Genomic DNA, 60,948 nt, shown 5'->3' with positions numbered 1-60,948 from the left:
ATTTGAAATTGAAATTGAAATTGAGAGAGAGAGAGAGAGAGAGAGAGAGAGAGAGAGAGAGAGAGAGAGAGAGAGAGAGAGAGAGAGAGAGAGAGAGAGAGAGAGAGAGAGAGAGAGAGAGCAAAACAAATGTATCCTTATGCTCTTGACTTGTGCTCGTGGGAAATAAGGAGTTGCCCTGTTGGGCGGTGTTTACTCGACTGCGTGAACGGCTCACTGGAACGGCTCAGTTGAGGCAGAAACTCCGTCCACTCGGGCTATCGCGTTGTCTAAAAGAGGCAACCCCAGCCGTTGTTAACACCGTCGCTGATTGGCTGACACCCTTTCACGTGCAGAGAGATTTGTCAGTCAGCTGAAGCTCGAGACAGCGACAACATAACTAGCTACCGTTTAAAAACAAATTTTATTTTTGGATTTTTCGGGGATTTTGGACCTGACACCTTTGTCTGTTTGTCATTGCTTGCGTTTACAATAGTTTCAATTCTTCTTATGCAAAGCTTCCGCGTATTTTCATTGTGGAGTAAGGTTAGGTAGCGGCTGTTGTAGCGATAGGTAAGTTAGCTAACATTAGCTTAGCATATTCGCTGTCTCTACTGTGTAGTCAGGCCATAGAAGCAAGTCGGACATCATATAATATTATGCTTGCCTTATAAACATTTGATTGGTCTTATTTGCAGCGGGTTGTATTTGTAGTTAGGTATCGTTCGTTAACGTTAGTGATGTTGGCTGCCTAGGTTAGCCCTTTTCTGCTAGCCCAGTTGGTTAGCAACAGTCGCTAAGCTATTCACCTGTCTGTCTCCAAGGTGACGGTTGTTGTGGCTCCATCCATCCCATCAGCCCGGGTATCTCTCTGCTTCCTGTGCGACTGTCAGCTCCAGTCGCCGTTTCCATCCAACCATCCACTTCACCGTGTTGTGGATGACTAACGTTAAGCGGAGAGGGCTGCGTGTGTGTGGCCAGGCGGCCCGATGCTAGGAGCAGGGAAGACATAGCTGTGTGGGTCGGTGAGGAGATGTCAGAGCGGGGATGCCTCTCCTTCCAAAGAGTGGTGTAGTCGAGGGTATACACAAGTGTACACAGTGCCTGTTTGACTGTGCGTATAGACGAACGGACCCACTTTGTAGCCTCAGTAACAGTGGCACCTATATGGATGGTGGGGTCGCAGCATGCCCACCTCCTCATCTACCACCACACCACTGGCTGGAGGGAGTAGCAGTGACAGGGGAGCAGGGGGGCCCATGTCTACCACCTCCTCGTCGTCTGGCATCAGCTCTCCTTTGCGTTTTGTCCCGGCATTCTGTCTGGGAGTGTTGGCAGCAGTAGTGTTCCAGCAGGCCTGGGGAGGCCTGAGTCTCACCTCCTTCTTCTTGAAGCTGTTCATCTACGTGTCCTTCGCTGTGCTGTGTTTTCTGGCCGGGAGCTTTGTGCTGCTCGTCAGGAAGAGTCCTCCCAAAGTCAACTGCTTCGGCGGGGGGAACAGGAGGCAGTCGTCCTCACTACTGTACTTCTTCAACAAGCTCATGGTAAGATACTGATAAATCCTCTTCACAATATCGATAACCTTAGTCGGCAGTAGTAGAGAGGAGGCTGAGCTGCACTTTGAGGCGATTAACAAACTCCTTGTAAGAAACCACATGAGTGCTCACTCACCTGCCCCTTGGGCAACATGTTCAGTATAGTAGTGAGTGAGCACTGAGCAGGGGGACTGTCCTTGAATGGGAGGATCTTAAACCCTTGTATTGGTAAGCATCTGTTCTGCTGCAGTAACCTTGAGCAAGATATTAGATATCTATCCGAACCAGAACATTACCATCTAAACCCAAAATCACATTTTAACATTACCATTCTAAACTAGCCCCATAATGTTCCGCTATTTCTCTGTATACACTCGTACTAGCGTCACACCGACTTCCATAAGTCAATTGGGGGAACGGCTGTTCAAAACTTTCTCCTACCCGTCTCCGACATCCGATTGAAGATCCGAAGATATAATAGTCCTCCTATGGAAGCCAGTAATTTAGGTGGAGCTGTAAAAATTATACTGCTGCGTCAAACAACCGTTTAAAAGCAGTCAGGAGGAGTTAGTTCCAAAAAAGGGGAGTGCCTTCAGTAGTATGGGAGTGGTTTAGTTACAAAAGATTATGTACAACAAACCACGGTAATATTTGAAGGCATATTTTAATTCAAACTGTTACATTTATGCTGCTGACATATAAAACAATAACACTTATTTTCTTACAATTGTATGTTCTTGAAATTAATAATAAAATATTTTTCAGCATTTTGTCATATCGTCAAAAATATTGTTATAGCAGAAATACCCTGAAATATTGTGATATTATTTTAGGGCCATATCGCTCACCCCTAGAGTGCACTTTTTGTTGTGCACTGATGGCCTATTAGGCTGTAGATTAGCTAGATACTATGTCCCAGTTAGCTCTGGTTAATGTCTAGAGTAGTCAGTTGTCTGATCTTCCCCCCCCCTCTCTTTCTCTTTCCCCCTTCCCCCGCTTCTTCCCTTCTTCCCCCTTCCTGTTCTCCCCTCTCCCACATTTCCCACTCCCCCCCCACCTCCTCTCTTTCCATGCTCTTTCCTCCCCCACATCCACCCGCCCCCCCTCCCTTCTCCTGCTCTCTCCTCCTTCTCCCCCCCCTCTGCTCCTTCTCCTCTTCTCCCCTATTTTCCTGAATCCCTGCCACTTCCTGCTCTCCCCTCTCTCACATTCCCCCTGCTCTCCTTCCCCTGCACCCTCCCACCTCTCCTTCTCTGTTCTCTCCTCCTCTCTGTCCTCTCCCCTCTCTCACATTCCCCGTGCTCTCCCTCCCTTGCACCCTCCCACCTCTCCTTCTCTGTTCTCTCCTCCTCTCTGTCCTCTCCCCTCTCTCACATCCCCCCTGCTCTCCTTCCCCTGCACCCTCCCACCTCTCCTTCTCTGTTCTCTCCTCCTCTCTGTCCTCTCCCCTCTCTTACATTCCCCCTGCTCTCCTTCCCCTGCACCCTCCCACCTCTCCTTCTCTGTTCTCTTCTCCTCTCTGTCCTCTCCCCTCTCTCACATTCCCCCTGCTCTCCTTCCCCTGCACCCTCCCACCTCTCCTTCTCTGTTCTCTCCTCCTCCACATTTCCCATTTTCTCCCCACCCTCGCCCTAATCCGGGCCCGTATCCTACACCCTCCCCTCCCCCAACCCTAGACCCTACCTCTACCCTGGCTCTCCCTCCCCTGCACCCTCCCATCTCTCCTTCTCTGTTCCCTCCTCCTCCACATTTCCCATTTCCTCCCCACCTCCTCCCTCTCACATTCCCCTTGCTCTGCCTCCCCTGTACCCTCCCACCTCTCCTTCTCTGTTCTCTCCTCCTCTCTGTCCTCTCCTCCCTCTCACATTCCCCCTGCTCTCCTTCCCCTGCACCCTCCCACCTCTCCTTCTCTGTTCTCTCCTCCTCTCTGTCCTCTCCTCCCTCTCACATTCCCCCTGCTCTCCCTCCCCTGCACCCTCCCACCTCTCCTTCTCTGTTCTCTCCTCCTCCACATTTCCCATTTCTCCCCACCCTCGCCCTAATCCGGGCCCGTATCCTACTCCCTCCCCTCCCCCAACCCTAGACCCTACCTCTACCCTGGCTCTCCATCCCCTGCACCCTCATCTCTCCTCCTCTGTTCTCTCCTCCTCCACATTTCCTATTTTCTCCCCACCTCACCCCTCTCCTCCCTCACATCCCCCCGCTCTCCCTCCCTCCTCCACTCTCCTGCTTTCTCCTCTTCCCGGTGTTCTTCCTCTTCCCCCCTTCCCCCACTACTCTAAAGCATAGTACACATTCTACTCCAAAGAATGGCACCCACTCTATCCCCTCCAATATTCCGCCACTATTTAAAGCATGGCACCCATGCTCTTAGTATTTCGCCACTATTCAAAGCATGGCACCCACTCTTCCCTAAAGCAAGGCACCCATAAGCTCTATATGTGAACATGTGCTTATTTGGCAAAAGGACTCACTACTAAAGGCTTGCAGCCAATTAAATTAGGCATAGTTTGGTTGCTAAGAAATTGACATATGTCCGTTTGCAAGATGTGCGTCTATATTTCTCATTCTCTCCCCACCTCCTCCCTCCCCCTGCTCTCTTCTCCCCCACACCACCCTCCCACATCTCCCATTCCCTCCCCACCCCATCACTCTCTCACATTCCCCCTGCTCTTCCCCCTTCTCCTGCTCTCTCCTCTGCTCTCTCTTCATTTCTATATTTTCTATATTATCAATTGTTCAAATGTTATCTTTATTCTGTATATTCTTGTTACTGTTGTGTCAGCTAGAATCAGCTAGACATACTTTCTGTGAAGCCCTCTGAGACATGCTTGTGAATTAGGGCTATATAAATAAACTTGACTTGACCTTTTGATGTGGACCCCACATGTCACTGTCACTGTGCACTGTGAACTGTGACAAATTTGGGTTGTCATGTTTGTCAGGGTTTCAAGCGTATTAGACACACAGCTCACCCTCATTTTTAGTGAAGTGTTTTCCTGTTTTTGCATATTCGTTCCTGCTTTAATTCTGTTATCCCAGTCAGTCAGGCAAGTGACCTGATACTACTATTGTGTTTCAGGCTCGTTTTTCGGTGCCAATACAGGAGTTGAGTCAAAACAGGAGGGTGGTGGTGTCTCACAATGTGGACAAGGCCCTGAAGGAAGGTAATGATCACTCTTACTCTCCAATCCTTTCAACTTGTAGTATTTCCACACTGTTCAATGACAATGTCAGATGTGAATAGCAGTTGCTGCTGCAGGCATGCCACAGCTAAAATGAAGTGTTCGACTCAGTGGATGACATGATGATGATAATGTGACAATAAAAGTGATTTTGCCTAGGCCCTTACTGTTGAAGCTAATGTAACAGGAAAATAAAAGAGCCAGAGATTAAAGGGTTAAAGGAGCATAATGGTCTGTATTCTTCATCTCACCGTGTTCAGCTCTTAGCTTACAAAATCCCTGTTGTTCACATACTTTATGGTGTTTTGGTATCTAGCTTTGCTGCCCGTTCTATGTAAATGAGTCTTCAGTTTGTGTGGATGCTCTGCTGTGAAACAGCAAACCATTGGCTTCCACTATTTTGCAAAATGGCTACTCTTTATTTATATTTATAGATACAAAATTAACATGGGAAGCTTTTAAAGTGGATTTCCATAGGGGAACAAATCTGAAAAAGAAACATTTCCTGGCTACCTATTAGTGCTGCACGATTTGGGGGAAAGGTGCGATTGCGATTATTGTGGACAATATTGCAATTTGCGATTGTGATATAATAAACAAAAAAATTTTTTTCCCAAGTTAATTTTTTTCTTAATTCTGTGTTTTGCTTTTTACGCTCATTTGACCATAAGAAGTAGTGTCTAATAAGTGGGAATGAATAAAGGTCCACAATTTAATAAGATAACAGTCAATTTACACAACAATGCACTGTTTTTAACAAGTTAGTGCTTCAAGTCAGAAATACAGTAGATGACTGTACAAAACACTATTTAAATTATGAAAAAAATGTGTTTCTAAAGTGCTTATAAGCTTCTCATTGTGTGCTTCAAGTAAAGAAAAAACTACTGAACAAAACATTCACTTCAGACATACAGACGTCTGTGTTGTAATTTAAATGTATTCTACAGTCCACCACTAGAGACACTATCGTAAAGTAGTCACTGTTGAGATACTGTCAAATGAACTTCAGTTCATACATAGTAGAAGAAGAGTAAGATGGCTGCTCCCATACCAACATGTTACTGCTGAAGCCTGCCAGCCTGTTGAATTTCAGCCCAATAATGTCAAATTCTGCAGTATTCTACATTTTACAGTTGATTCCATTTTCATTGGTCAATGCGGATTTCATATGGCTCTGTTAGCAGAGTAAGATGTTATATTATGTTTATGTTAACATTACGCATAACATTACTGTATATTTGCGGGAGTGGGAGAAGTCTCCCGCTAGTGTTGATCACCAGTGTGATGACAGAGAAACGTGTGTTTGTTTATTTGCTGTGTCGCTTGTAACACTAGTTAGACGAGGCGCACACACACACAGACAGAATAATCACACCCGTTTGTGGTTATGTAATCGCACGTGCTGACATCGCAATGGTGATTCGATTAATCGCGCAGCACTACTACCTATGTTGAAATCAGATGTTAGAATTATGGTTATGATCAAGTTCAAATTCATACCGTCTCCTCTGGGAGAATGATCATCATATTTCACTTCACCATCACTTCACATTTGTCACAGCTCAGACTAGAAATATTATATAAGTTCAGTTCATACGAAAACACCTGACTGATGGAGCTCTGTTTCTGTCAGTCATCATCATGACCTGATACTGACCCCTCCCCCTCATAGTGGATTACTAGAGTAGAGCGGTCTGTCCACAACACACACAGAGTCCGTGGAAAAGTATCTTTGGCTGCCAAGTAACAGATGGTTCCAGGGTTTACACCAAGAAAGTGTGTGCGTGCGAGCGCGCATACAGTATGTTTTGTGAAGGTTTTAGTTAGCTGAGTGGTGAGGTTGTAGTTGTGCCTGAGGTGAGAAGTTATGATTCAATCATGATGTCATAATCTAGACCTGGTGTGTCATTTAATTCAGAATGAAACAGAATGGCTCCCTCAGCTGTCGATAATTGCAAAGAATTAAAAACCCTATTTGGGACATTACAATTCCTCGTTTTATCAGATAAGTCCGATTTTTAGACTAGATTTTGACAGTGAAGTTGTGCTGAATAGTGATCACCACAGAGGCGCGTATACAGTATGCATTAGGGCTGTGGCGATTCACTTATCTCCCGATTCGATACTATCACGATTCTTGGCTGCCGATTCGATTTATATTGCGATTCTTAAGTATTGCGATTCTACGATTATTGCGATTCGATATTACGATTTATTGCGATTTTTGTTTATTTTTTTCTTTTCTTTTTTCAGTTTGTTTGCTTTTTTACACTAGATTAGAACATGGGAAAAGTTGAATCATACACTAGAGACTGTATATTATATCATGAGTAGCGCTGGGCGATATAGTTAAAAATAGGGGCGGACTGGGATCATAATTCAGGCCGGGCATTAGATACCAAGCAGGCCAGGCCGATATGGGCCGAATTATTACTTCAGACTAACTAATAAAGTAATAAAACCACTAGTAAACCAGTAGGCGGCGCCTGGCCTGCTGTTCAGTGAGTGGCCTGACTGCAAGCACCAAAAAAAAATTTTTTTTTTTTTTTTTTTTTTTTTTTTTTTGCGATTATCGATTCTGGAATAAAAGATCGATCCAAAAAATCGTGACATTAAAAATCGCGATACTTAGGTGAATCGATTTTTTCCCCCACCCCTAGTATGCATGTGTATATATATATTACTAGGCATCTCGTACGCTTGATTCCTAGGTCCGCCCGCTGCGGGCCTCGCCCGCCCTGCAGCTCGCCGAGCTGGCCCTCGCATACACAGCTCGGACGCTGCGCGGCCTTGTCCGCAGCTCGGCTGCTGCGTGGCCTCGCCTGCCCTATTGGCACGCACGCAATGTCTCCCTCTCTCCCTCAGTCCCTCTCCCTCAGTCTGTCCCCCCTCTCTCCCTCTCCCTCAGTCTCTCTCCCCCTCTCTCTCTCCCTCAGTCTCTCTCATGTGTGTGTGTGTGTCACTGATGACATCATCACTGATGACATCACTGATTACATCATCACTGAACTATAGCCTCAGCCTCAGGGCAATCAGCGTTAGGGCAATTAATCTGCCCTAATTTAAAAAATCCGGCTCCGTCAGGTCACCCGCATGGGTCCTCTTTACAACCCCTGGAAGTTTCAGCCCAATCGCACGTAAAACGGCACAGCCGCGGCCGGACAAAATTCTGCGCACACGGACACTTCTCAAATTATAATAAGAATACTAGGCATCTCGCGCTTGCCGGGCTGGCCCTGCAACTCGCATACACAGCTTGGCCGCCAAGATTCTGCTCACTCACTCACACAGTCCTCACAGTCCACCACGTTTATCTGCATCATGTCCTACTTCTCTCCACCATATATCTCTGTCTCTCTGCTCAACGTGTGGAGCGAGCTGCCCCTGCTACCCCGTCCCTCGCACAACGCTCACAAACAGGCTCTCTCTGTGTCTCATATCTCTCTCCTGGATGGAATGGCGAAAATATCAGACAAATGTCTTACCAATCTTACAGAGTTGGCTGTGCTGCAGTGTTGAGAGTATTGTAAATAATGGAGCATGTTTTCTGCATTATATATTTTGTTAAAAAAGGTTTTCATATCGGCACATCTCACGCCGATATATCTGTGATAGGCCAAATCAGGCCAATATCGGCCCGACATATCAGCCCGATAAATCGGTCGGGCTCTAAAACTTTATTCTTAAAAATCTTAAAAGATCTTTCTTTCTTACCTGCATCTACACATTGTTTACTATCCTGACACATCTTTCTGTTTCTCTAGGATATATACTAATACTTAGTGTCTCTGTCTAGTGTTTGACTATTCTTACAGAGACTACATCCTGTCCTGGTACGTCCCGCTGAGTCGTGATGATGGCCAGTTGTACTCTATGCTGTCAGAGGACTGGTGGCAGATGATTGGGCAGTTGAGATCCAGGCTTGCTGACATAGACCTTGTCAACGTGGTGTGTTACGACACCATTGGAATCCTTCACACACACTTCACAGACCTCAAGGCTGCATCCGTAAGGTAGACACAGTATACTTCACTGACCTCACTGATACACTGCATCCCTAAGGTATACACAGTATACTTCACTGACCTCACTGATACACTGCATCCGTAAGGGAGACACAGTATACTTCACTGACCTCACTGATACACTGCATCCCTAAGGTATACACAGTATACTTCACTGACCTCACTGATACACTGCATCCCTAAGGTAGACACAGTATACTTCACTGACACACTGCATCCGTAAGGTAGACACAGTATACTTCACTGACCTCACTGATACACTGCATCTGTAAGGTATACACAGTATACTTCACTGACCTCACTGATACACTGCATCCGTAAGGTAGACACAGTATACTTCACTGACCTCACTGATACACTGCATCCCTAAGGTAGACACATTATACTTCACTGACACACTGCATCCGTAAGGTAGACACAGTATACTTCACTGACCTCACTGATACACTGCATCCCTAAGGTATACACAGTATACTTCACTGACCTCACTGATACACTGCATCCCTAAGGTAGACACAGTATACTTCACTGACACACTGCATCCGTAAGGTAGACACAGTATACTTCACTGACCTCACTGAAACACTGCATCTGTAAGGTAGACACAGTATACTTTATACTTCACTGACCTCACTGATACACTGGGATGTGTTAAGGTAGACACAGTATACTTCACTGACCTCACTGATACACTAGGATGTGTTAAGGTAGACACAGTATACTTCACTGACCTCACTGATAGACTGGAATGTGTTAACACAGTATACTTCACTGACCTCACTGTTACACTGGGATGTGTTACACAGTATACTTCACTGACCTCACTGTTACACTGGGATGTGTTAACCAGTGTTAAAAAAAACTACGTTACTTATTCCTTCTCAAACTACTTCCTACATGGTGCTAGTCTATCAAAATATCTTAGCTGTCATTGATTGTGTTGCATAGTGGTTTTCTGTATTGTTGACAAATTGTGATATTGTAAGTCGCTTTGGACAAAAGTGTCTGCTAAATGACGTAATGTTAATGTAATGTAAATGTTACACTGGGATGCACCATATTGGATTTTTTTGCCGATATCTGATATGCTGATATTTTCCAACTTTTGGCCGATTGCGGATACCGATATATGCACACATTTTTCCCCACCTAATTTCAGAAAACATCAAGTCTCTCCTGTAGTTGAATTAACACATTTATTATTATGCCTACTCTTAACGTGATGGCCCACTAGCAGATGCTACAGATACAATGCTTTTCAAAATGTACACATTCACTGGGCAAAATAAGAAAACTACCGTACTTAAGGTCCTTACACATCGGGAGCGTTTTTTTCGTGCGATTAATTCGCACGTCAATAATATTTTCCGAACCTATATCAGTCAATGCAACCGTGCATACCAACGGCGAAGTTTTGCTGAGCGTTATTGCGGTGTTTATTTTTTCGAACCACGGTCGATTTTTCAGAAATTCGCTTCCGACGTGTACACATCTGTGGCTGTGATTGACAGGTGGGTCAAAACTCGCATCGCAATTCCGTGCCGTATATTCGCATCGCTCTTGATGTGTAAGGACCTTTAATCTTAGTCAAGCATCGAGCATTTGGGCATAATTAAAGCCAAGTCATTTTATCATAGCGTCATATCGGGGGAAAATGTTTGTTTTGGGCAGATGCAATACTTCATTTTAAAGCCTTTATCGGCCGATACCGATGATGTGCCGATATGGTTGTGCATCCCTAGTTACACACTCAGTCCTACGGCAGACAGACACACGTCATTTATTTTTCTATATCACATCTGACGTCATCAGCTGACATTTCTAAATCTCTCTCCCTCTTTCTGTCTGTCTCTGTGTGTCTATCTCTTTGTGTGTGTGTGTGTCTTTCTGTCTGTCTCTGTGTGTCTATCTGTGTGTGTGTGTGTGTGTGTGTGTGTGTGTGTGTCTGTCTGTCTGTCTGTCTGTCTGTCTGTGTCTGTCTGTCTGTCTCGGTGTGTCTATCTCTCTGTGTGTGTGTGTGTGTGTGTGTGTCTGTCTGTCTTTCTGTCTGTCTCTGTGTGTCTATCTCTTTGTGTGTGTGTGTGTCTGTCTTTCTGTCTGTCTCTGTGTGTCTATCTCTTTGTGTGTGTGTGTGTGTGTGTCTGTCTTTCTGTCTGTCTCTGTGTGTCTATCTCTTTGTGTGTGTGTGTCTTTCTGTCTGTCTCTGTGTGTCTATCTGTGTGTGTGTCTGTCTGTCTGTGTCTGTCTGTCTGTCTGTCTGTCTGTCTGTCTGTCTCGGTGTGTCTATCTCTGTGTGTGTGTGTGTGTGTCTGTCTTTCTGTCTGTCTCTGTGTGTCTATCTCTTTGTGTGTGTGTATGTCTGTCTTTCTGTCTGTCTCTGTGTGTCTATCTCTTCGTGTGTGTGTGTTCAGATCAGAGGATTGTGCTCGGCTGTTTCCTCTCCATCCGTGTTTGGTCAGTCCAGACTCTGAGCTGGCCTTCCTCCGCTGTGTAGCCAGAATACTGCTTTTATGTCTGCTGCCGCAAAAGGATGCCAAATCTCACACACTACGCTCCTGCCTCACTGAAGTCATCACTACTAAAGGTGTGTGTGTGTGTGTGTGTGTGTGTGTGTGTGTGTGTGTGTGTGTGTGTGTGTGTGTGTGTGTGTGTGTGTGTGTGTGTGTGTGTGTGTGTGTGTGTGTGTGTGTGCGCGCGCGTGTGCGTGCATTGACGAGTATACAGTAGCTTGTTTGCAACCACGTGAATCCAATGACGTCGCTGCCTGGAGGGCAGCCCTCCAGAGCAGCTATGGAGAAGCAAGAGGGTTGGATCCCGCTTCACACTGCAGGTATCGCCAGAAGATTACAAAACATAGGATATGATCCTCCACATACAGACTCCACATGTCAATCTGTTTATGTTTTGGCCTGCAGCTGAAGGAGTGTCATGTCAGTCTGTTTATGTTATGGCCTACAGCTGAAGAAGTATCATGTCAGTCTGTTTATGTTTTATGGTTTATATGGTACACATAACTTGGTTGTATTTTTGTTTGTATTGTAGTTTTGGAGGCTTTAACAGTCCAGACTGCATAAACAATGCTGTTATTATCCACCTACCTATATCTACTGTATGTATAATATGTGTATGCGTTTGTATTCCAGTGTTGAAGCCTTTGGTTGAAGTGCTCAGTGATCCAGACTCCATCAACACAATGCTATTGTCTCAGTTGGAGCAGAGGGAGCAGCAGGCTGAGCAGCAGAAGAAAGCCTACACCTATGCTGCCTCCTATGAAGACTTCATCAAACTCATATCAACTTCTGCTGATGTCGATTTCCTTCAACAACTCAGGCAAATATACTCACACACACACACACACACACACACACACACACACACACACTGCGTTCACATTCCCTTTTTTTGTTAAGGTTCCTAACTGAGTGAAATGACGCGGAAGTACCTACAGTAAGGCCGAGTTTAGACCAAAGATTCATGAGACGAGTTGAAAGTACAAGTTGAAGGTACAAGATGGACAAACCCCATCTGTATTTGTCACTATGCACTAATGCATGCACATACGCATGATATATACACACATGCTTAGAGGCGCCGTCAAATTTGTCCATGGTCAGGCCAGCTGCAGTGGAGCCCCCACGGACCAACTTCTTGCAACTGCCACTGGTCAGACAACGATCTTCTGCATGTTTTTAGTGTGGGTCCATATTGATGTTATATGGAGGAAACCCCAGGGGAGCACGGGGAGAACATGCAAACTCCACACAGAAAGGCCATTTTCACGAGACAGCCCACCTGGGCGCTAGGCACCGAAGGCATGGGGAAACATAACCCTAGGGCCAACAGCGTTGTCAAGAATCCAAACCAGGACCTTCTTGCTGTGAGGTGAGAGTGCGAGACAAGAATGCTAACATTGCGCCACCGTGCCCCCACCCCACCACCGTGCCCCCACCCCACCATATTATCACAATACGATAGTATTACAATATTGAGATATATTGTGATTTATTACCTTTTTGTCCCGCTGCAAATTATGTCCCCAAAAGAAAACTTTCTCTACATCGGTTTTATCGGTTATCTGTTTAAGATAGTTTCCAATCTGTTCATCTCACTTCAATCATTTTATTGCAGCAAAATTGTCAAGTAGACTGTGACACTGTTTACACCGGTGCTACTTTCCCCTGCAGTGTTCTAAACCGGGTTAGTCTCGTTGCGAATCATTGGTGGAAACTGGGCTTAAGTGGCAGCCATGATAAGAGCTGCTAGAACTCTCTAAAATGCTAAGGAAAGAAGCTTCAGTGCTTCCTGACTTAGCTCCTTTAGCAAAGGATACACTGGAACGCCGATAATGCCGTTCCACAATTCCTTGTCAGCAAAGCGACACAGGATTCGTCATGGCCGTTCACAAAAACAAACGATCCAACATCACTTGCTAATGCGCATGTTGTGCGGAAATATGTGTTACTCAGCTAGTCTTTCAATCACTCAGCAGCGTTTTGAGACATTACGCGATGTGAAAGGCTTCCGTAGCCTAATGTGAGTGAAGTCAGATTCTCTTATTCTTCCATCGAGGTCAAGGAGAAGTGGTTAGGGAAGAGGAGTGAGAGGTGTGTTTTTTGTGTTTTTTTTACAAATGTAATGCAGCTCTGCCTCATAGACGTGTTTTGTTTTTATCAAGTTTTTTCGGATTTTCCTCATCTTCTCCAAGTTGTAGGTGGCCAATTCCCCCTGCTGTCCCGGCCACCTCCTCTGCTGATCTCGGGAGAGCCGGAGACTAGCATATGCTTCCTCCGATACATGTGCAGTTGCCAGCCGCTTTTTTTCACCTGACAGCGACGAGTTTCACCGGTAAGATGTAGCGCGTGGGAGTATCACACTATTCCCCACTCGCCCTGAACATGTGCCAGTGAGGCACTAGTGCAGCGACGCCGACCAGGACGCACCGGCTTCCCACAGGCAGACATGTCCAATTGTGTCTGTAGGAAGTAGGAACGTCTGACCAAATTCACTGCTACCGTGAATTGAACCCGGGGTAGGCGAGTGCTTTTACCTCTACACTACCAGATGTTTTTAAAGTGATGTTGTCCACTTCCTACATAGTATTCCTCAAACTAATCACAATGATGAGCAGATAGCGAGGTTATCCGCTAGGCCAGTTGCTGCTTTGGGGTTACCATGGGAATAGACGGTGTCTCGGACTGCAACAGACAGGTTCTAAATTTGCGGAGCAGAGAAATAACACATTACTGACTTGTTGCTGATGTATTATATATAAATTATTAAAATATAGACTCAGAGTTCCACATGTTCATATGCATTTCCATGTAGTGTGGAATTACTGTGCATGTAAAATTATACTATTTTGACATGTTATATTTACACCTCGTTGCATTTGATTCAGCTGTGTTCTGGTGTTCTTTCCATTCATCCCAATATAGCCCAGATTTATTATATTGATCGATTGCAACATCTGATCTGCAAATCTCCACTGTGTCTCTCTGTCGCCCTCTAGGTATCAGATAGTGGTAGAGATTATTCATGCCACCACCATCAGCAGCCTGCCTCAGCTCAAGAAGCAGAAAGGTAAAAGGCCGAATTATACTCTGTTAAAGAAGGTAAAAGGCCCAATTATACTCTGTTAAGGACGGAGACACACCAATTATACTCTGTCAGGGATACTCAACTTGCTTTGCCCAGGGGCCACTTTCGTGAAATGATAGAAGGCCAGGGGCCAGTTAATAAACAAACAATATACATTTTTCTGTAGAGGATTGTAGGTTTTTGGGGTGTCAGCCAGAGTTTAGTCTGACTATGTTGCGCACACCGGATAGTTAGTTAGGTTAAGTTAGTTAGGTTAAGTACATACATAAGTGCCTGGGTAGCAAGCAGACGGCAGTATTTGACAATTTAGCAGCTAAATCATAGATTATTGAAAGATATTCCATATTCCAGACTGAAATGCTATAACAGAAGTGGAGTATTGGCCAGAATGACATGAACATTTGGACACTTATTCAGCGGGTATCTTGCATGTTGCGTTCAGGTGCACTGTAAAAAAAAACAAGTTGAGTATCACTGCTCTATGTTAAAGATGGAGACACACCAATTATACTCTGTTAAAGATGGAGACACACCAATTATACTCTATGTTAAAGATGGAGACAGACCAATTTTACTCTATGTTAAAGACGGAGACACACCAATTATACTCTATGTTAAAGACGGAGACAGACCAATTATACTCTTATGTTAAAGACGGAGACACACCAATTATACTCTTATGTTAAAGACGGAGACACACCAATTATACTCTATGTTAAAGACGGAGACAGACCAATTATACTCTATGTTAAAGACGGAGACAGACCAATTATACTCTATGTTAAAGACGGAGACAGACCAATTATACTCTATGTTAAAGACGGAGACAGACCAGTTATACTCTATGTTAAAGACGGAGACAGACCAATTATACTCTATGTTAAAGACGGAGACAGACCAATTATACTCTATGTTAAAGACGGAGACAGACCAATTATACTCTATGTTAAAGACGGAGACACACCAATTATACTCTATGTTAAAGACGGAGACACACCAATTATACTCTATGTTAAAGACGGAGACACACCAATTATACTCTATGTTAAAGACGGAGACACACCAATTATACTCTATGTTAAAGACGGAGACAGACCAATTATACTCTATGTTAAAGACGGAGACACACCAATTATACTCTATGTTGAAGACGGAGACAGACCAATTATACTCTATGTTAAAGACGGAGACACACCAATTATACTCTATGTTAAAGACAGAGATACACCAATTATACTCTATGTTAAAGACGGAGACACACCAATTATACTCTATGTTAAAGACAGAGATACACCAATTATACTCTTATGTTAAAGACGGAGACACACCAATTATACTCTATGTTAAAGACGGAGACACACCAGTTATACTCTATGTTAAAGAGGGAGACGGACAGAGCCTTCTGTCCATCCTCTGAAAGGTAAAAGGCCCAATTATACTCTGTTAAAGACGGAGACGGACAGAGCCTTTTGTCCGTACTCTGAAAGCTTACGAATATGCATGAAACGGAGCAGAACCACACACACACTCACACATTTGACTCTCTACTGTGAGTGTATTGCTTAACATGATAGCAACGTGAAAGACTCATGGTAGTGTGGGTAGTGATGATTACACAGTTTGAAACGGATGCATTTATTTTCGTATCAACATGGAGTATAATTGGGCCTAAAGACTCTGCATTTAGAAAAAATGCTTTATCCAAAACTTTTGGAAGTTCGTGGAATGTAAACATACTGGTGTTTGGGGGGGGAAGCTGCATGCTAAAATATTTTTAAATTCAGTACAATAAAACAGCCCAATGTTCAGCAGGTACTTCCTGAACAGTGCACACTAATAAATCAATCTTAACCCAATTATAGCAGTACACCAACAATATATTGGTGTGCATGTAAACTTACTCCTTACACATCAACATAAAGTAGTTTGTAACCATATGGCTACAAACTTTGCCTAACCTTTTTTTAACACATTGAGTGCCACAGCGCTTCAGTAAAATTGTCTGGAGCCTGTGCCAGATTCACTTCCATTCAGTTGAAAACAGCTATAGAATTTTTTCTATTAGGGCTATATGGACAGGACTGGACTCTAATGAAACATTGGACACTCCTGCTTCTTTCAAAGAAGAAATTTGGTTTCTAGACAGTTCCATTATGAAATGACAGCCTCTGAAAGAAGAGCACTTTCAAGGGTTTTCTGCTGTCTTTTTTACTTTTCAAGATAAAGTCACTTTTATGAATACTTTTTGCACTCTAATTTCAAGCACATTCACTGACTCTAGCTACTATTTTCTGATGTAGTGACATGGTGTAGTTCTGTGCAGCCTGCGTGCCCCACCCCCCTCTCCCCCCCTCTCCACCCCTGAGCTGCGGGCTCCTCCCCACACGCACACAGTCTGTTTTCGCTGCCTCCGTTTTTGCCCCGGGCGGATCCCAGCGCAACAAGGAAATGGCAAACGGGACTGAAGGAAAAGGTTTGGCCGTTCGGCTTCGGGTGCTGCCTTTCTGGCAGGGAATCGTGTGGAGAAACTATATGCAGACAGATAGACAGAAGCAGAAGAGCTCAGTTGTGGGCGCGGATCGCAGCCAACTGTCAGCTGCAGACAGAGCAATCTATATGGCTCTGGCTGCAGCATGCATCGGTTTCGCTTTGATCACGGCTTTCTCCGCTTTCTCCTGCACAAAGTAAAGGATCTGAAGTGGGTGGCGCAGCTCCCGTGTAGATGTTTAAGGTGGCGCCGTGTGATCCCTTGAAGGGATTCATGCTCACTGGCTGGGTACGACCTTAAACAGCAGAATTATAAAAATAATATGAATTATGATTTTAGGACGTCCACAGACGTCCTTGGCACTTCTCGTTACTTTTTTTTAGGACGTCCACAGACGTCCTTGGCACTCAATGTGTTAAGATGGGCACTTTTTGCCTTTATCAGATTGGACAGGACAGTAGGCAGACAGGAAAGGTGGGGAGAGAGAGAGGGGACGACACGCGGCAAAGGACCCCCGAACCGGCCGCGCGAAGGACCGAGCACCCGCGGCATGCGCGCCACCAGGCCTCACCTCACCTAACCTTGCGAGACAGATGGATTCGCATGAGATCATGAGATCACGATCATGCGACAAATTCAGCTTGCCACGCTCCAATCTATAGGTTTGAATCCGAACCACCAGCGTGTGACCTCAGCGAGAGGGAACCCGTGATAGATGTGATAGACAGATGGTTTATCCAATCACCTGCCAGGTATTTTATGAAAGTGCCTGCCCTTTGAAATGGGTTCCCGAGCGACTCTTTCCCGGATGGTTAGGTGAAAACAAACCATCGGGCATTGTCCGGTTAGGAGTCACCGATATTTACATTAAAGAATATCCTCCAGGGTATTTTTAGCTTTCAGACAACAGTTACTAAAGCATGTGTACCGTTTGAAAAAAATTCTCCAAAGACTGGAAAAAATACCAAGAATGATTGCTAACTTGCTCCCTGATTACCATGAGTTGGGATAGCAACACAGTAAAGCAATAAAGAGTTTGTCATGCCTTTACAGTAATGAACAGCACACCTTGAGCACGGCTTTGTCCAGTCAGATTGCTTTGCTGAAACTGCCCACTGAATAACATGAAGTTAGATCTAGCAACTATTCTCTAGCAACTCTTTGGGGCATCCTGCGAGCTCAGTGGACCCACACTAGGTATTAACAATGCTGTTTCCAAAGCTGGCTCTTACCCTCTGTCATCCCGTGCCATCTCTCTCTCAGAGCGAAAAGGTAAAGAGTCAGCAGCTATGAAGGCAGACCTGCTGAGGGCCAGAGACATGAAAAGATACATCAATCAGCTCACTGTCGCCAAGAAACAGTCTGAGAAACGGATCAGACTAATGGGCGGGCCAAATTATGAGAACAACGAGGAAGGAGGGACCGATGAGGGCGATGGACCTCAGAGTCAGAGGGTAAGACTTTTAATGTGCAATGTGATACTTCATTGATCCCTGTAGGAAAGTTCTCTTTTCTGTCCCCCCCCCCTTCTCTGGGAGGCCAGGTTCAGCTACAGAACAGCAGTCTTGGAGCTGGTAGGGCTTCAGTGTCTTGCTTTAACACTTTAGATGCATGGGGACTTGAATCCAGGTCCTCCGTTTGAAGGATAGTCTCCCTACTTACTATGTGACCTTGCTTATAGAAGTATTCTGCCATCTACAGGCTCAAAGGTGGTATTATTAGAATAATGCTTTTGTAATTGTGGTAGTTATGAGACCACACGGGAGAGTTAACGGAAAGAGAGGGACTTTAGATCCAGAGGGTAAGACCATAGAGCAGTGGTGGCCTAAAGGTTTAGGAGAAGACTTTGAATCCAGAGGGTAAGACCATAGAGCAGTGGTGGCCTAAATGTTTAGGAGAAGACTTTCGATCCAGAGGGTAAGACCATAAAGCGGTGGTGGCCTAAAGGCTTAGGAGAAGACTTTCGATCCAGAGGGTAAGACCATAGAGCAGTGGTGGCGTAAAGGTTTAGGAGAAGTGAGCTTGTGACCCGAAAGTCATCTGTTCAATCCCCTGGACGGTCAGGATAAATCTAGCTGGGGAAAGTGAAAAAGCAACGCTTGCCCCTCCCTCATTACCACCACAGAGGTGCCCTTGAGCAAGGCCTGTAACCCCAACCGCTCCAGGTGAGCGGAGCAGTGGCCAGCAGATCAGACTGTGGTTGTACTGGTCAGCTTCCAGGTGTCTGAATGTGAACAGGGCGGTCCTGAAAAAGAGAGCATTGCTCTCAGCGAGACTCCCCCTGTATAAATAACGGTAAAAAAACAGCAGTAATTTAACTTCTCAATCATGTGCTACTGTGACCCAAGATCATGCAAGTTTTAATTCCAACCATGCTCATGCTGGACCAGCCATGCTCAAAATAATGTATGTATGGAGAAATAGTAAGCTACGAGCCCTGTGCATGATGGTGTAAGGTACTTTGAATAAAATCATCCACCAAATGGCTTATGTTTTGTCTTTTGCTCTCTTCTCCCCTCCAGATCCTGCAGTTTGATGACATCATGTGTAATCCAGGTTACAGGGAGCATTTCAGACTTTACATGGAGAGAGTTGATAAGAGAGCTCTGATCAGCTTCTGGGAACTGGTGGAAACACTGAAGACTGCCAACAAGGTGACCTATACACAACTACAGTACACACAGGTTTTACAGGGTGTGCTTAGGTACCCACCTATTTTCAAAAACACTTGTCCACTGTGGAAATCAAGATTGTTCACTTTCTCATTGGCCCATGTGATAGGCTCTTGTAATTCTTCTGGTTCTCATTGTTGCAGGAATGATAATAGTGTCTGTTAATTAAATGTGTGTTTGGCAGAATGAGGTGCCCCAGATCGTAGGTGAGATATACCAGAAGTTCTTTGTGGAGGGCAGGGAGTTTCCGGTGGAGAAGGTTCTCCTCAAAGAGGTCCAACAGAGTCTGGTGGGGAACAGAGGAACAGAAGTCTTCATTAGACTACAGGAACAGGTAACTACTATTGTTCTTACTAGAATTAACTATGTTAGCATCAGTAGTCAATGTCATAGTGGGGAAATGTATGCTCAAAAAGGTTCAACTGTCTCTGGTGTTGCACAGTGCTAATTTGAAAGTGTTCTACAGTAGATAAATACAAAGGTTCTATTGCTCTCACCCATTAACCATGGCCAGATTAATCAGCCCCGTATTGGTGTAGAGATACAGCAGATGTTTTCAATCTAATTTACTTAATTTATTCTCTAGGTTGCTGAGACAATGAGAGAGCGATACTACCCCTCCTTCCTGGTTTCTGACCTCTACGATAGGCTGATTAGACGAGACGAGCAGCGCAGCCAATCGCATTGCAGCACTGAGGGAAAGGAGGATGGGGTCAGATACATGCATAATATACACATGCAAAATGTTCACCTATTTAGACAATCATCAAAATTAACTTGACATTCCTTTTTGTATTTATGTGTATCTGTTTCTGCATATGTGTAACTACTGTATGTGTTTGTTTGTAGTGCCAGGGTCTAGATGCAGGAGAGGAAGTGTGTGATGAGGGCAGTAAAGGAATTAACGAGCAGGCTAGTTACGCTGCCACGAAACTCCGTCAACTCTACGACAAACTGGAGTACAAGCGGCAGGCCCTGGGCTCCATCCAGAATGCACCCAAACCTGACAAAAAGGTAACAAAATGCACCTAAACTTGACAGAAGGCTGGCTTTGGGGTCAGTTCAATACACACACAAACATTGTGCTCGTATTGTATGCTTTATTGGGCAGTATAGAAGAGGGTGACAGGAAATATGGAGGGAGTTGACAAGCAAGAGAAGTGTAGGTGAGATGAGAAGGCTTTAAAAGAGACTGATGATTAGGCATTAAAAGAGACTTTGGATCAGAAGATCAGAAGATTTGAAAACATAACTCATCTGAAAGCTTGTACCCCCCTTAATTTATTCATCAGATAATGCCATTGGTTTGTTTCTGTAACTGTGTTGAAATGGCTCTGTCTGTCTCTGTGTGTGTCTGCAGTTGGTGAGTAAGCTGAAGGAGGAGATCGGAGCCATGGAGAGAGAGCACAGTGAGCTACAGCAGCACATCAGCAGGACTGACTGGTGGTGTGAAAACTTGGGCCACTGGAGGGCAACGATTACCACTGCTGAGGTGACTCACTAGCTACATGGCTACTAGCTGCTGATGTGACTCACTAGCTACGTAGTCCAGTAAAAATGTCACTAGACCTCACACTAATTGCAACAAAACCAAACTCAACTGATTTTGTATCCTCAATATGTCCTCAATGAAGGAAAAAAGTGTTAAGGAAATGTATGAAGGGAAATTTTTGAAAATGACCTATATGATGTTACCAAAAACGTTTTTTTATTTATTTTTTAACACGTTGAGTGCCAATGACGAGATATCTCGGCTTACAGGATCCAACCGTTGAGTGCCAAGGACGAGATATCTCGGCTTACATAAACATTTTTTTTTTTTGACGGTGGGACATCGATCAACCCCTTTTACGTCTCCTATACCAATATTGGAGGAAGAGAATGTGTATAATCTATTTTACCGACCAGCTAAGTGGCGACAGTGCTCTCCAGACAGAGACAAAGCCGAGCAAAAACAGCCGCGGGTCCGCGGGAGAAAGCCATTCTCAAGGAAATAGCTGGGCGAAAACGCTTTCGATTTCACACACACACACACACGCACACGCACACGCGCGCGCACACACACACACACACTCGAGTACCTTTGAGCATAAATAAGACCAGAATCGCAAAAGCTTCTTCAAAGCTCTCAGCCGACACCTCAAGAAACGAACGAGCCCGTTTTACAGTAATCCAGACTGCCCGAGAGCGGCCGCGGAGCCAGCAGCAGCAGCACAGACGGAGGGAGGAGTTTGGAGACACACAGACACACACACACACGCACACACACACACACACACACACACACACACACACACAGAATACAGTATACAGACTTGCCCAAGGGCACCCATAATCACAGGCACGTGAGGTGGTTCTAAAAATCCATTTATCTCAAAACTCTCTGAAAATCTCTGAAACCATGCTGTACTCAACGGCTAATATCTACATAACTACTAACTCTACAAACTAACTCTTTTAGACAGAGAAAGCACACATTCTATTAGTTCTTTTTAGATGATTGGTGTTCACGAAGTCTTAACAGAAAAGAATCCTCGGCTCTTGTAAAATGAGCCAGAATCCTCAAAAAAAAAACTGGCAGAACCTACCTACAGCATTGAAAAAAGGGCTGGCAGTCAATGTGTTAACATTTTATTTTATTTTATTTTTTATTTTTTTTATTTTCTCCTTGAAGCAAAAAACACATACAGGATATAAGTGATGAGATTTATGGCACATTAAAAAAAAAAGGCTTCCATAGGCTACCATCATATTTAGGTCATTTTCAAAACTTTCCCGTCATACATTTCCTTAACACTTTTTTCCTTCATTGAGGACATATTGAGGATACAAAATCAGTTGAGTTTGGTTTTGTTGCAATTAGTGTGAGGTTGACCCACATATTTGCGTAAAATGCCTGGACTAACGTGGCATAGTAGCCGACTGACTCATTTACTGTATCTATTGTTATGGTGTGAAAACAATTGGGAGGGCTGCTATTGCAACTGCTGAGAGAAACTAAATGTAATGTTTAGTGCGATATTAGCATCTTAAACTATGCATGTGTATTCCAGGCTACAGAGGAAGGTGGTGAGACCGTAGCATGTTACAGTGTGTGTGTTAGCCTGGAGGAAGGAGAGGAGACGGGCAACAGTCGCTGGAACGTCCAGCGGAAACTCACTGAATTCCAGACGCTGCACCGCAAACTCACCGAGGTAACAGTATGACGTGTGTGGATGTAACACTCACTTTATAAATGGCAGCAAGGAAAATACATTGGAGTGTTTTGGTAATATTATAGTATCCTTTTTTTTTTTTTTTTTTTTTTTTTTATCCCATTTTTATCCCCCATTAGTGCTAATTTTATTTATTTATCCTGGTTGCTGCTCCACCCTCTGCCGATCTGGGGAGAGCCGAAACTGGCTCCATGCTTCCTCCGAGACATGGGCAGTTAGCCAGCCACTTCTTTTCACCTGACAGGGGAAGCTTCACCGGTAGGACATAGCACGTGGGAGGTTCACGCTATTCCAACCAGTTCCCCTCCCTCTGAAAGGTGCCCCTAACTACCAGAGGAGGCACCACATTAGCAACCAGGATATTGCATGTTTTGGTGAGGGGTTCCTATATGAAGGAAACCCCCAGGGGGCATGGGGAGAACATGCAAACTCCACACAGAAAGGCCCTTTTGATTCCTTCAATATTATAATATAATATTATTATTATAATATTACCGTAATAGTAATGTAAATAATATAAAGTAATATTATAGTATTCTAACCAACTGCACCCCTCCACCTAAGAGCAACGTTTGTGTCACTGTAGCATTGGGGAGGAGAGTCTCCACATAGCATGGCAGTCGGAAGATTGGTTAAAACAAGCGAAAGAAAGAGATCCCACAGTAACTTGATCATGGGCTTATTGCAGATCGCACACCACCATACGCTTGAAAACAAAGCAGGCTCTGGAGTTAATTTGAAACACTTCCAGTCTCTTTCCTAGACACAGTTTCCCCTCAGGGACAAATAAAGTTAATCTCATCACCATAAATTCATTTATATCATATCTGATAGTACTGAGAGTGGTGTTGTAAATAAAGCTATATTCTGCATAGTTGTTATCTTATAATGCACTATTATTTTCTAGAATGAAAGAGGCCATATGGAAATGTATTGCACAATGCTCACAATATAAATTCCCCTGCAAAAACAAGGAGAGTAAACAGAAAAAAAAGTTCTGGCAGTGGTGCCAATCCCAGCGCCATGCTTATTACCATGAAATCACTCTGTCTCTCTCGCTCTCTGTCTTTCTGTCTCTCTCTTGCTCTCTCTGTCTTTCTCTCTCTCACTCTGTCTTTCTGTTGCTCTCACTTTCTGTCTCTCTCACTCTCTCGCTCTGTCTCTCTCCCTCTCATGCTGTATTTCTGTCTCTCTCGCTCTGTTTTTCTGTCTCTCCCTTTCTGTCCATTACATTACATTACATTACGTCATTTGGCAGACGCTTTTATCCAAAGCGACTTACAGTAACACACTTTTTGTCAGCAATAGAGCAATCAACTATGGAGCACAGTCTATGACAACTACAAATCCTGAAGGAACAGTGGTACGAGTTTTAGTTTAGAGTTTTTTTTTTTTTTTTTTTTTTTTTATTAATATAATATTAAATAAAGAGAGAGAAAGAAGAGAGAGAAAGAAGTTAGATCAAGAAGGGCCCAGATGGAGCCTGAAAAGGTGAGTCTTTAGTCTTTTCCGAAAGATCGGCAGTGATTCAGCAGTCCTGACCGAAGGTGGCAGCTCGTTCCACCATTGGGGTGCCAGGGAGGAGAAGAGTCGAGATCGGGATGAGCGACTTTTGAGCGCCCGTAGCGAAGGAGGAGCGAGGCGCCCTGCACTGGTAGAGGAGCGAAGGGAGCGGTGAGAGGTTTGGAACCTGACCATAGATTGCAGGTACAGGGGAGCTGACTGGTGTACTGCCCTGTAGGCCAGTACCAGTGTCTTGAATTTGATGCGAGCTGAGATGGGAAGCCAGTGGAGGTCCCGGAAGAGGGGAGTGACATGAGAGAATTTGGGTTGGTTGAATACCAGACGGGCTGCAGCGTTCTGAATGAGCTGAAGCGGTCGGATGTCGGTGGCAGGTAGGCCAGCCAGGAGCACGTTGCAGTAGTCCAGGCGAGGGACGATAAGTGACTGGACCAGGAGTTGAGTCGCTTCTCTTGTGAGGAAGGGACGGATTTTGCGGATGTTGTAGAGGGAGAACCTACAGGAGCGTGCTGTCGCAGCTATGTTGGCAGAGCAAGACAGCTGGTTGTCGAGGATCACCCCAAGGTTCTTAGCTGTTTGGGAGGGCAGTACAGTGGTGTTGTCGATGGAGATGGAGAGATCTGTGAGAGGACAGTCTTTCCCTGGGAGGAAGAGTAGCTCTGTCTTACCAAGGTTGAGCTTGAGGTGGTGGGCAGACATCCAGTCGCCAATGTCCTTGAGACATGCAGAGATGCGAGCCTCGATTTGAGTGTCGGAGGGGGGGAAGGAAAGGAAAAGTTGGGTGTCATCAGCATAGCAGTGATAAGAGAAGCCATGAGAAGAGATCACATAGGCAAGAGATCTGATATAGAGAAGAAAAAGTAAGGGGCCCAGGACTGAGCCCTGGGGGACACCAGTGGTAAGAGGGCAGGATCTGGAGACGGACCCTCTCCATAAGACCTGGTATGAGCGGTTCGAGAGATAGGAAGCAAACCAGGATAGTGCAGAACCTGTAATGCCGAGGTCAGACAGAGTGGAAAGAAGGATTTGGTGATTGACTGTATCGAAGGCAGCAGACAGGTCAAGGAGGACAAGGACAGAGGAGAGGGATGAGGCCTTAGCAGTGTGAAGGGCCTCTGTGACCGCAAGAAGAGCTGTCTCAGTGGAGTGCGAAGCCTTGAAACCGGACTGCAGAGGGTCCAAGAGGTCATTCTGGGAGAGATAGAGAGAAAGTTGTTCGGACGCTGCTCGTTCAAGGGTTTTGGAAAGGAATGAGAGAAGAGAGACAGGTCTGTAGTTCTGAATAGCAGTAGGGTCAAGGGAGGGTTTCTTAAGCAGAGGCTTGACTCTTGCAGCCTTTAGATCAGGTGGAACAAGACCAGAGGACAGAGAGGAGTTTATGAAGGTAGTGAGGAAGGGAGATATGTCAGGTGAGATGGTTTGGAGGAGAGAGGAAGGGATGGGATCGAGGGGGCAGTAAGTGGCTCGGTTCGAGCTGATGAGTTTAAGCACCTCATCGGGAGAGAGGGGGGAGAAGGAAGGAAATCCAGGGACAGCGGGCCGAGGAGCAGGATTGGAGTCGGGAGTGTTAGTGAGGGTGCTTGGAGGATGGAAGGAGGAGCTGATGTCATCCACCTTTTTAGTAAAAAAGGTTACAAAATCATCAGCAGAGAGGGAGGAGGGAGGGGGGGGGGGGGAGGGTTGAGGAGCGTAGAGAAGGTGGAGAACAGTTTACTGGGGTTGGATGCAGAGGACTGGATTTCAGAGATGAAGAAGGAGGTTTTTGCTTTGGAGACAGCAGAGGTGAAGTTGGAGTGGATAAGATGGTAGGAAGAGAGGTCTTCAGGGTGGTGTGATTTTCTCCATTTTCTCTCAGCTGCCCGAAGCTCTGTTCGATGAGTTCGCAGAGTTTCGGTTAGCCAGGGAGCAGGGGGAGAGGATCGGGCAGGTTTAGTGGTGAGAGGGCAGAGAGAATCAAGAGCAGAGGAGAGAGAGGATAGAAGAGCGGTGGAAGCCTCGTCAGCGGACAGGAGAGCAAACTGCTCGGCTGAGGGAAGCAAGGAGAGGACGGTAGAAGAGAGGGAGTCAGGTGAGAGAGTTTTTAGGTTGCGTCGGGAGGGTGATAGAGTGAGGGGGTGATGGGAGGGAGGAGGGGATGGGGATGGGAAGAGAGAAGGTGATAAAGTGGTGGTCAGATACAGGAAGAGGGGTCACAGTGAGGTTAAAGGTGGAGCAGGATCTGGTGAAGACCAGGTCAAGCACATTTCCTGCTTTGTGAGTAGGAGGAGATTGAGAGAGGTAGAGGTCAAAGGATGCGAAGAAGTTAAGGAAAGGGAGAGAATTTAAGGTTACTGGCTGGATGTTGAAATCACCCAGCAGGATGAGTGGAGTACCATCCTCAGGAAAGAAAGAGAGAAGGGTGTCCAGCTCGTCCAGAAAGTCGCCTAGTGGACCAGGCGGGCGGTAGATTACCACAATGTTGAGTTTGATGGGTAGGGATACGGCAACTGCATGGGACTCAAAAGATGAGATAGACAGATAAGAGAGAGAGGTGACAGTGTAGGTCCATTTGGGAGAGATGAGGAGACCAGTGCCTCCACCACGGCCAGAGGGCCTGGGTGTGTGTGAAAATGAGTACGCAGCAGAGAGGGCTGCAGGAGTAGCTGTGTTTTCTGGGATGATCCAGGTCTCTGTGAGAGCTAGGAAGTGGAGGGTTTGAGATAGAGCATGAGCCGAGATGGTCTCAGTTTTCTTAACCGCCGACTGACAGTTCCAGAGACCTCCGGCAATGGTAAAAGAAGTAGTGGTGCGTTTAGGGTAGGAAAGATTACCAGGGTTACTACACCTGAAGCTGCCGTGTCTACGGCGTCTGTGGGCTGAAGCTACAACAGGGATGGGGAGAAAACACATAGTTAGGAAGAGGAGTAGTGAGAATAAGAAGTGAGAATAAGATAAGTAGAAAAAGCCTGTCCCTCTCTTGTGCTGTCTTTCTGTCTCGTCTCTCTCACTCTGTTTTTCTGTCTCTCTCTCCCTCTGTCTTTCTGTCTCTCTCTGTCTTTCTGTCTCTGTCTTTCTGTCTCTCTCTCCCTCTCCCTCTCTTGCGCTGTCTTTCTGTCTCTGTCTCAACACTGTCTTTCTGTCTCTCTCATGCTCTGTCTTTCTGTATCTCTCGCTCTGTCTCTCTCACTCTGTCTTTCTGTCTCTCTCGCTCTGTTTTTCTGTCTCTCCCTTTCTGTCCCTCTCTTGTGCTGTCTTTCTGTCTCGTCTCTCTCACTCTGTTTTTCTGTCTCTCTCTCTCCCTCTGTCTTTCTGTCTCTCTCTCGCTCTGTCTTTCTGTCTCACTCTCCCTCTCTTGCGCTGTCTTTCTGACAAGTCGTATATTTAGCTGCTGTGTTGCAGCTTGTCCTCTCTTCTCCCAGCAGGACGGCTAGTTTGTTGATGTTAGGGAGGCTTCTGAAGCCTGGGTGGATCTGTTCCATTTTGGGGTAATATTCATTTCTGATAGTGTTATATTTGGGACTCTCCTCTCTCACTCTGTCTTTCTGTCTCTCACTCTGTCTTTCTATCTCTGTCTTGCTCTCTCTGTCTCTCTTGCTCTCTCTCTCCCTCAGTGTTTTCCGTCACTGAAGAAACTCCAATTACCGTCACTCAGTAAACTACCCTTCAAATCTATTGACCAGAAGTTCCTGGACAAGAGCAAAACTCAGCTCAATGCCTTTCTCCAGGTAAACATCCAAACTGTACAGTACATACATACACCTATATTCACACTAGACTTTACTAATATTACTGCTAACTAAAGAGACAAATTCAGCTCCGTTCTTGTACAACTATATTATAAAAAATTAATCCAGCAACACTGAGTATTACCAACTAATTTAGATAATGGCAAAATGCTCAATGCATTTCTCCAGTTATCTACTGTAATAGTTTGTTATAATTGCTTCTCTACAGGTTTAGATGTACACACTTGTTAGCCTGAACATAAGACAGCCAACCTTAATACAAGAGAACGCCTAGCTCAGTGCTCACACTGCCTTCCTGTAGCCCAGGGGTGGCCAAACTTTTTTGGTTGAGGGCTGCATACAGAAAAATATAAGGAGTCGCGGGCCAAACAATATTAAGCGCGGCAGTTTTCGCGGAAAAAAAATTGGACCAGAAAACCCTTGTGTCATCAAAAATTGAATTTCTACCCAAATAAATATATGACACATAGTTTATTGATGTTCTCACCTATTACAATGGGTATTTCTGTATGTTATCAAATTTTCTTTTCCTGTGGCAACAGGTTAAGACAGAGATAATTTAACATAACATTAGTATTAAACATTCATTCAGTATATATATATATTTTTTATAAATAGACCATGTCAGGGTGCCCAAGTAGGCTATAACCCATTTTCAATGGTTTTAAATTGAAAAAACGAAATGGGGGGAATCCATTTTTTTGTTTTTGTTTTTCAGTTTCTTTTTGTTAATGTTTTTGTTTTTCAGTTTTTTCCCCCGTTTTCCGTTTTAAACTTTGAAACAGAAAAATGTTTTTAGCAAAAAAATTTTTTTTTTTTTTTTTTTTCTAAATTCATGGCGGGCCACTTAAAAACTGGCAGCGGGCCGCAGTTGGCCCGCGGGCCGTAGTTTGGCCACCCCTGCTTTAGCCTATAGTCATAGCTCTACAATGTTGATTGTGTGTGTGTGTGTGTGTGTGTGTGTGTGTGTGTGTGTGTGTGCGTGTGCGTGCGCAGCGTTTATTGACAGATGAACGGTTGTGCCAGTCAGAGGCGCTCTATGCGTTCCTCAGCCCTTCCCCAGAGCACCTCAAGGTAAGGGGTTTGACAATAAGACACTCTTAGGGCGTGTGTCCACATAGCATTTGTCAGCTTCTTTTTGGTGTGGAAAACATGCTGCCTGGCTGTGGAGGACTTTTTGTGAGGATAAATAAAATATTGTCAGTTCACAGACCAACATATATACAACTTCATAAATTTGGTTATGTTCCCTATAAATCAAGAAAGGTGGAATACATTGGGAGTATAGTATCTTGTTACTTAAGCATGGAATTAGAAACTTGTTTTGTGAAATTTGTATCTCAGTGGTAGTGACTCGTACCAGATCTAGACCATAAAATATGAGATTATAGCTACAATTTATATTGTCATACATTTTTCTGCTCCATCATGCACATTATGACTTTTCTGCAGTTCTGTGTAGCTCAAAGTGCAGAGCGGGGCACTAGCGCTTCGGATCAAAGCGCCCACCAAATGGCATATCTTAATTTCAGAATATTTTATAGTGTGGGTATATTGATGTTGATCCTGGAAGGTGGTGCCTATCCAGACACAATTGTCATTCTCTCTGGTCTGTCACTATATAGCCTTGTTTCATAATGTATTTTAATTTTAATTAACCTTTATTTAGCCAGGAATATTCCCATTGAGATTCAGAATCTCTTACAAGGGTGTCCTGGCCAAGACAGCAACATGACAAGTTTCACATACGCATAAAAAGTTTCACATAAAAGAACAGACACAAGACAGCAAATTACATCAAACAGTTAGCAGTGTTGAGAGTTTAAGCATGTGCATTCAGTGGTCAAATAGTCCTTAATCCTGTTTTTATAATCTTCCGTGGTTATAAAATAATCTAGTTTAAGGTGACTCTGTAGCTCACACCAAGCTGAGGATGCAAAAACATTAAAAGCACTTTTACCAGAGAGAGTGCGGGTTCGAGGAATGATCTACATCATTTGTCCACAAGGACTAAGCTTGCAGCTACTGCTAGCTAGTAGCTTTAGGAGTCAGTAGAGAATGTAAATACAGTAAGAAGGCAATTCATGTAACATGGTATAAGGAAGGCAAACCAACTTTCTCATACAAACTGCAATGATGTGTGCGGAACCCCGAATCAGAGACATGTCGTTGTTGTATAGTGATGATGAATCATTGTTCCATGTTTATTTGAAGGTGATGTCCATTCAGAAGAAATCATCTTTCTCCCTGGCCTCCTTCCTGGAGAGACTACCTGGCGACTTCTTTTCCCATACTGAGGTCCACACACACACACACACACACACACACACACACACACACACACAGGGCTAGTAACATAAGGCCGCGGCCATACTGATCCATTAGAAAACGGACAGAATTACTAACGGATAGATTCATATCCGTTAGGTTGTTTTGGAATGTCAATGCTATTTAAAAAAACACCATCTCTGATTTGCGGCAACGTCCTGAAAAAGTTCAACTGGGTCGAATTTTCTGTCCATCAAAACAGACGGAAATCTGACAGACGGACATCAGCGCTGCCCAGACAACGGACAGCTCATTGGAAATGAATTGAAAAGAATGGAGACGGACTAGCTTTGAAAGGGTGTATAATCGTGTGTGTGTGTGTCCCTGTACCTGGTGTTTCTAGGAGGAGGCTGAGGATGACAGCGACCTGTCAGACTACGGCGATGAGGCAGATGGGAGGAGGGACGCCCTGGCTGAACCCTGCTTCAGGCTCATAGGAGAGATATTTGAGCTCAGAGGAAGTCAGTACACACACACACACACACACACACACACACACACACTGCTGTCTTTACAAGCAATGTTGTATTTTCCATTTTTAACAGATGGCAAACAAAGTCCAGCATAAAACATAATACACAGGAAACACTGGGTTGCTTTTCACACACCTACAGGAAGTCAAATAAAAGGGAAGGGAAAAAATGCTCTGGACTTAATGAGTTATGGACAGTGGGCTTTACTGTACAATGGGTACAACAGATACAGCGCTTCTGCCTGAAGGCTACAGCTATTTTTTGACGAATGCTACCTATCTCAACCTAACTACAAAGTTGTCTATTTTGGATTTTCCATATGCCAATGGAAGTTTTCTTTGTTGTCTGTCTTCATTGTGTAGCTGGTAGTCAACTTCAATTCATTTTCTTGAGTGCTATGGACTGTTGTCATCATTTCAAGAAATAAATACACATTCTACATGTTCTTTTCTTCTTCTTCTTTTTTATACCTACAGTAAAAATAGGCCTATATGGGAGGTAATCTTTCTCTATGGCCTTGTGCTAAAACAAAATTAATGCATTGTGAGGAGGGGGTGAGCATGCCAGACCAGGTGTTACATAGCTTCTGGACCCTCCAGTTGAGACAATCACACATCAGAGAGAAGACTATCTACTATACTTCATCTACTGTTACTGAGTCTGTATCTGATCATCCTCTGTTCTATCATCTTCTTCTTCTGTCCCTCCTCAGTGTTTAAGTGGGTGAGGAAGACTCTTATTGCACTAGTCCAGGTGACGTTTGGACGAACTATCAACAAGTAAGTAGCAAGTCTGAACTTCACAACCACATAGTATGTCTTCACTCATTCACTGAAACCGCATCTAATGTCAAGACAGTTGAGGATTACAGTTAAATATACAGTAGTTCTAACTATCTTCATGTCTTTATCACAGAAAAAGTCTGTTTTCAACAAGCTTTCTGTTTGTGTCTCTATTTCTATCCTAGTGCTTATAACTGTGATAACTGTTCCAATTTGTTGCTTATGTCAGTAACAAGGTTAACATTATTCATGCGGTATTGCTTCATTTCAGGCAGATCCGGGACACCGTAAACTGGATCTTCTCTGAGCCGATGTTGATGTGTTACATCAACGTGTTTAGGGACACATTCTGGCCCAATGGGAAGTTGGCGCCGCACATCAAGGTCCGGACCGAGTCCGAACGCAGCGATACCAAGGAGCGGGCTCAGCAGAAACTACTGGACAATATTCCAGGTAACATTGGAAATTATACAACACGTAGTTCCGACCAAGCAATCTGATTGGTCAACTAGACATTTGGACTGTTCTCAAATCAGTGTAACAGCACACCTAGGCGTGTTCAAATGAAAAAATGCCTCAGATTGTAAAAAACATAACTTGTCTGAGATGACAGGTTGAGAGGCGGGTCATAGTAGCATGTCGATGATTTAATTTGACAATTCTGGGGACTGGCTTTGGCATTGGCCAATCCTGGCGTGTTCCACCCCCAAATCGAGTGGAATTCAGCGTGTTGTCGTGCTTCGCGAGTGGGATCCGCCGAGTACCAGGCAGCCAGCTACTTCTGTGTGGAACGAGCTGACAATCTGATGCATGGGTGCTGCCTGCCGGCCTGGAATCTCCGAGGGGCGACCCCTGACAACCAGGCTCTCAGGCGTGCACCATTATCGCTATAACCTAACCCTACATTACCGTTTGATTTATTTAGTATGTTCCATACAATTGGCCAAGTTAGTAGTTAGTTTATGGGCTAGAAATTCTGTCAGATGACAGGCACTAGGTGCCATTTTCTCCTTCATTTGGAAGAGAAAATTATCCTGAAATGAAGATTTGATTGACAGCTGCCATGTCGTGATATGATTGGTTGAAATGGGGTAGAAATCTGATAGTACTAGGCAGGGGCGGACTGGGACCATAATTCAGGCCGGGCATTAGAAACCATGCAGGCCAGGCCAACACGCGCGGACACACGAAAAATTTGGGCCTTTTGAAGCAAGATTTGGTGAATATAATGCTAACGTGATGTTACATGTTATGTTACCTATTTGTTCACTAATATAAATAAATAAATACAAATTAGTGTTAATTTAATTTCTCTCGAATATTCTAGAGGCAATAGACAATTGTCTACCACTGATATTGTAGTTTAGGCCAAGACACAACATAGGCTCCTTGCTTTCCACCTCTCTGCACCTCTTCTCTTCTCCATTTTGGCACCATTGAACAGCAAGCCCCTCCCATCCGCGCTGGGGTCTCAGCAGCTTCTGACTGAAAAGTTAACTCATTCCTACCTGTCTGCAGCCTGCCTGCCTGCAATCTGCGCAACTAGGAACACTTATACATACTGGCCTGCTGTTCAGTGTGTGGCCTGGCCTGCACAATTTTTTTTTTTTTTTTTTTTTTTGCAGGCCAGGCCACCGGGCATCTGCCTGATTATGCAGTCTGCGCCTGGTACTAGGTGACGTCAGCAAACTGTAGATTTTGCATCGATGCTGTAAGCTAGCTGCTGGTTTCCGATGAGAGGCTGGCTAATGTTTGCTAGCTCAACCTGGCTGACTCAACGGGGCCTATTTCTTGTCTAATGGAAATGGAATGAACACTACTAGCAAAAAAAAAAAAATCAGAGCTAATTGCCCCAAAATATGAACACCTGTTTATATCTTGTATTTTGTTGGTAACTATATAATTGCAATATTACACTTGAGGGTGTGCTTTACCATCATTATTGGCACGACCGAGGTGCATTGGAAGTTGGAAACCCTCATTAGTGTTTTGCTTGCCCCTGTGTTTACCCTGCCTTTTCAACACAAAATTGCCCCCGTGAAAAGGGTTTATCTGGCTGCTCAAATCATTTCTGAATACTGTGGGGGCGTGGTCACATCACATTCTATCTACCTGCCCAGTGTTCTGAGCAATGTCATGCAAACTATATGAACAGTATGGGGATGCAGCATGGACATAACACCACTTTTTTTTTTTGCAATTACAGCATGGGCTGCTCTTTGGGGAACGCTGCGCTAGACTCCATGTGCTTTAACTTCTGACCTCTCGACTCTGTCTCCATGTGCTTTAACTTCTGACTTCTCTTGTCTCTTTACTCTGTCTCAATGTCATCTCCGCTATCAGAAGCCCTAGCAAATCTAGTTGGCCAACAGAACGCCCGCTACGGGATCATCAAGATCTTCAATGCCCTGCAGGAGGCTAGTGCCAACAAACACCTTCTCTATGTAAGCGCAAGACATAAACACACCACCATTACTAATATCCTAAAGGGGGGGGGCAAAAAGACAGATTTCACAGTATTTTTGTCTGTATTTATCATGTACAGCAGTGGTGTAGTGGAGGGTAGACACAGGTAGACGCCGTCTACCTACTTATTTTTCAGACGGCTTTGCGTCTACTCACTTCTAAAGCTCCTTTGATGCGCGTCCATTCAAGTATTTTCTCTTTCTGCCTAAAGTCTCTGCCGGGCAGATTGAGATTCCACCAGGAAACGTTGCATTACGACCGCGAGGCGGACACTGGAGCTGGTAGCAGTCTGTCTAGTGTCTAGTGAATGCCTGTGTCCACCAGAGGCGTGCCCGAAGCGGTTCTCCGCTCTGCTCCACTAAACAAATCGGCCTGTGTATTTTCGCTCCTCTCTTTGAGTTGCGTCAAGCAGCACAGAGCAGATCGAGCTGGACAGGAATTCACGAGAATAATAAAATAAAACATCCTGTCGATTTTCGAAATAAAACTTGTTACTGTAAGTCAAGAGAGAAACAGTCACACATTGGGGGGAGAAATTTAGCCTGCTTTCTATAATAATGCATCCCTCAATTACTTGAATGCTTCCATTATTTTGGCAGCTACTTTGGTTCAAATTAACTTCGTGAGTTGGTTTGAAATTTTTGTATCAATGAACTAAATTCAGTAGACTAATGCTCAGGTTATGGTAGCCTAACTGTTCTCATTGTTACATTGTAGCCTACATGTATAATTCAATCAGAATGTTGTTTTTGTGGACACCAATAGTGACTGCCCAGCAAAAGTAGTTGAAACTAGATCAAATAGCGGCCGGGGGGGGGGGGGGGGGGGGGGGGGGCGTAAATTACAGTCGACCCACTTCTCCAGGGACCACTACACCACTGACGTACAGTTACATAAAATTCATGCTTACTTTATTGTCTTTCTCTCTGTCTCTGTTAGGTATTGATGGAGATGTTACTCAAGGAACTGTGTACTGAACTTAACATGGAGGTGGAACACATCTGAACATACTCTTTGGGTGAAACTAGGGTTCTGCTAGTTCATATTTCAGGCCTTTCTGTAGCTGACCAATCATAACCTGCCACGCCCAAGGGAGAGATGATGTTTTTGTTTCAAGCTGAGACAGAAAGGAGCTGTGTTGGTCATAACAGACACAGGACCATTCTGTTCAACTGTTTTGTGAAGCCATGCAGGGCTGGCTTGACAGCACAATAGAAAAGCTGAAGTTTCTCTCCTTGTGAAGTGGACATCTTGTGCAGGGCTGGCTTGACAGCACAATAGAAAAGCTGAAGTTTCTCTCATTGTGAGGTGGACGTCTTGTGTCTACAAGGAGGAATAAAAAGCAAGGGATGCCAGCACTCAATGAATGTCCTTTCAAGGTTTTTATGCTTTTTATTGTTACTTTTGTGCCGTGCACCTGAATTTTTACTCTTATTTGGTGAGTGTGCTCACTACCTTTGCAAAGCTCTGCTAGCAAGGAGTGTGTTTGGTCTATACAAGGAGGAACCACACGGATTCTGACTCCTCCATGTTTAGATCACAGTCTCACCAGAGCGATCACACTTGTACCACAAAGCCTGCCTTCAAAGGTATCTTAGTACTAAAATAAGGGGGCCCGGTTCCGCTCCGTGGCGCACAATTGCTCAAGTGACATCACTGATGACATCACAATTGCTTGAGTGACATCACAATTGCTCAAGTGACATCATTGATGACATCACAATTGCTCGAGTGACATCACTGGTGACATCACTGATGACAAGAAATCATCTCGAGCCAGAGAAACTCCTGTAGAGGGTGCAAAGCTAAACACACGAGTTGGCATGAGTTTAGTCACACCCCAAAAAAAGTGTGCGCCCATGGCACATCCTGTCCAGAGCATGGATTTCTAGTGTAGATGACGAGGCTTAAGTAACGTCTTGTGGAACTAAAGGTGAACGCAGCCAATGGAGCCTAAGTTGAGCTTTTCTGTTGCCCTGTAAAGGCAGCCAGCATGTTTTTCATTGCCCACAGACCTCTCAACATTCCTCCAACACACAACCTGAGCAACAACACTTGTGTTCTGTGATCGTTGTAAAAAGAAAAGGCTTATAATTGTGCAATATAATGTCATGTAAAAGTCATTGTGACACTTTTATTTGTGATTGATAGATTTTATTTTTACCAAAAATTGTTTAGAGAGCGTTTATATAAGCAATAAATTGCCACAAAAAATTGTGACATTTTTTGTTTCTTGATTTTTTTGTTTTGTTTTGGTATTGTGAAAATAAATTGTACACAACCTACAACCGGGGATACTAAAGAATATTTCATGCTACTATAATTGGCGATGTGTCTGTTCATCTGGAGTTGCCTCCAATCACCTCCAAGCAAAAACACTGTTCAGGTGTCAGGTTTGGTGTGTGGGCAAAGTGTGCCAATAGGGGGCGCTACAGCAATTTTAGGATATTGAGATGAATACAACAAATAAACAAAAAAAAAATCGTCGACAAATGTACAGGTTTGAAGTGGATTTGAATGCGTGCAAGCCGTGCATCACTAGATATTCACATCATCAGGTGTACTAAATTGATTATAGCAAAAACTGTTCAGATGTGCAAATGTGTATTGTTGGTGGTTTTCATTTATCAAATAATGTTTACAGATGGAATACAACTATGTGCAACTATCTACTGCAATATACATACAATGTAGACCAGTGGTTCTCAACTGGTGTAGCCTCAGGACCCACTATTTTCCTTGTCATGAAGTCGCGACCCAAATTTCCGATTTTTTTTTAAACCACTCAAATTTATTGCACAAAAAATAGCGCATTAATTTAATACACAATGCGTTCATGCACTGTTATAAACCTCAAATGAACAAAAAAGTGCAACAGAAGTGCAACTAGGGCTAAAAACCAATTGAAATAAGGCAGACTTGAATTACAGGCCTATTAAATTTAAACAAGTCAAACTGGTCATGCTCAGAAAGTCTTGTTTGAACTGTATGAAATATGAAATAAAGGCAGACTTATCTTGAATTACAGTACATGCCTATGTTTTTAAACAAGTTAATAATAATAATAATAATAATAATAATAATAATAATAATAATAAAACAAGTTAACCTGGTCATGCTAATCCAGTTTCAATAGTCTGAATTTAACTAATATGAAATAAAAAGGCAGACTTTTCTTGAATCACAGGCAGGCTATATGCTTTTTAGTTAAACTGGTCATAACTTTTAATTAAACTGGGGCCATGCTAATCCAGTTTCAATCATCTGAATTGAACTAAAATTAAATATGAAATGAAAAGGCAGACTTCTCTTGAATTACAGGCAGAGCATATGCTTCAGCTTGTTAAACAAGTAAAACTGGTCAGGCTAATCCAGTTTCAATAATCTGAATTTAACTCAAATGAAATCAAAAACATTTTTTTTTTTTTTTTTTTTTTTTGGGCCAATGTCCGCGACCCAATCAAAACGGCCCCGCGGTCGCGACCCACCAGTTGAGAAACGCTGATGTAGACTATAGTGAAGCAAGAAGGAATTGAAAAACTTTTTTTTTCATTAAAACCACAGGATCGCAAATCAAATCACATAATTTATGATATTCCACAGCTCTTGCATTCTCAGGCACAATACAGCCACTATAAAAAAAACAATTAAGATGTAAGGGACCTGGTATGAAATATCCTAGTAAGAAAGATAATGTTAGCATTTATGAATATCTGTATAGATTCCTTGGCAAGTGCTCCCCAAACGGTTGGTTGAGTCTCCAGCGGAGGGGCTTGGTAGAGTCACAGCTGAGCTCAGATGCACTTATACCGGTATGCAAACACACGTAGTACCTATCCTGATTTATAAAGCTACCTACCTAACCTTACTAACAAAATGCAGTTGTGACTACGTTGTATAAACGCGCTCCATTGGTCTCATAACGTCTGCTTTACCAGTTTGCCGAGGTGATTTTTTTTCCAAGGATGGGGTCGGGATGACCACACCCCGGGGACGTCGCCCCCAATTAATGTCATTGGTCGATGCGACCGTCGCTGCTCGCTAGCGAAACCCAGTGTTGCCAGCTTGGCGACTTTGTACTTTTCAGACCCCCTGGTGACTTTATTTCTCAAAAGTGACTAGCGACAAATCTGGCAACTTCTTCTGACCATTCTGACATGTTAATGTGTTGAATCCAGTTGAATCCCAACGGATTTTGCCTATAAATTGGTGCAGCCGGCTGCTGCTGGTTTTTTCTCTCCTCTCTGCGTGTCTGATAAACACATCGCTTCAGTGCAGCCCTTTCAGTGTCGAATTCCATGCAATTTTGACCAATTGGGGGAGCAGTGCAAGCAGGGGGAGGATGGGTGGAGGGTTTGAAGGAGTGAGAGAGCATGTGTGAAGGGGAGAGGAACGGCACTGCACTAGAACAAAATAATTCCACAGACAATAACGTTTTATTTTTTCAACTCTTGGTTATAATTGAAGTGATACTGAGATAGAGCTGCTACACTATATTCTTTGCTAAGGTGAGTTGAGATAAAGTGGAGTATGATGATTAACCTTAAAGGAATTTGTCATCTTAAACCACTGCATGTGAAGGCATCCTTTTAATCCAAGTGTTAGTGAACTAGCCACAGCATAACAATACAACATGCATGATGTGTAATGGCTGCATAAGAACAGTGCTTATAAACCATATGCAGAAAATCATATTATAGGTCATATTATATGCTAATCTGATTGAATCGTCCCTGGGCTAGGAGGGCCGAGGTTCCGAACAGCATTGGGGTCATCGATTGGGTCCATTCTGAAGTCAGAGGGTCGCAGCTTCATGATGCTGGTCTTCATGGAGTACCACCATCCCCGCCAAGTGTACCAAACCACCCCGTCGTCTGTGACCCCGCTGTAGTGGCCATGAGGGTAGTACCGGCCATTGAGATGGGCTGAGTGACACCTGAGAGAGAGAGAGATGAGGAAATAATCTTTGGTGATTTTTTTTCTGTAAAGGATGGAGGTAGCTACTCTGGAGTAAAGCCCTAACCTGTTGAACCACCAGCCTCCTTTGTCCTCCTGGGCGCAGTTCCCGCTGTAGTTGTCGTTGTCCCGGTCGTAGGTGCTGAACCTCATGCCCTGGTGGCTGGCCCACACTGCCACGCCCACCTGATAGCCGCCGGACAGAGAATCTCCTGCGGTGCCTGAACAGCTTCCAAAGGCGAGTCGGTACTGCTCCTGCAGAGAGAGAGAGATTCCGACATCTGATGCATCCACGGTCGCTGCTCCACAGTCTATGGATGCATCCAAGGCAAGTAAACTCTGTCCACACATCTAAATAGCGGGGGTGGGAATTGCAGAGGAACTCCACGGTAGTGTATGTTCAATAACCATGGTGTTACGACACAGCCATTCTATGATACTCAATACATTACTATGATACATCACGACACAGCGATTCTGTGACTCAGTACATTGCAAGACAATACATCTACGATACATGATAGCCTATCTGTGTAATTGAAGAATAAACAAGCGTGAATTCGCAATAGCTGTGACCACATGCAAATTTACGAAATGCATGATGGCAGGGGCAGCCCACCCTATGCGTCTGCCACCCTGCATTTTTTTAAATTGCCCCCCCCTCCCCACACACACACACACACATTTTAGCCAATTGGTATGAATGAACACACACCTGTACCTGTCCTACACACACACTTGATCTCCATGCCAAATTTAAGCCTCCTAGGGCAGAAACTGGGTGGTGGACTTTTTGTGGACCGAGCGACCTATTCACCTTATCATTTGCCCATATCAGGAGGCTTCTGCATAACGTCATTTTGTAATCGTTATTCCATTTTAGACCCGCAAGTAGATTACTCGTACCTTTATCATTTTTAGACTTGCCAAAAAGCTGTTTTCAAGCAAAAAAAACCCCAACTGGTATAGCTTTAATATTTTTTCGGATGAGAACGTAACATCCAAATATGTGACCAGTTTATCAGAATAACGCCTATTTGGACATTTTTAACGAGCAGTGATGAACGCTGGCTGTGCCCGGTCGGACTAGCTAGTATCTGTCAACCCAGCTGACAGTGAGAAAACATTGTCGACGTGCTTAATTGTAACTAACGTTATGCCGACCACCCGGTCGGCATAGCCATCGGCTCCTCGCAGCAGTAACCCTATGAGCATGTCACTGAAGTTGGCCACACTCGTTGCAGTGTAGCAGCTGAATGTTTCCAAACTTCATTCATAGTTTCCAGTTTAACAAAAATGAATGAATGAATGCAAAAAAATACACATTTCAGTGCTTAATCATAATCAACTTGTAAATAAAAATAAAAAAAAGATTTGGCTCTAGTGTATTGATGCCGTTTGTATTGCAAGACGAAGTATCACAATATTTTGATATTTTGTCCCACCCCTACTAAAGAGCCATCCAACCCCCCATCAACCCCCCTACCTTTTCGTGAGCCACTTTGAAGTCCTTGTACTCGGCATAGCGCTGGTTCCCCTCAAAGTCTTCCAGGTTGATCCTTAGAGAATAATTACCTGCAGCAGACAGACGAATGCCAACAGCAAAACACAACCAAACCCTTATCTTGACTCTAGACACAGAGAACAATGCCATCTCATCATGTTACTGAAGTCATGTAAATTGGCTTAGACTTGTTAGAAAAGTTCCCTGCCAGGTGCCTATTCATGACGGGATGGACTGCTAAGGACGGCAATCAGGCCTGCCGGGGTGCCACAGATGATAGCAGTGAACATACAGAAGCCGGGGTGCCACAGATGATAGCAGTGAACATACAGAAGGCACTCCCCCGCTATCGGGGTGTGGGGGGAATGGAGGTAGCCTAGTCTGGGCACCTCACACCCCGCTTTTTGTCATGGGGGCGTAAACCACGGAACCAGAATGAACACCGGAAGGAAGTGCGCCAAAAAACGTCTTTGTTGCCGTTAGCTTGACGTCTCTTTCCTCGATTAATTGTCCGATGCAAAGCTTCTGTATTGGCTTAAAAGATGTGAGATTGTGAATCCGCAATGTTTCTACAAGAACTTCTTCAAAAACTTCGTTCGGTACGTCCATCTTTTGTTTTGTTGTTTGCCGTTCTGATACTTGTGTCAAATTGTCAAGTTAACGTAAAAGTTGACGAGCTAGAAACGCTGCCCTTCCTGTCTAGGGCGGGCTCTAGGCCGGAACCAGGTAGGGTGACAAAATCAATTGTGAACGGAAGCCAGGCTCTTTCTCGCCGAGAAGAGCCTGGTGACGCGAGGTTAGGAGGTAGCCTAACTGCATCCAATGTTCTAACCGTCATTCCCGGGCGAATGTGCGCTATCGATAACGAATGCCGAGGGCTCTCACCCATTAGTCATGGATGCCTCTGCAGCAGACCAGGAAGAGCGCCCGTAACGAACTCTCGGCCTTCATGGTCCATCGAGGGACGCCCGAGGCGGGTTCTGAGAGAGTTATCGGGGAGGTCGAGTCCAGAGCGGCTGCCGTGCAACCAGCCGGATCCTCCCGGGACTCCTTCCGTACATACTAGACATTTCAATGATGCTGTCTTGTCTACCTTGATTTCTTCACAAACAGATACTCTCATGCATGAATAAATCATAAATGAATGCAGAAAAAATGCTGACCTTGTGCAGTGATGTAATGCAGGTTGTCATTTCCAAACCAAAACTCTCCTGATTCTGACTCCATGTCTCCAAAACCATCTTTATACTCAGTCCATGACCTGATAGATAGATAGATAGATAGATAGATAGATAGATAGATAGATAGATAGATAGATAGATAGATAGATACATAGATAGATACATAGATACATACATACAGTAGATAGATACATAGATAATAGATGGATGGATGGACAGACAGACAGACCTGTTGAACCTCTCAGTGCCATCTGTTCGCCTCTGTATGAGCGTCCATCCGCCTCCTTCAGTCATGTCACAGTAGACTGTTACTGGAGAGGGGCTGCCATGGGGTCTGATCCTGTAGAAACCACTGGATTTGGAGCCAGAACTGAAGAGCTGGGAACAGTCTGACACACACACACACACACACACATTAAATATTTTATGTATTTTATTTTCCCCGTTTCAGCTTTTTCACTGATTTTAGATGGATGTTGGATGAGATATTTCAACCCAGTCGCCAGAATAAAACGTTGGCATTTTACGTGTCTGCAAACCAGGGATACGTACGATCTCAACTTAAATTTGAAACAAAATGGCGGTTAATTTGAAAACCTCGCTGCCTCTCCAATGTTAGATGCAAATAAGACAACTTTATCAACTTTCTTTATGTTTATGCAAGTAAAACTATTTAAGGTTAGGATTATGGTTTGGGTTAGGTCAGGGGCGAATTTTCCACTGGGCACTTTTCAAAACCTTGATTCTGTCCCCCCCACTTTTTAAACTGAAAAAACTGTGGGTAAACTGAAAAAAATCATGCTTAATATGCTACTGTTTGACCAGCCATCATATTATGGCTGAGAATGTTAATTGAGTTGCTAATTATAAGCTATAGGCTACTCCAAAAGATTGCCACGGATTTCCTCGTCTGTAAAAAGTGCCCTCTCCAGACCCTGAATGCATTTCTAATGGCGCTCTGTATGGAAATTCCCCTTTCCAAACTGTCCCTGAAGGCAGCACTCGCAGTATTGTAACAGCAAATTTAACTTTTGTACTAATATTATTCAGTTTGTGGAGTCCAAATGTTAATTTAAAATGAGATATTCCTCTAAATCTGGCTAAAAACATTAAAACTTTTTTGCCAGCCCCTGCCCCTCTAACAGGCGGCATTAGCTCAGGAGGTAGAGCTGTCGCCTGGGAATCAGAAGGTTCCCAGTTCGAGGCTGGCTCCTCCCGGCAGTGTGCCAAAGTGTCCTTGAGCAAGACACTGAACCCCTAACTGCTCCCGACGAGCAGTTAGCGCCTTGCATGGCTGCAGACGCCGTCGGTGTGTGAATGGGTGAATGTGAGGTATTCATGTAAAAGCTTTGGGTAGTCGATAGACTATATAAAATGCGCTCTATAAATACAGTCCATTTACCATTTAACATTCTCTGCACATCCCTGCTGCTGTATAAAGGGTTAGGTGAAGAGAGGAAGTGAACATGGTAAGCAGTGAACATGGTTGAATTTAAAATAAAGCACACTAATAATAATAATAATAATAATAATGATAAATAATAATACAACCAACGTGATTTCAATATGGCTCTGGCTTTCACATCAGTATTGTTCTATGCCTTGTTCATGTCACCTGCTTTCATATCGGAGCTCTGATGAGTTGGAGGAGTTGGTGTCTAAAAGGCATGTATTTAGTGTGTGTAGTTCTTCATAGATCTAGCCTCTTAATCTTCCCCTCAGAGTGCACCAAATTGATGCATTTTACTTTAAAATGTAAAAAGAAATCTTCAGGGGGGGCATGCCCCGGACCCCCCTAGAGGGTCGGCGCTCCACATTTTATTATGTCCCCCCCACTTGTGAAACCAGGTATTCGCCCTTGGTTAGGTAACAACAAGGCTAGGTTGAAACCTGGCATATGGCTGGCGTGGGAAAGCGTTGATGAGCTTGTTGTCAGCCAACGTGGCTGATCGGTTTGAAATTGTACCAGGCATGCACATTTGTTTACCAGGCAGCCATATTTTGTTACCCACTTTTGTGTGTCTGTGTTTACTATGATGAAAAATGTGAAAATGGAAAAGACTGAAACTCAATTGCTCTAAAAATTGCCTAGTTCCAACAATAAAATGTGATTTAAAAAAAATATATATCCTGCAGTGCAGTTTTTTGTGGAAATCAAACCCACGTCATCACAGAAGCTTCCTAGGTGACTTAGCAGTTAATTTATCAGTGAACATCAAACACACAAACTTCAGAAGTAACTCCAAATAGGTTGAAAGCAAGAGTGGATAAGCATCATGCCATCAGCTGAGCATGTTCTCCAGCACCTAGAAACCACAGAATCCCTCTCCCTTATAAAGCAACAGCAAACACCAGACACTGCACTCCACACATCCGCACAACAGCATCAATCCAACACAGTTCAGAAACAAGTGCCACCCACTTAGTCCAAAGAAAACACCATAAATTGTCAAATTCAGACACTTTTCATTGAAAGGCTAAACGGGCAGGCCAAATTCAGACCCCGCCCCCTCGGAGATTCCAGGCCGGCAGGCTGCACTCTCCGCTCCACACAAAGGCAGCTGGCTTATCTCCTCGAAATGGAGGAAATGGCTGCCTAGTGCCTGTAACTTGGCAGAATTTCTAGCCCATAAACTAACTAATAACTTGGCCAATTGTACAGTATGTAACATACAAAATAAAGCAAAAGGTAATGTCTAAGGAGGCAAACAAATGTAACTGGCTCATTAAAATCGCATTCCAGGATAACGTTAGTTAACCTAGTTAAGGCCGAATTCAGACCCCGGCCCCTCTGAGATTCCAGGCCGGCAGGCTGCACTCTCCGCTCTGCTCCACACAAAGGCAGCTGGCTGCTGCAATTCTCACTCGCATAGCGCCACAACATGCTGAATCCCCCATCGAACTTCCTCCGCTCAAAATATATATTTTTTTTCATTGAAAGATGACAACTTCCTCTGGCCACATTTCAACGTGCTGAAGTACAGACAGTCTCTGGAGCATTGGAAGATTGTGGAAGATATAGACTGGCTTGGTAGACTAACCGGTGTGCTGTGTGTCCTGGGGCTGCTCTGCTCTGGCCCTAGTCTTGCCAGGCGTGGGCTGGTTGAGCAGCTGCAGTCTGTGCAGGAGGATCTCCTGCTTCTGAACCCGGCTCTGCAGAAGCTTCTCCTGCTGCCTCAGACGAACCACCTCCTCACGACAGCTGTCTGACGCCTGCACACACACACACACACACACACACACACACACACACACACACACACACACACACACACTTTGTATTACTATACTTACTTGCCCCTAGGTAGGTAGAGAACTTTAATGTCCTCCAAGGAGGCAATTTGTTGTACAACACTATCATCTGTAACAGTCATTAATACGGATATAATACAGTGCACTAAAGTGCATATCTATAGCAGCCAGGCATATTTAAAGTGCATATTGCTGATAACTAGCTATATTCCAATAATCATGATTAAAAAAACAATGAGTATACTTCACATCCCCTTAATCCGGATTACCAGATCTCACATCCTGTTTGAGTTATTGACATGGGAATAAATGAGGGTTTTGCTCTGTTGGTTGTGATCTTGGGGTATCCATACCTCCGAGCAGAAAGGAGGAGCTGGAACTACTCTCTGCCTTCACAGTGCAAATCAAGAGTCTCACTGCACAGCTGAGCTGTCAACCTGCTGTGATCGGACAGTTCTTGGTGATGTCATCAGAACCGAAATCAGCCAATAGGCTGACAGGAAACCCTCTGTGGTACGCGTGCTACCAGATGAGCCACCAGGACACACTCAAATGTGGAGATTTTGCACAGAATCCTTCAGCAACACTACTCAAAAGCCAAATACATTGGTTTAAAGCTGAAAACGTGTTTTAGGGTTTACTTAACCTTTAACAATCTTTCCCAATTTGTTCTTGTGAGTAACTTTGGAATGTCCCTACCAACATACAATACAATAACAAGGATACTCTCAATAAAATACTTATAAACTTATTTCCTGTTGCAGTATTTGCAAATACAAAACTGACAGGAAATAAGATGGGTTTCAAACTGTTCCCTAGCAACACAATAATCACGTGAAAACCATCTATAGAGGGATCAGGATGTTGATAAACAAACGGCTTCAACAGCTTCTGGGGGGCAGCTGCCGTTGGTTTTAACCAGCAGTTTATGGTGAAACCATGCCCTCTTTGAACTGTAACTAGTCCTTCATACTTTAAGCTAGACACTCCATTTAAACTGTAAACAAGTGACCACTTTTAGAACTCTTATCACCTTAATTCAGCTATAATTTATCTTTTGTACTGTTTGAGAAATCACAGTTTATGTTTCATGCTTTTCCAGCCAATGGGACCCTATGGAGCAAGCCTTGAGTGTGTCTCACTCTAGCAGGCTGTACTTTTTTACTAAATTCACTTTGACAGTTCACACAACTTTAACACTACATACATAATATTATACATCAGACCCTTGAGCTACTTCTGCTAACACTCACAAAGTCAAAATAGAAGCGATGTGATGTATAGTTTTTTTGCTATTAACATTTGGCACAGCTTTTCAGCTTTATTTCATACGAGTTAACTGCTGCAGTGGCACCCGGAAGTGTTTTTTTGTTGTTGTGATATCACGCTGATTCGTCCTATATAAGAGGACCTTCATTCATAATGGCATTCTCTAACCCATGTGCCTAACCCATAACCTTGAGGGAAACTTTTCAGGTTGGACTAAAAGTATTCTATTGTAATCTGCTATTGGCTGGTCTTGGTTGTTATTGGCTAAGACATGACAAACCATGTCAAACAGATTAATACATGACAAACTATGTCAAAAAGATTAATAGGCCTACATGACAAACCGTGTCAGACAGACATGAGAATAATAATAATACATGACAAACCGTGTCAAACAGATTAATACATGACAAACCGTGTCAGACAGACATGAGAATAGTAATAATACATGACAAACTATGTCAAACAGATTAATACATGACAAACCGTGTCAGACAGACATGAGAATAATAATGATACATGACAAACCGTGTCAAACATTAATACGTGACAAACCGTGTCAAACATGAGAATAATAATAATAATACATGACAAACCGTGTCAAACATTAATACATGACAAATGGTGTCAAACATGAGAATAATAATAATACATGACAAACTGATGAACCTAAACCCAAACCACTGTTGTTGCTGCAAACATAAAATACATCACACATAAAAGGCATCACTGAGCAGGAGAGGGGTTTTCCTGGGAAAGAAGGATCGCCAGGAGTTTACAACAGCAAACACTTTGATGAACTGGCTATAGCTTCAATTACTATGCTATCATTTGGCAATAGAGTAGCAAAACAGACAAGAATTGAACATGTTCCATATTGAATATAGGAAAAAGTTGATGGTTATTATTACTTTAACCCTCACCACAACCTTTTAACCTTAACCCAAACTTATAGATGTGAAGACTGGCCTCACTTTGGACATGTATCTGTCATAATAAATCATATACATACAGAACTACACTACACTCAGAGAAGTTACATTTACCAGTGCACAGGATCTGATGTAACTGTCCCAAAAGTACATTTTAGTATCCCCACCTTTCTCTATGACAAAATAAACTCAAATCATTGATGAGACCTACATTACATACGCATACAGTATGTAATTATGTAGTTAGGTGGAGGTAGAGAGTGCACACACATTCAAAATACCGATACCGTTATGATGGTCTGTTGACTGAAATGTTAATGTTTCCAAATTCAATGTAAAGTAGCAAGAACACCAGTGATTATAATTCTCCAAACATTAGTACTTAGAAATGCTGAATCCACTTACAGCCAGAGCCGGAGAGCCATCCATGAAGACCATCACTCCTATGAGAAGAACCAGTGGGCCTCCCATCCTCTCCCTGCTCACAACCAAAGACCAGTAAACTCTTACAAGTCAAACGAAATATAAAAGTGAAAATATTCCTCGCCTCGAGAGCCAAAACACAAGCTGCAGCCAAGGAGGGAGGGAGAGAGAGACCGAGAGAATACCTAATTCTCTACAGTCATAAAACAACGTTGCAGTGTCAGAACAGACACACGGGCCAAAACCAGCAGCACTTATGGCTAAACTAAACCAGCACTTATGAGAAAACTCAACTCAACTCCTTTGTTTGTGTGGAATCATGTAACATCATGTAACAGATGATAATTTATGGAAACAAAATAACCATTTTCCTTTATGTATAATATATCATCAGAGGATTGAAAAGCAGAGGTTCGGCCAAAGGGTAATGTCCCTACCTTCTGTTCTCCACTTGCCAGAGCACATTTTCCATTCCTTCCCTTTTAGCTAACCAGTGTTTGCTTCAAAAGACTGGCATTAAAAGCACTGACAAATTGTGTTGAGTAACAAGAGAAAGTGTGATCATATGATATTATATATCAAACATTGGAAATCCGTAGGTGCATTAGTGAATGTCTGGTGCTGGTCTAGCTCCAAAGGTTGAATGATTAGTAATAAAGTGCTAATTTCTAACTTCAAATAGATGTTGTCATACCAGCTACTGTAAATGCCACTGAAGGTGTGTCTTCCCTTCAAGGATTACAAAGTGCAACACTCTTTAGTGCCAAGTGTCCAAATTTTAATATTCTTACTAAAGTCACAAGGAAACAGAATTTTGATTTGTGTCTCTCCTCTGTAATCACCAGTAGAGTTGGCCGGGGTGTCTGCAGGATATCTCAGAAAGTTACGTTGGTGTGGAGGGGGGAATAGAAATGGCCAATCACAAAAGAAAGCGCCTGACTTACAGACGGACTCACGTAACACCATCAAACTTTGTAAAAAGGTTGGTCATGGGCCAAGGAAGAACTGGGGTGTGTTCAATCTGAATACATTGTGTATCGTTTTGCTACAGTTTCTGGGTTGAATGTCATCTTAGAAAAAAAAGAAAAAGGTCTGCACACTGCAGTAACAGGCTCCCAGTCAGTTTATTGACGTTTCGATCATAGAGATCTTCATCAGCAAGATCATGATAGAGATCTTCATCAGCAAGATCATGATAGAGATCTTCATCAGCAAGATCTCTATGATCAAAACGTCAATAAACTGTCCGGGAGCCTGTTACTGCGATGTGCAGACTGGCTGTTGCTGCGATGTGCAGACTGGCTGTTACTGCGATGTGCAGACTTTATTAATTTTGTCTAGTTTGTTCATCCATTTGTCCGGCACCTGCCTTTTGAGTGGATGTGCGTGCTCTACCTTCCACTTCATTGAATGTCATGTTTCCTTGAAACAGTGTGAAACGGTGTGCAAGTGCAACAGACTTTGAGGTACTTTTGGTGGTTATGTCAGAGGCGGTAGCCAATCAGCAGCGCCATTTTAAAAAGGCAGTAGCGTGGCCCGTGGCCAATCACAAAAAAGTGCCTATAACTTCAAAACGAATTCATGTAACATCACGGAACTTTGTAGGACCTTTGGTAAAAATGAGGTATCCACTCTAGCGCAGTGGTTCGGCTGATTTCCTCAGTGTTCTGTTCGGAACAGTCAACGGAAGAGGCATTGGGCTCTGTTATTCTTGGTGTTTTTGATCTCTGAAAAATAAGACTATGCCTCAATGTCAAACTCAGTTTAAAAGTCAGTGTATTTTAATGGGTTGTTTAGGCCAACATCTTAATATAGCATTAACTTATGTTAACATATATGCAAATTGTCAAGGCACACCTGTCGAGAAAATCACTGTTCTATGGAAAGCAGTCATCAGCGCTACCCTTGAACACATACACACACACACATAGAAAGCCTATGTACATGTCAATTTCCATGTCAGTATCCAGTAACATGCCTGATGTAGCCTAGGGTTTTTGCATGCTGTGATGAAAACTAGATGGTAAACAAAGCAGTCTGTCCAGCTGCAATATATTTAGAGTCTGAACACCGTCTACTGTCTAAATACTGTCTAAACTTTAAACAGTGAAATGACCATTTTCAGCCAAACATAATTGTTTTTATTCAATATTACATCCCTGCCCCAGCAGTGGTCTTGGGCTTAAAACAGCGTCTTTATTTGTCACAAACACCATTTGGTATTTGGTGTTTGTACAATAAACAAATAAACAAAACAGCAGCCATTAGGCTACACGCATGCTTTGGAGGTGCCGTGAAATTTGTCCTCCATGTTTGACCCATCCTGGCTCGTCGTCCATGGTTCAGGCCAGGAGCAGTGTGGGCAGCTGCAGTGACGCACCCGGGGACCAACTTCTTCCAACCGCCGCTGGTCAGACGACGATCTTCTGCATGTTTTTAGGGGGGTTATATATGGAGCACGTGGAGAACATGCAAACTCTCACCGAAAGGCCCTTTCGACGAGATAGCCCACCTGGGCAGTAGGCAGTGAAGACATGGGGGGAACACACCCTCAGCGTCCCAGGCGGGAAACGAACCCAGGACCTTCTAGCTGTGAGGCGACACTGCGCCACCGTGCCCGCCAAATCAATGCTATGCTTGTTCTAGTGTCGCCCCTGCAAGCTACCAGAGGCTAATGCAGTGGCTACACAGTGCAGCTTATTGGCTAGTCTTGTTGCTATAGGTATAAAAAAAAAAAGTGCTACGTGTAGCATTTCAGATCAATATCACTGTAAAATGAACTCTGATGCTTTGGTATCATTAGACTTCCACGGTAACACTTTACAATAACGTACACAAATCCTATAGTAGTTACTGATAAACTAACCATTAATTAATCGCCAGTTAATCATTCGCTAATGAAAAATTTGGCATTAGTTTATCACTAGTTAATCATAGTTAATGAGTAGGTAGTCATTAGTTAATGATTAGTATCTAATTTCCTGAGTAGAGTAGTTAATCAGTACCTAATGATTACTAAATTTCAGCTCGTGAATAGAGTAGTTAATCATTACTTAATGATTCCAAAATGTCAGTGCGTGAATGTATTAGTTAATCATTAGTTAATCTTTTTGTGTACCCTATTGTAAAGTGGTGCATCATACTCAGTGGTTTATGAATACTGAATCATTACCTGTCCATTAGTTACTCTTTTCGCACCCTAATATAAAGTGAAAGATATCCTTATCAAATAAACACTCCCTCCAGGTGAGATTCGAACCCTGAACCCCAAGATTGTTAAATTGTAAGTCTGGTTCTCTACCATCTGAGCTAACCAGCCTGTTGCTTGTTTGAGCCATACTATTGAATGTAGAGCCTGAGACCAAGTATTATAGTTTAAAGGTATATTCCACCCAAATACTACTTTCTGTCCAAGTACTTACAAGTACTTAGACATAAGTAGTATTTGGCTGAAACATACCTAAGTACTTGGACATGAAGTAGTATTTGGATGGAATATACCTTTAAAACTATAAGTATTTGGAGAGAAGGTAGTATTTGGGTGGAATATATCTTAAAAACTATAAGTACTTGAACAGAAAGTAGTATGTGGATAGGACATAATACTTAGTCTCTGACTCTACAGACCTATAGTATGGCTCTACCAAGTAACAGGCTGGTTAGCTCAGATGGTAGAGAACCAGACTTACAATTTAACAATCTTGGGGGTCAGAGTTCGAATCTCACCTGGAGGGAGTGTTTATTTGATAAGGATATCTTTCACTTTATATTAGGGTGCGAAAAGAGTAACTAATGGACAGGTAATGATTCAGTATTCATAAACTACTGAGTATGATGCACCACTTTACAATAGGGTACACAAAAAGATTAACAAATGATTAACTAATGATTAACTAATACATTCACGCACTGACATTTTGGAATCATTAAGTAATGATTAACTACTCTATTCACGAGCTGAAATTTAGTAATCATTAGGTACTGATTAACTACTCTACTCAGGAAATTAGATACTAATCATTAACTAATGACTACCTACTCATTAACTATGATTAACTAGTGATAAACTAATGCCAAATTTTTCATTAGCGAATGATTAACTGGCGATTAGTTAATGGTTAGTTTATCAGTAACTACTATAGGATTTGTGTACGTTATTGTAAAGTGTTACCGAATTCCACTATGTAACCTATCAAGAAGGCTGGTTGCCTCCTTACTGTAACATGTCTTTTCACTCAGAAAAAAAAGATGAAATGAAAGTTAGCAATAAAATAATGGCAGCAACAGAACATATAGATAGTAAGCGTTGTGTGTCATGTGCCTTCACACCATTCACACAATCGGCTCATGTCGTCTTCATGCAAATCCGCCGGTCATTTGTCAACTGTCATGCTCAGTGTTTATAAAGGCAGGAGCTTTTACATTTGAACATGGAACTCTGAGCAGCTGCCACCACTGGACCAGGTCTGTCAGAGCTACACTTATGTTCATGATTAATAAGAAACAAATTGTCATGCTGTATATTCATTTTGGGGGAAAATGTGTTTATCTTTCAATATCTCTAAAATGTAGAACATCCGGTGCAACAGCCGCAATCAAGTCCATTGTGAATTTACTGCTAAGCTTTTGGTTGTTAGATCAGAGTAGGACACTGGACACACCAATTATATCAAATCACATTCATTATAGGCCATTTTTTTTTATCATAATTGACAGATGAAATTGTCTCAAATAAGAATGTGAAGTCTGTGTGAGTGAGTGACCCTGCGGGTGACCTAACGGAATCGGATTTTAAAATGAGGTAATTATGGCCCGACTGAATGGGCAAAAATGGCTAATTAGCGGGACCTCCATTCGCTAGCTGCTGATGGAGCTCACCGGAGTAGAGGAGCACCGCTGATCCGAGTTGGAATCAGCCTGGGAAGTGGACTATGAAAACCCTCCGGGGAGAGAGAGGAGAGGCTGCATGCCAACTCTGTGAGCGAGGGCTGACTAAATGGCCAGTCACACAGGGACGGGAAAGGTTCATGACCCTGGTGATAATGCAGTGGAACTAAGTGTTCTGTATGACAATGACACGATCATTTTATCAAGCAATCAGGTTAACATTAGCCTAACTGAATTTCTGTCTGCTTGAATTATCATGTATCTCATGAACAAATTGTGTTGGATGTTTTGTTCCGAATAGGAGTTTCTGTAGATTTGTTATGGGTGGGCGGAGGAGGCGAGGAAAACCCTTTGCATGAATGATACTGTTTTGCAGTGACTATAATGATTCCCTCCTTTCCTCTCTCTCTCCAATGTTTCCTCGTCCTCGCCCAGCATGAACCAATCGGGTGCAAACTCTTCCTCCAGACATCCAGTTTACCACTGGGCAGAGTGCGATGGTGATGAAGGACCTTCCGCGGGCCTCGTCATCCTCCTCACCAACTTCGCCTTAGAATTCCTGCTTGGCTTCCCGTCCAACGCCTGGCTGCTCCACCACATCCTGAGCCAGAGGTCGCTCAAACCACTTTAACACACTGCTCCTCTGTATTTTAGTGTTCTCTATTATCTCAAACCACTTTAACACTCTGCTCCTCTGTATTTTAGTGTTCTCTAGTGTCTCAAACCACTTTAACACTCTGCTCCTCTGTATTTTAGTGTTCTCTATTGTCTCAAACCACTTTAACACTCTGCTCCTCTGTATTTTAGTGTTCTCTATTGTCTCAAACCACTTTAACACACTGCTCCTCTGTATTTTAGTGTTCTCTATTGTCTCAAACCACTTTAACACTCTGCTCCTCTGTATTTTAGTGTTCTCTATTGTCTCAAACCACTTTAACACACTGCTCCTCTGTATTTTAGTGTTCTCTATTGTCTCAAACCACTTTAACACTCTGCTCCTCTGTATTTTAGTGTTCTCTATTGTCTCAAACCACTTTAACACTCTGCTCCTCTGTATTTTAGTGTTCTCTATTGTCTCAAACCACTTTAACACACTGCTCCTCTGTATTTTAGTGTTCTCTATTGTCTCAAACCACTTTAACACTCTGCTCCTCTGTATTTTAGTGTTCTCTATTGTCTCAAACCACTTTAACACACTGCTCCTCTGTATTTTAGTGTTCTCTATTGTCTCAAACCACTTTAACACACTGCTCCTCTGTATTTTAGTGTTCTCTAGTGTCTCAAACCACTTTAACACACTGCTCCTCTGTATTTTAGTGTTCTCTATTGTCTCAAACCACTTTAACACTCTGCTCCTCTGTATTTTAGTGTTCTCTATTGTCTCAAACCACTTTAACACTCTGCTCCTCTGTATTTTAGTGTTCTCTAGTGTCTCAAACCACTTTAACACACTGCTCCTCTGTATTTTAGTGTTCTCTATTGTCTCAAACCACTTTAACACTCTGCTCCTCTGTATTTTAGTGTTCTCTATTGTCTCAAACCACTTTAACACACTGCTCCTCTGTATTTTAGTGTTCTCTATTGTCTCAAACCACTTTAACACTCTGCTCCTCTGTATTTTAGTGTTCTCTATTGTCTCAAACCACTTTAACACACTGCTCCTCTGTATTTTAGTGTTCTCTATTGTCTCAAACCACTTTAACACTCTGCTCCTCTGTATTTTAGTGTTCTCTATTGTCTCAAACCACTTTAACACTCTGCTCCTCTGTATTTTAGTGTTCTCTAGTGTCTCAAACCACTTTAACACTCTGCTCCTCTGTATTTTAGTGTTCTCTATTATCTCAAACCACTTTAACACTCTGCTCCTCTGTATTTTAGTGTTCTCTAGTGTCTCAAACCACTTTAACACTCTCCTCCTCTGTATTTTAGTGTTCTCTATTGTCTCAAACCACTTTAACACTCTGCTCCTCTGTATTTTAGTGTTCTCTAGTGTCTCAAACCACTTTAACACTCTGCTCCTCTGTATTTTAGTGTTCTCTAGTGTCTCAAACCACTTTAACACTCTGCTCCTCTGTATTTTAGTGTTCTCTATTGTCTCAAACCACTTTAACACTCTGCTCCTCTGTATTTTAGTGTTCTCTAGTGTCTCAAACCACTTTAACACTCTGCTCCTCTGTATTTTAGTGTTCTCTATTGTCTCAAACCACTTTAACACTCTGCTCCTCTGTATTTTAGTGTTCTCTATTGTCTCAAACCACTTTAACACTCTGCTCCTCTGTATTTTAGTGTTCTCTATTGTCTCAAACCACTTTAACACTCTGCTCCTCTGTATTTTAGTGTTCTCTAGTGTCTCAAACCACTTTAACACTCTGCTCCTCTGTATTTTAGTGTTCTCTATTGTCTCAAACCACTTTAACACACTGCTCCTCTGTATTTTAGTGTTCTCTATTGTCTCAAACCACTTTAACACTCTGCTCCTCTGTATTTTAGTGTTCTCTATTGTCTCAAACCACTTTAACACTCTGCTCCTCTGTATTTTAGTGTTCTCTATTGTCTCAAACCACTTTAACACTCTGCTCCTCTGTATTTTAGTGTTCTCTATTGTCTCAAACCACTTTAACACACTGCTCCTCTGTATTTTAGTGTTCTCTATTGTCTCAAACCACTTTAACACTCTGCTCCTCTGTATTTTAGTGTTCTCTAGTGTCTCAAACCACTTTAACACTCTGCTCCTCTGTATTTTAGTGTTCTCTATTGTCTCAAACCACTTTAACACTCTGCTCCTCTGTATTTTAGTGTTCTCTATTGTCTCAAACCACTTTAACACTCTGCTCCTCTGTATTTTAGTGTTCTCTAGTGTCTCAAACCACTTTAACACTCTGCTCCTCTGTATTTTAGTGTTCTCTATTGTCTCAAACCACTTTAACACACTGCTCCTCTGTATTTTAGTGTTCTCTATTGTCTCAAACCACTTTAACACTCTGCTCCTCTGTATTTTAGTGTTCTCTAGTGTCTCAAACCACTTTAACACTCTGCTCCTCTGTATCTTAGTGTTCTCTATTGTCTCAAACCACTTTAACACTCTGCTCCTCTGTATTTTAGTGTTCTCTAGTGTCTCAAACCACTTTAACACTCTGCTCCTCTGTATTTTAGTGTTCTCTAGTGTCTCAAACCACTTTAACACTCTGCTCCTCTGTATTTTAGTGTTCTCTAGTGTCTCAAACCACTTTAACACACTGCTCCTCTGTATTTTAGTGTTCCCTATTGTCTCAAACCACTTTAACACTCTGCTCCTCTGTATTTTAGTGTTCTCTAGTGTCTCAAACCACTTTAACACTCTGCTCCTCTGTATTTTAGTGTTCTCTATTGTCTCAAACCACTTTAACACTCTGCTCCTCTGTATTTTAGTGTTCTCTATTGTCTCAAACCACTTTAACACTCTGCTCCTCTGTATTTTAGTGTTCTCTATTGTCTCAAACCACTTTAACACTCTGCTCCTCTGTATTTTAGTGTTCTCTAGTGTCTCAAACCACTTTAACACTCTGCCCCTCTGTATTTTAGTGTTCTCTATTGTCTCAAACCACTTTAACACTCTGCTCCTCTGTATTTTAGTGTTCTCTATTGTCTCAAACCACTTTAACACTCTGCTCCTCTGTATTTTAGTGTTCTCTAGTGTCTCAAACCACTTTAACACTCTGCTCCTCTGTATTTTAGTGTTCTCTAGTGTCTCAAACCACTTTAACACTCTGCTCCTCTGTATTTTAGTGTTCTCTAGTGTCTCAAACCACTTTAACACACTGCTCCTCTGTATTTTAGTGTTCTCTATTGTCTCAAACCACTTTAACACTCTGCTCCTCTGTATTTTAGTGTTCTCTAGTGTCTCAAACCACTTTAACACTCTGCTCCTCTGTATTTTAGTGTTCTCTATTGTCTCAAACCACTTTAACACTCTGCTCCTCTGTATTTTAGTGTTCTCTATTGTCTCAAACCACTGTAACACTCTGCTCCTCTGTATTTTAGTGTGCTCTAGTGTCTCAAACCACTTTAACACTCTGCTCCTCTGTATTTTAGTGTTCTCTATCGTCTCAAACCACTTCTTGAAAAAAAACATCAGAATTCTGATGGGGAAAAGTCAGAATTCTGAGTTTACTGTCAGAACTTTGGGGGTGAAAAGTCTCAAGTCTCTTCAATTCAAGAATCTGTGAAAAAAGTCAGAATTCAGATTTTAATGTCAATTCTGAGACTAAAGTCAGAATTCTGAGGAAAAATTCAGCATACCATTACATTACATCACTGATGATGTCACTGATGATATTACCGATGTGTACCAAAATTCGAATGTCTGCGGTCCCTAGATTTTTGTGGGGTCACAAGCCAAAAAGATTGGGAACCCCTGGGTTAGCAAGTCAACAATGACTATGTGATGGATGACGTTTTGACTGGCAGGCAACTAGAAAGATCGGCATAACAAATACTGGAAGGAATTGTGGAAATAAACTATTCAATTATATGTGTTAATACTACAGTAGCTGCATATATTATAGCATATAAAAAGTTAATACTACAGTATAAAAATAGGATATAATAACTTTTTATATGCTATAATATATAGCTGTAGTATTAACAAATATAACAAATTTATTTCCTTCCACATAAAAAATATATATATTTTATTTTTTATTTTTCCATTAATTTGCTGAGGCCCCCCTAGCACCCTGGGGGCCCCGCCAGTGGGGTCAGCTTCCTGTACATATGGAATATGTAACTAGTAGGTGGAGAGATTGTGTCTCACTCAGGTTACCAGTTACATACATGTAACCTTCCGATATTGAATGTTCTTTGCAATTGTTTGTCTTTGTATTGTGTGAGTGGTTTTATGTGCTTGTCTAAGTATGTGAGCTCACTAAGACAAATTCCAATCAACTCTGTTGATATGGCCAATAAATATTGAATCTCGAATCTTGAATGATGACAATTAACTCAGAACTTATCCTTTCTGTTCACATAAAAGGTCAAAGGTGTCCGGCGTTCTGCCTGCCGACTTCTTCCCGCTCCTTCTGGCTCTCATCCAGCTGGTCTTCTCCTTGATCTCGCCTCTGTTCTTGGCCAATCACTTCATGTGGCAGAGTTGGGCCATGCAGAAGGGGCTCATACTCGTGGCCACCGGCGTCCTGGTGGACAAGCCGCTGCTCCTCTGCCTGGTGTGTGTGGAGAGGTACCTGGCCGTGGTGCGGCCTGTGGACTACCTCAGGTGAGAACTCAGACATTTTGATGTTGGTGCTGCCTGTCCCTCCTAACCCTCTTTGGTGCCGTTTTCTCTTTGGTTTTACTGAAGAGGATAAACATGTTAGAAATTATTTTTCCATCTGCTTTTCACTTGTTCTCCCATCTGCCATCGCAAGGAACTGAAAGTAAGCGCGTCGTTCGCACTGGAAGAAGAGCAAAACAACAAAGGTTTGGACACACCTGACTGAATTGATCTAGAGAGGCTTAGAGGTAGGCTTAGGCTTAGGCTTACAGTATGCTTCAATACTTGAAATGTGTTACTTAGACAAATAGAAATAGTGAAGTTGATGCCGATGTTTGAATTTCTTTCCAAAGACTTTGCTTTTCCATCAAGGCAAAAAAAAAAAAAAAGGCTGCTAAAATAATCTAAAATCTAAGTTATAGGATATATCTTAATGCTTAATGCTTCTTGGGGGGGGGGGGGGGGGTGTCACTGCATTCCATTTGTGTTGTTTCATAGTTTTCGTGTCTTTACAGTTATTCTATAATGTGGAAAGTAGTAAAGATATGGTGTGTCCAAACAATATAGGCTACTGGCTGCGCGCACGCACACATACGCACGCGTGCATGGCATGCGCACAAACGCGCGCGCACACACACACACACACACACACACACACACACACACACACACCTGTATAACACACATCAGTAAAACCCACACACAGACATAAAGTTGTGGTTCAAATCTATATTTTGTAAAGACCTCTTTAAGGAAGGGCATTTTATTTCATTTGATCAGTTGAGTTTTGATATTCCTCATGCAATTTTTTTTTGGTATTTACAGATACGTAGCGATGTACAAAAACACTTATCTCTAACAACTCCACAGAGCACGTGGATAGATGATTGTTTGAGTATGGATCCAGTTAGCAAGGGCGTGGTGTCTAGACTGTATGATATTATCCAGAGCGTCGCCTCCTCATCACTCACACACCTGGCAGAGAAATGGAAAGAAGAGTTGGGAATTGAGTTGTCGGAAACAGATTGGCAAGAGGCGGTCTCACTGGTGCACTCATCATCAATATGTATTAGGCACGGGTTGGTACAGTTTAAAGTTCTACATAGGCTTCACTTATTGGCGAGCAAGCTGGCCAAGCTATATCCTGGTTTAGACCCAAACTGTAGGTGCAGTCGAGACCCAGCTACCCTCAGTGCGACAGAGTCATTGATCCCAATCCATTGACTGCTCTGTTTGGTGTAGTCCCACAGGAGACATCAATTCCAACTCACCAAGCTGAAGCTATAGCATTCTCTACATCACTGGCTAGACGTCTAATACTCTTCAGCTGGAAGAAGGTTAGGGCACCATCCCACAAGCGCTGGGTAGAAGAGGTAATGTCCCATCTCAAACTAGAACAGCTTAAACACACTGCCCGAGGCTCCACCCAGAAGTACCTTAAGATCTGGCAAACGTTTCTGTCCTACTTCGAGACGGAGTTCCCACAGGTTACAGAAGCGTAGCTGCCCCCCCCCCCCATCCTACCGTACATTTTGTTTTGTTTTGTTTATTCGTCAATTGTATCTGTGTATATATTTGTGTTCTTGTCCTGACCGGCTTAATTTAATTGACTGGTTTTGATTTATTGAGTAGTGTTGGTATTGTTGTGGGTTTTGTTTTTGTCTTGTTCTGTCTGTGTTAATTTGGAGGATTGAGTGCTGTGAAAAGCCAATAAAAATATTTGAATAATAATAAATCTATATTTTGTCAGACTCATGGAAATGCTCCATCCTGATCTCCCTCTCTCCAGACTGAAGGCTGCCCGCTACAGGTGGGGGTGTTTGGTTGTGGTGTTTCTCCTAAACTGCGTGACAGTCCCGCTCGTGCTACGATGGCGCTCCGACATCACGTTCTGCTCGGTGTACCTCCCCACTCTGGCCATAGACACCTTCTGCAGCCTGTCCATCCTCCAGACGCTGAGGAGCCCTCCGCCGGGGGACAGGGAGGCGAGAGGGGGGACGGGAGAGAGTGGACAGATGAACGCCATGAAGAGGAAAGCCTTCGTCACCGTCGTCATCATCCAGGTCGTCCTCACGCTCAACTACCTCCCCCTCATCGTTACCCTGCCCATGCACGGTCGAGTCTCGCCTTACACCATGAGGTGCCAGTACAAGGCCCTGGCACTGGCTGCTGCTCTGAGCTGTGGCTCCCTGCAGCCTCTGCTCTACCTGTACAGACTGGGCCGGCTGCCCTGTCCCTCATTATGAAGATACACGCAGCTCACCTTCTGTCTTATTTAAAGGGGACCTCATTTCCACTTGTAAATTGTATTATCATTTTATTCTGGGACTCCACTAGAGTAGCTTTGCATTATTCACAGTTCAAAAATGTTATGGTTGTCCTACAGCCCAGCGTTTACACCCTTTACCCTTTATGCTATGAGCTGCCCCAGAACAGCGTCAATTTGAATGCCCCCCCCCCCCCCCGCCAAAAACAAACAAACAACCAAGTAAGGGTTAATGCACGACAAGGTGTACATTATCAGAAATTATTGGTCGCGGAGGCGTGAACCATCCGAGGCAAAGCTGGTGCCTCCGCGAAGTCCAATAATTTTTGATAACATCAGCAGATCTCCGAAAACGACTGATTTCTAAATATCCGTTATTTTGATCAACTGGGGTAATCTAAATAGTTACTTTGACCGACTAAATTTTTTTTAAACTTATAAAAGTGCCCTATTAACTCTTAACGGTGGTATAGAGCTCAAATGGCGCGTTGATATGAATGGTCAACAGACCATTTGCCATTTGCATCAGAATTGAGTATTCACCCAGACCATGGTATAATTAAGCAATATAGCATGAGAGCAAGTGTGTTGTGGCGAATATATCCCGCTGATAAGCTGTTATCCCACGAGGCCGCATATAAAATGGTTTCCAAGTATAATAATATAATAATAATAATACTATAAGTCCGACTGGCATGGTATTCTGATAGAGTCAGTTGAAACACTACTGTAAGGCGGGACCGCAAGAACGTGCGGGTGATTTGATTGGATCGTTCTGGAGACTGAAGTTGACATTGGCCAATCCTGGCGCTTGCTGAGAAGCTGAGAGCTTTCTGGAAACCCCGACAGGCAGCTCGAGCTCAGTGCTGCATTCTCAGCGCTTGCTGAGAAGCTGAGTGCTTTCTGCAAAGCCCGACACCAACTAACGTTACGGGGTTAAATGCGGGGTTAACAGCCTTTTTTTTGCAAAGAAGACATTAGCCCGCATCTATTCTTGTACAAAACATAATTTTCTGCGAAGTATTAGTAAAGTTATAA

General features: G+C 43.3%; 2 protein-coding genes across 4 annotated transcripts; one reads left to right on the top strand and one right to left on the bottom strand.

Annotated features, from left to right (window-relative positions):
- Positions 1 to 425: 425 nt before the first annotated feature.
- Positions 426 to 36,201, top strand: snx25 (sorting nexin 25). 3 transcript variants are annotated; one of them, XM_083651968.1, is made up of 22 exons: positions 524 to 552; positions 804 to 1,523; positions 4,597 to 4,681; positions 8,496 to 8,712; positions 11,136 to 11,308; positions 11,868 to 12,054; positions 14,234 to 14,304; positions 18,074 to 18,264; positions 19,333 to 19,464; positions 19,667 to 19,816; positions 20,069 to 20,194; positions 20,332 to 20,496; positions 20,843 to 20,974; positions 22,536 to 22,676; positions 27,809 to 27,922; positions 28,940 to 29,017; positions 30,158 to 30,241; positions 30,615 to 30,732; positions 31,457 to 31,523; positions 31,798 to 31,979; positions 33,870 to 33,970; positions 34,932 to 36,201. In XM_083651968.1, exons 2-22 carry the CDS (start codon positions 1,167 to 1,169, stop codon positions 34,995 to 34,997), a joined length of 2,937 nt encoding a protein of 978 aa, XP_083508094.1. In that variant the 5' UTR covers positions 524 to 552; positions 804 to 1,166; the 3' UTR covers positions 34,998 to 36,201. The 3 variants fall into 3 exon arrangements, with proteins under 3 accessions (XP_083508093.1, XP_083508095.1, XP_083508094.1); XM_083651967.1 differs by having other exon boundaries at positions 426 to 1,523; XM_083651969.1 differs by lacking the exon at positions 33,870 to 33,970 and having other exon boundaries at positions 426 to 1,523.
- A 2,504-nt stretch (positions 36,202 to 38,705) lies between these two features.
- On the bottom strand, positions 38,706 to 47,557 carry fgl1 (fibrinogen-like 1; the record flags this gene model as incomplete). The annotated part of the gene is made up of 7 exons (XM_083651814.1): positions 38,706 to 38,928; positions 39,016 to 39,203; positions 40,435 to 40,523; positions 41,616 to 41,713; positions 41,863 to 42,022; positions 44,675 to 44,846; positions 47,492 to 47,557. 7 exons carry the CDS (start codon positions 47,555 to 47,557, stop codon positions 38,706 to 38,708), a joined length of 996 nt encoding a protein of 331 aa, XP_083507940.1.
- Between the last annotated feature and the right edge of the window lie 13,391 nt (positions 47,558 to 60,948).

This window comes from Poromitra crassiceps (assembly GCF_964638095.1).
Source record: "Poromitra crassiceps genome assembly, chromosome: 15".
In the NCBI taxonomy this organism is placed as follows: domain Eukaryota; kingdom Metazoa; phylum Chordata; class Actinopteri; order Beryciformes; family Melamphaidae; genus Poromitra; species Poromitra crassiceps.
The sequence above is the reverse complement of the archived record's forward strand: the minus strand, read 5'-3'. Positions and strand labels throughout refer to the sequence as shown.

Excerpts from the sequence above, each read along its gene's own strand:
- snx25 (XM_083651967.1), top strand. The coding sequence starts at position 1,167 with ATGCCCACCTCCTCATCTACCACCACACCACTGGCTGGAGGGAGTAGC. Across the intron at positions 14,305-18,073 it reads TCAGCTCAAGAAGCAGAAAG|AGCGAAAAGGTAAAGAGTCA; the intron begins GTAAAAGGCCGA and ends TCTCTCTCTCAG. Across the intron at positions 27,923-28,939 it reads AGCTCAATGCCTTTCTCCAG|CGTTTATTGACAGATGAACG; the intron begins GTAAACATCCAA and ends GTGCGTGCGCAG.